The sequence below is a fragment of the Pongo pygmaeus genome, chromosome 19 (assembly GCF_028885625.2).
Source record: "Pongo pygmaeus isolate AG05252 chromosome 19, NHGRI_mPonPyg2-v2.0_pri, whole genome shotgun sequence".
NCBI classification, from domain to species: Eukaryota; Metazoa; Chordata; class Mammalia; order Primates; family Hominidae; genus Pongo; species Pongo pygmaeus.
The window spans coordinates 97,961,719-98,031,905 of NC_072392.2; the positions used below are offsets into that span (position 1 = coordinate 97,961,719).

At 54.9% G+C, this 70,187-nt stretch overlaps 1 protein-coding gene, 1 long non-coding RNA gene, 1 other non-coding gene and 1 pseudogene across 4 annotated transcripts in view; 3 read left to right on the plus strand and 1 right to left on the minus strand.

Moving 5' to 3' along the window:
• The first annotated feature begins 25,312 nt into the window (after nucleotides 1–25,312).
• Nucleotides 25,313–25,408, plus strand: LOC129018546 (small nucleolar RNA U13; annotated as a pseudogene).
• A 17,053-nt stretch (nucleotides 25,409–42,461) lies between these two features.
• ENPP7 (ectonucleotide pyrophosphatase/phosphodiesterase 7) lies at nucleotides 42,462–54,294 on the plus strand. 2 transcript variants are annotated; one of them, XM_054457449.2, is made up of 7 exons: nucleotides 42,507–42,521; nucleotides 42,612–42,912; nucleotides 44,986–45,131; nucleotides 47,087–47,713; nucleotides 49,106–49,325; nucleotides 49,984–50,130; nucleotides 53,767–54,294. In XM_054457449.2, the coding sequence occupies exons 2-6, from the start codon at nucleotides 42,660–42,662 to the stop codon at nucleotides 50,112–50,114; spliced, it is 1,377 nt and encodes a 458-aa protein (XP_054313424.2). In that variant the 5' UTR covers nucleotides 42,507–42,521; nucleotides 42,612–42,659; the 3' UTR covers nucleotides 50,115–50,130; nucleotides 53,767–54,294. The 2 variants fall into 2 exon arrangements, with proteins under 2 accessions (XP_054313423.2, XP_054313424.2); XM_054457448.2 differs by having other exon boundaries at nucleotides 42,462–42,912.
• LOC129018426 (U6 spliceosomal RNA) lies at nucleotides 45,886–45,992 on the plus strand. Its single transcript, XR_008495257.2, has one exon. It is a non-coding gene; the product is annotated as a U6 spliceosomal RNA (small nuclear RNA).
• Nucleotides 54,295–69,518: 15,224 nt separating the features above from the next.
• The window catches only part of LOC134738725 (uncharacterized), a 13,344-nt gene continuing 12,675 nt past the window's right edge, over nucleotides 69,519–70,187 (minus strand). The window contains exon 3 of the long non-coding RNA XR_010124687.1: nucleotides 69,519–69,648. This is a non-coding gene — a long non-coding RNA (uncharacterized LOC134738725). The remainder of the gene's footprint in view (nucleotides 69,649–70,187) is intronic.

The following is a 70,187-nucleotide window of genomic DNA, read 5'->3' on the forward strand; positions in this document are numbered from 1 at the left end:
AATATATATATATATATATACAAAAAATTAGCCGGGCGTGGTGGTGGGTGCCTGTAGTCCCAGCTACTTGGGAGGCTGAGGCAGGAGAATGGCGTGAACCCGGGAGGCAGAGCTGGCAGTGAGCCGAGATCGCGCCACTGCACTCTAGCCTGGGCGACAGAACAAGACTCCATCTCAAAAAAAAAAAAAAAAAAAAAAGAAGCGTAGGTGGCCAAAACTCGCAACTGGTGTCTAGAGAAGGGGCAGTCTTGGAGCGAAGGCTTCAGCCTGTGGGGTATGACACTATCTCCAGGTAGTGGCGAAGTTGAATTGAATCAGAGAACACCAGCTGGTGTTGAGAGTGGGGAGGGAGCCCGCTCTCCTATTAAAAGAGACACAGCTGGCCAGGTGCGGTGGCTCACGCCTGCAATCCCAGCACTTTGGGAGGCTTAGGTGGGCAGATCACGAGGTCAAGAGATCGAGACCATCCTGGCCAACATGGCGAAACCCCGTCTCTACTAAAAGTGCAAAAATTAGCCAGGCATGGTGGCGTGTGCCTGTAGACCCAGCTACTCAGGAGGTTGAGGCAAGAGAATCACTTGAACCTGGGAGGCGGAGGTTGCAGTGAGCCGAGATCGCACATGGAACTCCAGCCTGGTGACAGAGCAAAGCTCCATCTAAAAAAAAAAAAAAAAAAAAAAAAGACAGCGCATTTGGTGTCAGGAGGAGAAAAATAGCCTCTCCCCAGCTCCCAGGAGAAATCACGCTGATGGGGCTATGTCAGGGTCACACTTCGCTTCTTGGGTTCATTCTCCAAAGCCGGCATCTGCCAACCATGTCGAGCTCACACTTCCCCTCTTGGGTTCATTCTCCAAAGCTGGCATCTGCCGACCATGTTGAGCTCACACTTCCCTTCTTAGGTTCATTCTCCAAAGCCGGCATCTGCCAGATTTCTGCTAGTGTTTCCCACCTCGGGCTGTGTCCAGTCAGGTCCTGCGCCCCTGAATCCGGGTGACCCTCAGCCCTCCTCCCCAAGGAATCGACCCCCCAAAGCAGACCCAGACGGTCCCGCCTTGTGCTGTCCTTGCAAGGAAGAGAGAAATGGCAGCAAAACGAGCCCAGATCCTGTTTTCTTACTTGCTATGTGATGCTGCACTGAGTATAAATAAATATATAAATTAATTAATAATTTAGGTTTTTCTAAATAAGTAATGAAAAATGGATGCGCGCATCAGTCATAACTATGTTTATGGACTAGAGCTGCAGTTAATAGTTGGTTAAGAATAAAATGTGACAAGAATTAACGGAAATTTTACATTCACAATTAAATTTGAGATCTAATTAAAAAAAAAAAAGTCATCGCTGGATCTGACATACTCAGGTCATACCTGCTGGGTCTCCCCAAGACGCCTTCCTCCCTCCCACGACCCCGACAAAGGGGCTCCTTGTCCTCCTGTTCAAAGACATTTATGTGGCCTCTCACATCAATATCACTACAGAGGAACAGTCCCCTCTCTCAGCAAGAGACCCCCACAACCCTCGAAAACAATGGGGGAGACTGGGGGTCTCAGCCTCAGCACCACCTCCACCACCAGAATCTGTGCATGGCCTCTGACCTTTGAATCTCAGCCCCCACGACCTCCTCCTCCCACTGCTCTGCATAAGCTAGCATCTCAAGTACCCCCAAATCTCACAGGAAACCTCACAGAGCACAGAGGGCCCTGGACAACACTCACTCCTCCCTCAGCCACTGTCCTGGACCCCGCCAAGCCGCACTGGCAGCCCAGTCCATCGTCCTCTCTGTGCCCTGTGTCCTATAGTGTTTGGTGTCCTGTTTTCCGGCTGGATCTAGGAGCCAGGCTGCCTCACACACATCATGGGGTGGGTTTGGACCAAGGTGGGGCCGCTGGGCTGCGTGGAGCCTGCAAAGTTGGACTCTGGTGCCGAAGTTTGCCAGCACCTGCTCTCCTGTCCAGCCTGGAGGTGGAAAGAAGAGGAGCTAGCCTGGGGCCCAGGAGCTGGAGTTTCCAGTCCAGTGGGATGATGGAGAGGATGGGGTTCAGGGAGAGAGCCCGGGCCCACCTGGAGAGCCCTGCTGTGCTCTGCTAGGGTGTGTGAGAGGGGCCACAGACTCACACGGACTCACAGGGCTTTGGACTTCTTAGCAACCTGGAGAGGAGGGAGAGAAGGAGCAGAAGGAGGAGATGGGAGGCCTCATGGGGTTCCTCAGGCCCTAGGGCCACCCTCAGACTGAGGCCACACCGCCCCCCAGTCCAGCTGGCTGCTCTAAAGGGGCTTTGTGTTCCCAACACCTAACCAGGTTCCTCTTCCTCCAGCTTTACTCCTGAGGCCTCCGGGCCGTGAGACCCTCAAATTTGAATCCTCCCTGATCACCCGCAGCCCCACACATGCACATAAACACACACACGTGCCCACAAACTTGAACACACACAATGCAAATGCACACACACGCACATACACACACACACTCACATGGACACATGCCATGCACACACACGCACACGCATGCACACATGCATTCACACTCACATGCACACATGCACACACATGCACACATGCACACGCACACATGCACAGTCACACACTCACACATGCACATACATGCACACTCTCACACAATGCACACTCACACACATGCACACACCCCATGCACATGCATGCACACATGCATTCACACTCACATGCACACATGCACACACACATGCACACATGCACATGCACACATGCACATGCACACACGCATGCACACACACACTCACATGCACACATGCACATTCACACACACATCCACACACTCACATGCACACATGCACATGTGCCTCCAAGGCTGCCCCCTTCACGCAGCTTTGCTTGCCCAGCTTCCTTCAGGTCCAGGTTCCCAAAGCCCTCCCCTGACCACAAAGTTTCCAGGCTGGCCTTGGGATTGGCCCCACAATGGAGGCAGAGCCAGACACCACCTCAGAGACAGCTCAGTCTACCCGCTGCTGTCCAACCAGGTCAGAAAAGCCCAAAGAGGCCACATGATGCCGAGGTCACCTGGCCTGCCTGAGGGAGCTGGGCCCAGGCTCAGCCCTCCAATTCCCGGGGTCTCTTCCCAGACCCCAGGAGGCCTGATGGGCGGGGGTTCTAGGGGCCTGAACTGTGAATGTGGGACGCAGAGCTGGGCCAGGGTTCCAGAGCACAGGCTGCAGGAAGGGACCAGGCAATCCTGGAAGGAGGAAGGGTCCATAGCTGTCCATCCTGCTTGTCGTCGTGCCCGAAGCAGGTGTCAGTCAGCTGGGACAGGCCATCTCGAATTGGCAACCACCCCACTCAAATACATGATTTTAAGTGAGCCCCACTCTGCAACTCTGGCCAACACAGCTATCCACATTTGTTTGCCTAGCTCGGAAGGGGAAAAAAATATCAAGAGGCAGGCGCTTCAAGTGAAAATGTATCCAACTCCCAGCAAAAGGTTGTGCTGCGGGCCCACGGCCAGGCAGTATTCTTGGATTGGACCTCTTCCCTTGCCCTAAATTTAACCAGCTGGAAATCTTTTTTTAAGCTGCATCCTATTCAACCTTTTGAAATAAAGATTTGCCTTTTAATGGGAAATCTGCATTCCATTGTGGAGAAGGAGCCGGCACCCTTGGCTCAGCCCGGCTCCTCCTGGCACGCGGCTTCCTGGTTTTGGCTGCAAACCCCAGGAAAGCTCACATGTGCAGGGGTGGAGGCCCCTGACCGTCCAGGCTGCTGTCCCTGGGCCGAGGGGACATTCTGAGATGGGCACAGAGGCTTTCTTAGGGAAAGCAGGAAATTAAAAGCAACAACAATGAAAAGATACCCTGCCAAGAAAATAAATAAGACATTCTTCAATTTTTACTCACGAACATGCCCCACGCATGGGAGCTGCGTGCAGCCCATGGTCAGGGAGAAACACCCGCACACACTGGCTGGGTTCAAATCTCGCCCTACCCCTCCTAGCTCATGAAACATCTCTGTGTTTCAGTTTCCCCATCTGTAAATCAGGAGTGAGGACAGCACCTGCCTCCCAGGGGCTGCTACGCAGATTGAGTTAATAGCGGTACAGCACGTTGGTAAGAGCACAGGCGGGGCCAAAAAATAAATGATAGATGAAATGTGTTCTCTCCTGGAAACGGCTGACCACCAAATCACGCAGGAGGGAGAGTCAGGAGTGGGGAGAAACCTTTAGTCCAGGTTCGATTCTGCGGCCTCGGGTGTGAGGCCCGTGCTATGCAGGGGCTGCAGGAACAAGGACATGGCCTTCACCAGCGTGGAGAGATGAAGCAGATGTAGAGATGGCCCCAAAGCAGGAGATGTCAGGGCAGACCTGGCAGTTGGGGATGTCTTTAGGGACAAAAGGGGACATGAGCCAACCCCAAGGGAACTAGGCAGGCAGAAAGGGCGGGGCCCAGCGTGGGAGCAGCTCCCTTCCTCCTGCAGACACGCTAGGACGTCAGATGATGACGGAGCCTCTGTTCTGGGCACCTGGTCCAGATGGAGGCGGTGCAGCTTGGTAGAGGCCAGGAGAGGAGGTGGGCACTGTTTCAGGACCCTGTGTGTGTAGACAATTTGATTTTCAAATGTATTACAGAAGTGGTGGCAGGGCCTGTGTGAGGTATGAGGACCCGATGGAGACTTTGAATGATGGTGGAGAGGACCAGAGAAGACCGCCCATCGGCTGAGTCCCAGAGCGACTGGGGCATCCCGTCCCTTGTCCCTTGTACAGAAGAGACAATTGGGCAGTACACGAAGGAAGGCACCCTATGGGGACAGCCCTGAGGGCCCCAGCCAGCCCCAGACACTGGAGGGGGACATAGGAAACTGGGAGGCAGTCCAGGCACAGGGCCCTGTAAGCTGTGAGTTCCAAGGACAGGACTGCCCAGGGTAGAATCAGAGCACGGCCACCTCTGCACAGCAGATGCTGTCCGGGAGGGCACAGGGGAGCCTGGGCATGGTGAGGGGTGCACATGTGGAAAATGTGCCCAGCCGTACCTCTGTGGCACAGCTATCTGAGCATGTGTGCATATGTGTGTGTGCATGTGTGTGCATGTGTGTGTACATGTGTGCATATGTGTGCATGTGTGTGCATGTGCATGCATGTGTCTGAGTGCACATACGTGTGTGCGTCTGAGTGCACATGCATGTGTGCCTGTGTCTGAATGCACATGTATGCACATGTGCCCAAGACCAGGGAGAGCAGATCCTGCAGGTCAGCTGCAAAGAAGGAAGGGGGAGCCCTGGACTAGAGCAGGTCTCAGGAACCCCAAAGCAGGGACTCATTCTCTTCATTATAACCTCGGGAGAAGAATTACAGAAAGTTATGAGAATTGCAATCACTTCCTATGTGTGCCCAAGGTGTATGCACTTGAACGTACATATGTTACACCCTGATGAAAATGTTCATTAGGATAGAATATTTGCATAATTATATGTCAAGCTGTACACTATTTTGGTAGGAAGATAGGGGGCTTCATGAGATGACCTTTCAGAGTTCTCAGGTTTCTTAGGGGCCATGAGGGGGTGGAATAATGGCCCCACAGATGGCCACATCCTCATCTCCAGAACTCAACCCCTGCTTCTGTGAACCCTACTCTCTGTGAGCTCATTGCCTTGCGTGGCAGCAGTCACTGGAGTCAGTTAAAGATCTGGAGATGGGAGATTATCCGGGTGGGCAGGTGCGATCCCAACGTCCTTAGAAGTGGAAGATGGAGGCAGGACGGGTCAGGATGATGTGATGGATGGAGCTCGTGGAGGGCACAAGCCAAGGAGTGCCGCAGCCTCGAGAAGCTGGGAAAGCCAAGGAAGCAGATTTTCTGCCCTTTGAGCCTCCGCAGGGGAACACAGCCCTGCTGACACCTTCATTTTAGCCAAGTCTAACCTTCAGACTGTAAGATGACAAATTTGTAGCCAGGCACAGTGGCTCCTGCCTGTAATCTCAGCACTTTGGGAGACTGAGGCAGGAGGATCACTTGAGCCCAGGAATTCAAGACCAGCCTGGGCAATGAAGTGAGAACCTGTCTCTACAAAACATTTTTTTAAATAAAGATAATAAATTTGTGTTATTTTAAGCCACTTAATGTGTAGTAATTTGTTAGGGCAGTAACAGGTAACTAACACAGACTGTGACTCTCCGAGCACTGGGAGTCTCTTTCCACCCTGCCACCATCCTTCCCAGGAGCTTCCTTTCTTCTGTCCAGCCTCAGGACCTGCTCCCTCAACAGACAGGAACTAAGATGCACCATCGGGAGGCTGCACGCCATGAGTGTCTTAAGGGACAACACACCAGCAGAGACGCACGCGTGCCGTGGAGGTGGCAGAGGTACCCTGCGGATGAGAAGATGCATAGCCACTCAGGGTGTGCGTGGCCACACACTGTGGCAATTCCTACACCCACGATGCAGGCGGCTGGCCTGTGGGCTCTCACAAATACACACACACACGCACAGGTGTGCACGTGTGCAGGTGCCAGCTCCTTCTACCCAGCCCATCCCTGCTGGGAGCCAGAGCGCACACCTGGACACCCAAGGAAGGGGGCGCTGCACGTGTCCTTTCCACCCTGGAGTCAGGTGCCGGCTCCTCCCCAGATTCCCTCAGCCCCTCCCCAGTCACAGCTTGGAGCTTGCAAGCCCTGCTTGGAGGGCCATTCATCAGCCTGGTTTCTGAGAAGAGCTTTCGTGCCGTGGGCCTGTGTGGGCACCTGCACCCATGTGGGCCTTCTGAAACCGGGAGGCTGTGCCACGTCGGTGGGTAGTTCGGTGTGCACATGCTGGATGGGCACACGCATGTGGGCGCGTGCATGTGGGCATACAGTGGCACACGTGCACGTGTGACAGGGGCTGACAAGTCCTAGGCCTGAAGCCGCGTGGAATCTCGGAATCCTGAGGCCTCCTTTCAAGCACTTGTGTTGTCCCCTACTGAGGTCCCTGAGTCACCATGGTAGTTGGTGCCTGGCCTCCGAGTTGCCAGCCCAGCCCAGCCCTGCTCCCCTGGGGGGTGGGAAATTCCCTCTGGAAGCTCCTGTCACAGCTGCACCTGAAAGGCCCAGCTCCCAGCACAGGCCCTGAGGGACAGCAGTGAGGACCAAGGCCAAGGAAGCTCCCATTTCCATGACAACAGCAGGCAGGGGTCATAGGAGTTGCCAGAATCTGGGAGAGGCACGGAAAGACCCCCCAGAGATCCTCAGAGAGAACGAGGCCCCACTGGCACCTTGACCTCAGGCTTCTGCCCTCCGCAACCCTGAGTGACTACATTCCCATTGCTTCCAGCCACCCCGTGTGGGGTCTTTTGTTACAGCAGTCGCAGGAAATTCACATGTGGTTTGGGCCCATCAGCCAAGCTCCCGTACAAACTGGCCCCGCAGAAACCACATGGATGGGGAGGGCCCCAGATCACAGCCAGGATGCAACCCCCTCACAGGGGCCACACGCCCAGCCCCGCTGTTGTCCTAGGCAGGATGCCCTGTCATTCTGGTTCAAAAAATGTGTTTGCTCCCTGCTGGAGCTGTACAAACACTTCCTCTCTGAGTTCGGAAGATCTTTCTGCATATCCGATTCTCAAGTTCAAAGAATGATAGAAACAAGAAACAGACCCAAGCCTGAGATGGCAGAGCTGGAGCCAGCCCTCTTCCCTGGAGAGCAGGTGGAGGCTGGGCTGCAGGAGCCTGGGCAGAAGCTTGGGCCAGCACGGCAGCCCCACCCCTGAGGGTGAAGAGCAAGGCGGGAGGAAGAGGGCAGGAGCTGGGTTCTGCATGGTCACTGCAGGCTGACTCTCACCTGCTTTAGCAGGGTCAAAAATGTGACCAGGTCTTTGGGAATGAGAGCTGGCCAGGAATGGGAAAGCTCCTCCAAGAGGGACTAGAGGTGCCTGGGAGCACGTTTCTAGAGTGTGTGTGCTCGCTCTGTCTCTCCTCTCTCTCTCGCTGTCTCTAGCTGTCCTGCTACCTATCTCCCTCTGATACGGAAGGGAAGTGCTGGGAAGGGGAAGGCATGGTCCCTTTAAATGATACAGAAGGGGGTTAGGGAAATGCTGGGTAGAGGGGGGCATGATCCCTCGCTAGGGCCCCACCCCCACAGGCCTAGGGCAAGGAGTCCAAATGTTGCATTCTCCAAGATCACCCTGGCCCGCCACACCCCCATCCTGGGCCTATAAAAACCCGAGACCCCAGCGGGCAGACACACAGAAGCTGCTGGAGAGCGGGAGGAACACATGAGCAGAAGAAGACAAGCGGCCAAGCGGCCGGGACATGGAGAGGAGGTGGAGGGGAGCATGTCGGCAGCCCGACTCCATGGGAAAACCATCTCCCTTCTGGCTCCCCCATCTGCTGAGAGCTACTTCTCTACTCAATAAAACTTTGCACGCATTCTCCAAGCCCATGCGAGACCCGATTCTTCCGGTCCACCAAGGCAAGAAACCCTGGGATACAGAAATCCCTCTGTCCTTGTGATAAGGAAGGGGGTCTAATTGAGCTGGTTAACACAAGCCGCCTACAGACGGCTAAACTAAAAGAGCATCTGTAACACACGCCCACCGGGGCTTCAGGAGCTGTAACACTCACCCCTACACATGGCCTTGGGGTCAGAGCCCCACAGCCTGCCCGTCTTATGCTCCCCCAGAGGTTTGAGCAGCGGGGCACTGAAGAAGGGAGCCACACTCCCTGTTGCACACCCTGCGAGGGGGACAAGGGAACTTTTCCCGTTTCACCTCTCCCACCCTTTCCTTCTCCCGGCACCCCTTCCCTCTGCCTCCTTATGTCCCCACAATCCTCCCTGCCATCATCAGGGTTTCAAAGGGACAGTCCCCTTGGCCTGGAAGGAACCAGCAACTACAGTCATGTGACTCTAGGCAGCACCTTCAGCTCTAGAGACCCAGGTGCTTCCCCCTGGCCACGGTGAAGAGGGTGGAGATGAGGAAGGTCCCTTCTGAAGTCATAACAGAAAAGTCCCCGAAGTTCCTGGTAAAACTCCCATCAAGGCCAGACACGGTAGCTCATGCCTGTAATCCCAGCACTTTGTGAGGCCGAGCTGGGCAGATCATGAGGTCAGGAGTTCGAGATCAGCCTGACCAACATGGTGAAACCCCCTCTCTACTAAAAATACAAAACTTAGCTGGGCATGGTGGCGGGCACCTGTAATCCCAGCTACCCGGGAGGCTGAAGCAGGAGAATCACTTGAACCCGGGAGGTGGAGGTTGCAATGAGCCGAGATCATGCCACTGCACTCCAGCCTGGGTGACAGAGCGAGACTGCGTCTCAAACAAAAACAAAAACCCACCACCCAAGTCGTTTTCCTCAAAAGTGTCAGTTTGGGGTTTGTCTATTTACAGATCCTGAGCATCACAGAAAGGATGGGGGCAGCCATTCATTAATAACTCATAGAAGCCAGGGGACCAATTAGAACGGGTTTTCTATTTCAGGGCACGCCGGAAAAGCCACCGGGACCTGGAGCAGCCATTGCAGGAGCAGGTGGGGGTGGGTAAAATGGTGGTCAGAAAAAAATCCCATAAAGGAGGAAACATGTCAAGAAAAGATATTAAAATAGAAAGCAATGATGCATTGTTAAACACTTCACATTTTTCCCAAAGGTCCCTGCAACTTGCTTCTGGAAGAGTAAATGGAAAACTTTGGGAATGTAATTTTAATTGTCTATTTCACACCCACGTGGCCTGCTCCCTCCCCGCCCCCACACAGGAGCTGGGCCATCTGCATCAAGACCCTCTTCCTCCAGCTCCAGCGGTGGCAGTTGTGGTGGAGTGACCGGGGACACAGCAAGCAGGCAGCAGCCCCATGCACGCAGGGAGCTGTCTGGCCTTCGCAGGGTTTTTATTGTATTATTTAACACCCAAGCCTTTCAGCGTGTGCCTGCCACACAGTTTATGCTCCCAGCAGAGAGACAATAACTGAAGGAATATTTGCAAAAAGCTGAGTTAAGTAAATATTTTATGCCGGTTAATGTAATGGCTCAGGAATGATGTGTTGGGGCAGGCGGGCAGGGGAGCCAGTGCCACAAATGTGCAGAGGGTGACGGGGGTTCCTGTGAGCCTCAGCCAAGCTCTGCTGACTCTCAGCCCACCTTTGAGGCCACCTAGTCAGAGACGGTGGAGGGGGTGTGTGGCAGGCCTCCTCCAGGAGAGAGCCACACACCCCCTCCACCGTCTCTGACTTGGCTTGGTTCCAGCAGAGTTGAAATAAGCATACCTGAAGCCCTGACGTCACTACTTCAAAAGAGAAAACTTCCCATGAGCACGCGCGCTCGGCTCAGTTAATGTGCTTCTCAAAGTAGGGTGCCTGGGGCATCAGCTGGTTAGAACCTCGAATTCTCAAGCCATGCCCAGACCCACGGGATGAGACTCTGTGGGGGTGAGACTCACGAGCTGTGTTACATGAGCGTTCAGGGGATTCCATATGGTCGAGTGCAGACTCACTGTCCTGGGCCACCAGCTGTCCAGCTCCCATGTCCCTGTCCAGGAAGGCCCTTCCACCTTTCCCGGTGAAGCCACCCTGCTGACCACACCCACGGGCTGCGTCCATCTCTTAGGTTCTAAGTATTTGACAAATTACATGATGACCCAGCTAGGGGGGTCAAGTGTTCCCCATGCAGCATCTACAACCAGAGGATGGAGGCTGGGATTTATGTTCCAGCCCTGGACCCACCCCACTGGTGCCCCAAACCTGCCCACTCTCACCTCAGACCCGCCCAGTGTCACCCTGGACCTGCCCACTGTTACCTCAGACCCACCCACTCTCACCCTGGACCTGCTCACTCTCACCTCAGACCCACCCACTCTCACCTCAGACCCACCCACTCTCACCCTGGACCTGCTCACTCTCACCCTGGACCTGCTCACTCTCACCCTGGACCTGCCTGCTCTCACCTCAGACCTGCCTGCTCTCAATCTGGACCCACCCACTCTCACCCTGGACCCGCCCACTCTTACCTCAGACCCACCCATCTCACCCTGGACCTGCCCACTCTCACCCTGGACCTGCCTGCTCTCAATCTGGACCAGCCCACTCTCAACCTGGACCCACCCACTGTCACCCTGGTCCCGCCCACTCTTACCTCAGACCCACCCATCTCACCCTGGACCCACCCACTGTCACCTCAGACCCACCTGCTCTCACCCTGGACCCGCCCACTCTCACCTCAGACCCGCCTGCTCTCACCCTGGACCCACCCACTGTCACCTCAGACCCGCCCGCTCTCACCCTGGACCCTCCCACTCTCACCTCAGACCCACACCCTCACCCCAACCCTTGGTTCAGTTAATGTGCAAGGTGAGAGTGTGACTGTCATGGTCACTACGGACCTGTCCACATTCATGCTGGATCCACCCATTCCAACCCTGAACATGCCCGTTCTCACCCCAGACCTGCCCACTGTCACCATCACCCTGGACCCACCCACATTCATGCTGGACCTGCCCACTCTCACCCCAGACCCACCCACACTCTCACCCCAACTGGCGCACGGTCATGGCCACCCTGGACCTGCCCACATTCATGCTGGACCCACCTACTCCCGCTCTGGACACGCCCACTCTCACCCTGGACCGGTCCACATCCACATGGGGTGTCCTGCCTGCCTGGAGGGGACTGAGTCACTTAGGATGCACGGAAGCTGGGGTGCTGGTAGCTGTCTTGGTCTATTTCACAGGCTTGGGGGACCCAACTGCACCCCAGCAGAGGGCCTGGAACAGGTTCCCTCAGCCTCACAGACAGGCGGCATCCAGTCCAGGGACTGTAGCCCTGACAAGGAGCCCCACCTGCCCAGGGCCCCCCAGCAGGCAGCATCTCCTGGACTTCCTCCCCCACCACAGGCCCTGGGATGGGGTGTCCGAGGGAGGGGTCTTTCTCTAAAGTCAGGCAGTTCCTGAAAACGACAAGGCAGCGTCTCCCCTCCCACAGTCAGGCTCAGAGTGGAAGGTCTGCATGCGGGGTCTGCCGCCCGGGACAACAGGGAGCCCTGGAAATGACATGCCCCGCCCCCACCCTTCCCTGACGCCTTGCTCTGGAAGGTTCTTCCTCCCAGCCAGTCTCCTCTCCTCCTGAGAACGGGGTGCGGGCACTCTACCTTGCTTCAGGGGGCCTAGAAAGAGGGGACAGGGCCTGGGATGGGGGGACAGGATGAGGGGGAGGGCAGAGTGGGAGAGCTGGAGGGGGTGTTGGGAAGGGCTCAGGGAGGGATAGGAGGTGGAGGCAGGGATGGAGGACTGGGTGCTCTGGTCTGAATGTGTGTGTCCCCTCCAAAGTTCACCTGCAAACAGTCTCCAGCAGGATTGTGTTAAGAGCTGGGGCATCAAGGAGGTGATGAGGGCCTGAGGGCTCCTCCCTCGTGCCTGTGCCGGGATTAAGGCCACACAAAAGAGGCTTCACACAGCACTGGACACCTTGTGTCCTTCACTTCCCGCTGGGGGAGCACAGAGCAAGAGGCACCATCCGGGAGCAGAGAGCAGCCCCCACCAGATACCCAGCCTGCCGGCAGGCACTTTGACCTGGGACTTCCAGCCTCCAGAACTGCAAGAAAATAAATGTCTTTTCTCATAAATTATCCAGTCTCAGGTATCTTGTTCTGTAGCCCAAAAGGACTCAGACATGATGGAGGGGAGGGACACAGGTAGGAGGGTGGGGGAGAGGAGGGACACAGGTGGGAGGATGGCAGAGGGGAGGGGTGTAAGTGGGAGGGTTGGGGAAGGGTGCAGGTGAGAGGGTGGGGAAGGGGAGGGGCACAGGTAGGAGGGTGGGGGAGGAGAGGAGCACAGGTGGGAGGGTGGAGGAGGGGAGGGTCACAGGTGGGAGGGGCACAGGTGGGAGGGGAGGGGGAGGGGCACAGGTGGGAGGGGAGGGGAGGGGCACAGGTGGGAAGGGAGGGGGAGGGGCGCAGGTGGGAGGGGAGGGGGAGGGGCGCAGGTGGGAGGGGAGGGGAGGGGCGCAGGTGGGAGGGGAGGGGAGGGGCGCAGGTGGGAGGGGAGGGGGAGGGGCACAGGTGGGAGGGGGAGGGGGAGGGGCACAGGTGGGAGGGGAGGGGGAGGGGCACAGGTGGGAGGGGAGGGGAGGGGCGCAGGTGGGAGGGGAGGGGAGGGGCACAGGTGGGAGGGGAGGGGGAGGGGCGCAGGTGGGAGGGGAGGGGGAGGGGCGCAGGTGGGGGGGAGGGGAGGGGAACAGGTGGGAGGGTGGAGGAGGGGAAGGGCACAGGTGGGAGGGGGAGGGGGAGGGGCGCAGGTGGGAGGGGGGGAAGGGCACAGGTGGGAGGGGAGGGGGAGGGGCGCAGGTGGGAGGGGGGAAGGGCACAGGTGGGAGGGGAGGGGGAGGGGCGCAGGTGGGCGGGGAGGGGGAGGGGCACAGGTGGGGGGAGGGGAGGGGAACAGGTGGGAGGGGGAGGGGGAGGGGCACAGGTGAGAGGGTGGAGGAGGGGAAGGGCACAGGTGAGAGGGAGGGCGAGGGGCACAGGTAGGAGGGGCATCTGTAGGATGCAGGGGCAGGGGCATCTGTAGGATGCAGGGGCAGGGGCATCTGTAGGATGCAGGGGCAGGGGCATCTGTGGGATGCAGGGGCAGGGGCATCTGTGGGATGCAGGGGCAGGGGCATCTGTAACCCCAGGCCTGGCGCCGTGGAACACTGGAGGCCACCTGGTGCAGTGAGATGGTGCTGGGTCAAACGAGCCTCTGCGGAGGGTCAATGGCAGCCAGAGCCATTAGCCAGGAAAACGAGACAGAAGCGAAGGCCTGACAGGTGATCGATACCGGGTCACCCAGGGCAGACAGGAAAGGGTCCAGCGGAGGACACCAGGGGCCAGCGATTGACATCTCAGCCTGAGGAGGTGGCCGAGCTGTCTGTCACACACACCCCTGGCCACAAGCCTCTCACCTCAGGGACCTGTCGTCACTGACAGCGTGGACTCAGTGTGGCCCGAGAGGACTGCAGGGACCACCAAATACCCGCGTCTCCTGGACACTGGGGCCCCCTGGAGGCGAGTTTCTGGAACAGCTGGCAAGCAGGGCACCTCAAACAAAGCAGGGCCTGTGCACACACAGCGTGCATGGGGACCCTGCAGGCCCGAGGCAAGGGCAGGGCTAGGAAGGAAGCGGTGCACACAGGCAGAGGAATCCAGGGCACTCCACAGCCAGGCGCAGGCTGGCCACCACTGGGACAAGCCACCCTAGCCCCACCTCCCATCCAGCTTCTCTCCACCTAAAGGTCAGGGGCCTGGGAGAGGCACGCGGGGGCCTCCAGTCCAATCCCACCCTTGCTGAGTGATAGGTGTGGCTCTCTGACAGCGGGAGAAGCATCCCTCTCCACCCACCCCAGCACTGGGGTCAGGAGGGAGAAGAGAGGGTGCTCCCACACCTCCATTCCTGCAGGTTCTCGGCCACATATGCCGATTTCATTTTGCTCGCTGGATTGCAAAGGCCCTCATGAGCGAGTGAGAGCTGCCACTTCGATGTGCAAATCTCGCTGAGAAAAACGTCACGCGCACGTTTCCACTGGGCACTGGAGAAAGAGCCAGGGGACTTGGGCAAGACAAAAATAAAACCAGTCAGAGTGGTGAACATGGGCAGGACACCCACATTGGTCCTCTCTCCTCTGCAGACCCTAGTGGGCCAGTGGGGCCCTGGCCTCCTCCTCCTTCCCTCCCCTTCCCCCTCCTCCTCCCCTTCCCCCTCCTCCTCCCCTTCCTCCTCCTCCTCCCCTCTTCCTCCACCTCCTCCTCCCCTTCCTCCTCCTCCTCTTCCTCTTCCTCCCTCTCATCCTCCCCCTCCTCCTCCCCTCTTCCTCCTCCCTCTCTTCCTCCTCCTCCCCTCCTCTTCCTCCTCCCTCTGCTCCTCCTCTCCCCCTCTTCCTCCACCTCTCCTTCCTCCCGCTCCTCCTCCACCCCTCCCCCTCTTCTTCCTCCACCTCCTCCTCTGCCTCCTCCTCCTCCTCTACCTCTTCCTCTTCCCCCCTCCTCCTCCCTCCCCTCCACCTTTCCTCCCCTTCCTCACCCTCCCCCTTCTCCTCCCTCTACCTCTTCCTCCTCCCCCCCACCTCCTCCTCGTACCCCAGGCAGCCCCTTCAGGTCTCAGTCCCGTCAAGCTCAGACCTGGGACCCACACAGACCCGGGTCAGGTGCCAGCCCCTCTGCAAGACCCTTGTTGGGTCCCTGGGCCTCTCGGGTCCTTGCTGTCGAATGGGAGCACTAGTTGTCATGGTGACAACTCCAGCAGTGCCCTGGGGACTGGAGCGCATACCAGGGGGCCCAGCCTAAATGGATGGCTCTGAAAAGTTCTCTGGGCACAAGGGGTCCCGGGCTCCTCCTGGGAGAACACGAGGCCCTCCCTCCTGGCCTTCCAGACTCAACGGAGCTTCTCCAGGCTGCAGGGACAACAGGCAGAAACTGCTCCGAAGCCAAGGGCCTGGGGCAGAAGTGAGCAGCAGCCAGTGGCACCTGCAGAGCCGGGGCACCCACAGAGCCGGGGCACGCAGAGCCGGGGCACCCGCAGGGTTCCCAAGAGAGCCTGGAGGATCTCAGCAAAGGCAGGAGCAGGAGAGACGTCCAGGGTGGATGAGGAGTGGACACGGTGGTGGTGACAGGGGTCAGGAGGAGGAAGGCCAAGGCCGTCCACAGGGATGGGGCCAGCGTCTTTCCATGCCCACAGCAGCCATGCCAGATGGGACCCCAGCCACCCAGGCACAAGCCTGGGAAGGCCAGACGGGAAGCCCTACAACGGGAGGGCCAGGATGTGCCCAAGGGAGGGGCTCAGAGGCACCCCGGGGAGCAAGCGGAGTGGCTGGGCCCTCTGTGCCTGTTTCTCCACACACAAAAGGGGCGCAGGGTTGCAGCACTGCAGGAGTGGTGGGTAGGAGGTGGCGTGGAGTCAGCCCAAGAGGCGTGAGCCTCGTAACAAGCAAGCAGTGCAGCTGTGGTGGTTGTTTCTGAGAATGCGTGGATCACAAAAAGGAGGCAGATGGTAAAAGTTATAATGTAAAACAGGTGTGCAAAGCCAGGCATTGGGGCACAGCTACTTGGGAGGACCACTTGAGCCCAGGAGTTTGAGGCCAGCCTTGGCAACGTAGTGAGACCCTGTCTCTAGTAATTAAAATAAACAGGTGTTCAAATACAAACTTGTGCTCGCATGTTCACAGCGGCGCAATTCGCGGTGGCCAAAGGGTGGAAACGACTCAAATGTCCATCAAGGAAGAAAGGATCAATAAAATGTGGTCAGCGCAGACAGTGGAATATCATGCAGCTAGACAGAGGAGCAAAGGCTGACTCATGTCACCACACGGAAGATGCCAGAAAACATTTGCCTGATGAAAGAATCCAGATGCAAAAGGTGCATATTGTATGATTCCACTGATACAGAATGTCCAGGATAGGCAGACCCACAGAGACAGAGAGCAAATGGGTGGGTGCCAGGGATGCAGACTGACCACTAATGGCTATGGGGTTTCCTTTGGGGTGATGGGAATGTTCTGGAACTACATAAAGGTGGTTGATGAGGCCGTTCTTGCATTGCTATAAACAACCACCTGAGACTGGGTGATTTATAAAGAAAAGAGGTTTCATTGGCTCACAGTTCTGTGGGCTATGCAGGAAGCATGGCTGGGGAGGCCTCAGGAAACTTACAGTCATGGCAGAAGGTGAAGAGGAACCAGGCACATCTCACATAGCTGGAGCAGGAGGGAGAGAGGGAGGAGGAGTTATAGGAGCGACACACTTCTAAACAACCAGGTCTCGTGAGAACTCACTCACCATCACGAGAACAGCAAAGAGGAAATCGGCCTCCATGATCCAATCACCTCCTCCAGGCCCCTTCTCCAACCCTAAGGGTTACAGTTCAACGTGAGATTTGAGTGGGGACACAAATCCAAACCCTGTCAGTGGTGGCTGCACAATACTGCATATGTGCTAAAAGCCACTGAATTGTTCACTGTAAAATGGTTAATTTTATATTATGGGAATTTCACCTGGATAAAATAAAATCTTAAAAATAAAGCTAAAACAACAACAATGGCTGGGCACGGTGGCTCACACCTGTAATCCCAGCACTTTTGGAGGCTGAGGCAGATGTGTCACTTGAGCTCAGGAGCTTGACACCAGCCTGGGCAACATGGCGAAATCCTGTCTCTACAAAAAAAATACAAAAATTAGGTGGGTGTGGTGGCGCACCTGTGGTCCCAGATACTGGGGAGGCTGAGGTGGGAGGAACATTGAGGCTGGAAGGTTGAGGCTGTGGTGAGCTGGGATCATGCCACTGCACTCCAGCCTGGGTGACAAAGCAAGACCCTGTCTCAAACATAGCAATAATAATAGCAATAATAATAACAATACTAATAATAATAATGGCAGCGAGCACTCCAGAGGCGCTCCCTCTGAGCTGAAGAGGGTTCTGAGGGCTTTGGCCCAGTGAATTGCTGCAGGACCCTATGAGGTGGGAACTTCTCTGTTGCCTTTTCCCAGCTGAAGGAACCGAAGCTCAGACATGGCGAGTGACTTACCCAAGGTCACCCAGCCACTAAGAGGCCAAGGGGACAAGAGAACTGAGTGTAAGGAGGAAATCAGGAAGTGAGCAGGGGACAGTGCGCAGCTGTCCTTGTGATGGGCCCAGCCTTGAAGGCAGAGTTCTGGCTCCCGGAGCTGGCAACAGGAAGACATTGCTGGAGGGAGCCAGAGGTGGGGCGGGCAGGAGGGCCACCTGAGCCTTGAGCCCTGAGCCCTGAGCCCTCAGCGGGCTCCTTGGAGAGTGACCTAGACCTTAACGTTGACCCTGGCACCCCGCCTGCACCTCCCCATGACGCCCCACGCCCCCACCCTGCGCCTGCTCCTGCAACTTGAGGAAACGGACCGACCTCCTTTAAAGGAGGGGTTCCTGAGCCTGGGGAGCGCGACTTCCGAGCCTGTCTGAAAACACCAAATGCCAAAGAAACCTAAGCTGTGTTCCACAGAAGCCGCTGCCAATCGAAAGCGATTGCTGCACAGGTTTTTCTTTGGAATTGGTTTTTTGTTCAGGTATTTTTTGGATTAGCATTATCAACATTAGAACTCAACATGAAAAATCCTCCTGGCACCCTCAGACCCCCAGGATCCACCCGCAGCGCCCCACCCCTCGGGGGTCTAAGGACGGGGCCACTGGAGGTGCTCCCCACGCCTTAGCTAGATGCAGGGCCCTCCCACAGGCTCCCGCAAGCCCACCGGGGCTGGGCATTTCCCACACCTTCCCACCCCACCCATCCACCTTCTGTCCAAGCAGGAGTGCAGCCTGCTTGGGCTCAGCATCCCCTCTTCTGAGAAGCAGCCCGGCCCCATCCTGAGCGCCCCTGGTCCCGAAATCCCTCCTCACACGTATGGGGCTGGCCGTTGATGTGGCCTGGGCTGGGGGTGCACCTGCAGTGCAAACACATGACTGAGCATCTTCCTGTCCCGGGCCCTCTCAGTGTTGGGCCCCAGGAAGCCCTTCCAGGGGCTTCAGTCGCCCACCCACCTACAAAGCCCCTCATAGGCAGCGGCGGCTTTGTTCCCGGGACGCGCCCCAGGCTCTGCTAAGGCATGGCCCCCAGACCCTCAGGAGCCCCTGAAACATGATGACCTCCAGCCACGTGCCAGCTGCCAGGAGGGGGCTTCAAGACCCCAGATGAGCACCCGGCTGGCCATGCCCCAGGGACAGAGGACCCAGTGTGACAGAATCTGGCCTGGGCCACAGCCACCCACGCAGCCCATCCCAGTTCAGCCCGAGGTGGACAAGAAAAGTCCCACCAGGGACTGGAGCAGATGGGGCGGGCTCCGGAACCCTGCCTGGCCCACCATCTGTCTTGCCAGTCGGTCCGTCTACCCAGGCAGCTCCTCCTCCCGGCCCACCATCTGCCCGGCCCTGCTAGGCCCTCCTCCTGGCTCCTCCAGGGCCCTCGGGAGGGGACAGAGCTGGAGCCAGGGCCCAGACCTCCGCTGCCTTGGGCCCGCCCCATCTGGCACCTCCAGGAGAAGGGGGCGGCAAGAGCTTGGCCAGGGCAGGGGCACTCCAGGGCAGCCAAAGGCCCTCGCCAGCTGTCTCATGATGACATGAGCAGAGGGAGGGGGAAGGGAGGAAGGGAGAGGCTCTGGGAGGACAAGGGCCCCTCCCCTCCTCCCCCCCTCTTCCTCCCCTGCCCAAGTGGCCTGGGCGGGAGGGGCACACGGATGGGAACATCCCAGCGGGTCCAGGCCTCTGCTCCCCCCAGCTCCTCCTCCCTGGCAGGCAGCTCTTCTGGGCTTCCGAGGTGCTGCGCAGCCCCTTCCCTGGCCCTGGGACCCCCAGTGCCTGAGATGAAAGAGGAGTTGCTTCCATGGAGGGTCCCAGTGCAGGCTGGGGGGCGCTGGCCCTCAGGACACCAGGCCCCCAAGACATAGGGACACCAGAAGCCCCCGCTCTGCCTCCAAGGTCCAGTAGCCCCAAAGCCCCTGCTCAGAGGCCAGCGATGGGAGGGCAGGGCCTGCCTGTGGGACCCACCATGGGCCCAGCAATCCCCAGGCCCTGGGCAGACAGCAGCGCAGCCTATGAGTCCAGGGCTGGGGCAAGTCGGCAAGTGCACCCCCAGAGGTGGAGTGACAGGAGCTCCTGTGGAGGACGCAGGCGGCCCCCGCCCCTCACTCCACCGCGAGGCCCGAGGATGTACACGGGCAGCTCTCCCTGGCTTATGAGACGCCGCCACCCTGCTGCCCCTCTGGGTCCTCCTCACCCCGTGGCCTGCAGGGTCAGGAGCGTGGTGACTATGGTGTCAGGAGAGAGGCTGGCTCCTCCCTGTGGCGGGTGTTGGGGGAGCAGTGCGGTTCATTATAAATTACACTCCCCTGAACCCGGCTGTTAGGCGAGGGCAGGGCTGGGATTCACCCTGCTCTCTGCAGGGGGGGTCAGCCCCCAGGTGTGCCTGGGTGGGTCTCCACGGCAGGGCAAGAGGGCAGGCCCTGGGCACGTCCACCCCCTGTCTCTGGTCCCACAGCCGCCTACTTGCCACCTGCCCTGAGCAGCCCCCAGGACAGCGCCCGCAGGGAGGATGCTGAGGGGCTGGAGGGCAGGAGTCCCGGCTGAGGCTGTGACCCCAGCTGTGCTCTCCGTTCCCTCTTAGGACCAGCCAAGACCCAAGGACAGGTGGCCAATCAGGGCCCGGTGTTCACCCCTCCTCCCCCAGTCCCATCACGGCTCTCCCGCGGGACCCCCAGGAAGAGCAGCTTCCATTGACCGAGGTGGGGGGACGCCCTCCCGCTGACACTCACTCTCCACGGATCCTGGAGCCCATGAGTCCCCTCCCCACCTCCACTGGACTAGGCCCCCCGTGCCCGCAGGCCCTGGTGGGGGTGGCCACGGATAACCACACAAACATGCATTTTCCTTGTAGGAGCCGGCAGGTGACAACCAGTGTCCTACTTTCCTGCAGGACCCAAAACACCCAAATCAACAGGGCGGAGAAGGCCCAGAGGAGGGGACCTGAGGGAGCCAGCCGGGCGCTCAGCCTGCTTCGCTGGGATGCTTGTCGAGGTCGGGACGGCACCACCAAACTCACCTCTGTGCGCCCTGCGGGGCCCAGGAGACTCGGTCCTCCCCGGGCTCCCCCAGGCCTGGGGTGGACGTTGGAATAAAGTGGGGACAACACGATGAGACCCCAGCCCCGGAGGTGCCCTCGGCAGGAGCCCAAGAGCAAAGCTAGGAGATTCGTGGCTGGACAGCACCACCTGGTGGACACATTGGAGATTACCAAAGCCAAACAGTCAATTCGTTCTTGGTTCTGGGATTTTCTTAATTGGGTCTCAGCTAGGGCTTCCTTTCTCTTTCCCCAGTAGCAAGGGCTTTGTGACTATCAGAAACACCTGCCAGGCCTGGGCAATATGGCGAGACTTCATCTCTACAAAAAAAAAAACACACACACACACAAAAATTAGTGAGGCGTGGTGGTCCCAGATACTCAGGACGCTGAGATGGGACGATCGCTTGAACCCGGGAGGTCGAGGCTGCAGTGAGTCGTGATCATGCCACCGCACTCCAGTCAGGGTGACAGAGAGAGACCCTGTCTCTAAAGAAAGAAAAGATAAGAAAAGGCCGGGAGCAGTAGCTCACGCCTGTAATCCTAACACTTTGGGAGGCCGAGGTGGGCGGATTATCTGAGGTCGGGAGTTCGAGACCAGCCTGACCAACATGGAGAAACCCTGTCTCTACTAAAAAATACAAAAATTAGCCAGGCATGGTGGCGCATGCCTGTAATCCCAGGTACTTGGGAGGCTGAGGCAGGAAAACCGCTTGAACCCGGGAGGCAGAAGTTGCAGTGAGCCGAGATCACGCCATTGCACTCCAGCCTGGGCAACAAGAGTGAAACTCCATCTCAAAAAAAAAAAAGAAAGAAAGAAAAGAGAAGAAGCCCCTGTCTTCTAATAAGATGTTGTTGGTTTTCAGAGAGCCCAATCCAGGCACTTCAAACAAGGCAGGGAAAGCAATGGCCCTGAAGAAAGTTTCTCTTCAACAAGCCCCTCCCCTCCCTGGCACTGGCATTCTGGCATTCACCCACCAGCCCCTCCGTCCCTGACACTGGCACCCTGGCATTCACCCACCAGCCCCTCCCTCCCTGACACTGGCATTCTGGCATTCATTCACCCACCAGCCCCTCCCTCCCTGACACTGGCACCCTGGCATTCACCCACCAGCCCCTCCCTCCCTAACACTGGCATTCTGGCATTCACCCACCAGCCCCTCCATCCCTGACACTGGCACCCTGGCAGTCACCCACCAGCCCCTCCATCCCTGACACTGGCATTCTGGCATTCACCCACCAGCCCCTCCCGTCCCTGACACTGGCACCCTGGCATTCACCCACCAGCCCCTCCCTCCCTGACACTGGCACCCTGGCATTCACCCACCAGCCCCTCCATCCCTGACACTGGCATTCTGGCATTCACCCACCAGCCCCTCCGTCCCTGACACTGGCACCCTGGCATTCACCCACCAGCCCCTCCCCTCCCTGACACGCACCCTGGCATTCACCCACTGTCCAGGGCAACTAACCTTTCCTCCCACCACTGACGGGAAGGCACCCTGGCCTACCACTTTTGAGGGGAAAAAAATTAGAAATCCCTGGCCAAAGAGGGGACAAATTGAGCCTAAAATCAAGCCTTGGTATCTCGCTTTTTAAATCTACTTTTACCTTTTGTGTATTGGTTGTGTAATTTTTTGTGTACTCATTGTGTATAATTGCTGAATACACAATGAATACACAAAAGCTATAAATAGATTTAAAGAGAGAAACCAAACCAAAACCCATCGGTAATGCACTGGAAAAACAAGCCTCCAACTCTCTACTCAGAACATTGTCAATTAAAAGAAAAGAATTAGGAATTTCCCTTTTAACTATATTTCAGGATAACTCAATAACTCTAGTGGACAACAGCAAGTTTTTTTGGTTTTTGTTTGTTTGGTTTCTTTTTTTTGAGATGGAGTCTTGCTCTATTGCCCAGGCTGGAATGCAATGGCACAACCTCGGCTCACTGCAGCCTCTGTCTCCTGGGTTCAAGTGATTCTCCTGCCTCAGACTCCTGAGTAGCTGAGAGTACAGGCGCCCGCAACCAGGCCCTGCTAATTTTTTATATTTTTAGTAGAGATGGGGTTTCACCATGTTGGCCAGGGTGGTCTCAAACTCCTGACCTCAGGTGATCCACCCACCTCAGCCTCTCAAAGTGCTGGGATTACAGGTGTGAGCCACCACACCCAGCCTGTTTGGTTGTTTTATTTAAGAGACAGGGACTCGCTCCATCACTCAGGCTGAAGTGCAGCGGTGTAATCACAGCTCACTGCAGCCTTAACCTCTTGGGCTCAAAGGATCCTTCTACCTCAGCCCCTGAGTAGCTGAGACTACAGGCGCGCACCACCACACCTGGCTAATGTTTTATTTTTTTGTAGAGATGGGGTCTTGCCATGTTGCCCAGGCTGGATTCAAGCTCCTGGCCTCTCTCAGCTTGGCCCACAAAAGCTCTGGGATTACAGGCGTGAGCCACTGTGCCCAGCCTTTTTTGTTGTTGTTGTTTTTAACAGAACAATTTCAGCTACTCATTGTGAAGAGACAAGATCATGAGAGAAACCGCGATTTTGCCACCTCTCATGACATAATTGTTTCTCACAAGGGTCATGGATGAGATCAGTAATGACAAAACAAGGGCATCACAGGGTAGGTCCGGGCTGTGGCCACCTGGACCCACAGGGTGGATCCCGGCTATGACCACCTGGACCTACTGGGCACACTTAGCATCACAGGGTGGGCCCAGGCAATGGGCACCTGGACCCACTGAGCACACTTAGCATTACAGGTGCTTCCATGTGGCTCTCACAGCTCTGCCCACGAAGGCTGGCAAAGAAAGATGAGCCCGAATCTAAGGGCGTTTCTGCAGCACAGCTTCCATTTGCAGGAGACACGGGGCGAGGCGACACCACAGAGAGGAAAACAGCTGCGCGATAGGCGACACATTTGCAGGACAGCTGATCTGGTTTCTGCAACAAATCACAAGTGGCGGGAGGAGCAATGGGGGTCGGGGCGGCGCCTGATCTAGAGTAAGAGAGGTTCCAGAGGCGCCACCACAAAACTTAAACTGTGGGCCTTGTTAGGAACCTGTGTGTTCCATCTGATGGACATAAGCAAACAATCAGGGGAATGTGATTCCAGATGGGGCCTGAGCGGGTGCCAAGGAATGACTGTTAATTTGAACATTGCCCTAAGGGAGATGCAAGTGTGTTCCAGAGTTTCCCATACTTGGCGCCTTGCATCCTGAAGTTCATAGGAACAAAATTTCAGAACGTTTTTGCTACAGGATGGAAAATGCTTCAGCCACAGGGGAAAAGCAAAGAGAAAGACAACAGCAATGCATGAAACAAGTGTGGTGATTATCGATAAAGCATGTGTGGTGATCACTGATCACGTGTGTGAGTTTATTTGAAAACTTACATTAAAAAATTTTGAGGCCAGGCACGGTGGCTCACGCCTGTAATCCCAGCACTTTGGGAGGCCGAGGCGAGCAGATCACCTGAGGTCAGGTGTTCAAGATCACCCTGGCCAACATGGTAAAACCACATCTCTACTAAAAATAAAAATAAACAAAATAAGCCGGGTGTGGTGGCAGGCGCCTATAATCCCAGCTACTCAGGAGGCTGAAGCAGGAGAATTGCTTGAACCCGGAAGGCGGAGGTTGCAGTGAGTCAAGACCGTACCATTGCACTCCAGCCTGGGCAACAAGAGTGAAACTGAGACTCAAAAAAAATTTTTTTTTTTGAAAAGAGACTAGGCATGGTGGCTCATGCCTGTAATCCCAGCACTTTGGGATATCAAGGCAGGAGGATTGCTTGAGACCAGGAGTTCGAGACCAGCCTGGGCAACATGGTGAGACCCTCGTCTCTAAAAAAAAAAAAAAAAAAAAAAAAAATTGCCTCCCAAGACACATGCCTGTAGTCCCAGCTACTTGGGAGGCCTAGGAGAGAGGATTGCTTGAGGCTGGGAAGTTGAGGCTGCAGTGGGCTATGATCAAGCCACTGCACTCCAGCCTGGGTGACAGAGCAAGACTCTGTCTCAAAAAATAAATAAAAATAAAGAAAGACATAGCCTTTCTCTCACAGACATGATCAGGCATCATGGAAATCTTATTGCAGAAGTTGCTCGCCCTTCGCCCCTGAGCCTCACCTCTCTGTTTCAGGGGATCCGAGTTTGGGGAAGGAAAGTCAATGGGGCCATGACTTCTCCCTTGCGGCTCCTGCACCCACAGCCGTGGGCCCCTCACATTGGGGCTGGGTGACTGAGCAGAGTCCCTGTCCAGCCCCCACCAGGCTCCAGCATCCTGGACACCTCACTCCATTCCTCCTGGACTTTGTGCTGGGGATGAGGTCAATTTGAGAGCCCCCCTGAGGTCTGGTCGCTCCTGCACACGCTCCACAGTGTGTAGAATGGTGCCCCCCAAAAGGCCCACATGCTAATCCCGGGACTGTGAATGGGCTACTTTTCATGGTAAAAGGGACATTGCCAGTGTGACCGAGGGTCCTGCGATGGGAGACTCCCTGGGATCATGCAGGTGAACCCAATGGCATTACAAGGGCCCCTGTGAGAAAGAGGCGGGGGTCAGAGCAGACATGGTGCGAAAGCAGAGGGTGTGGTGACGCCCCAGCCTGGGACTGAGGCCCAGAACGCTGTGGCCTTCAGAAGCCGGGAAAGGCCAGGAGACGGATCTGCCCCCAGCCTCCAGAAGGAGCCAGCCCTGCTGACACCCTGGCTTTAGCCCAGCGCGGCCCCATGGGACTTCTGACCCCCAGAACTCTAAAATAATAAATTGGCATTGTTTTGATCCTTTTGTGGCTGATATGTGTGATGAGGGGGTTTTCACACTCTTGCGTGGGACGTGAAACATCCTTAGAACAGTGGCACATTACCTGTCTTACATGAGGGAAAAAAGAGGAAAAAATAAATACATTTGCATTGTTTTAAACCACTAAGTTTGTGGTCACGTGTAACAGCAGAAACAGCAAACAGATGTGCCCTCCGAGGCTCCCCTACATGCCTGCGAAGCTCAGGGACGCTGGGGAGGGTCACCTTGGCCATCTGGGGGCAGGTGGTACCTCAGGACCCTCCCTCCCTCATCACCGCCCTTCCTCCCTCATCACCGCCCTTCCTCCCCCATCGCCATCCTCAATGGCACAGGGGCCAACCCACAGTGAAGCGGCCAGACAGGCAGACTGTGCTAATTCCCTGCAAGGCAGAGCTGTTCCTCCAGGCTCGGAATGCAGCCAGCCCCTGCACGGCAGCCTCAAGGGGACAGGAGCCCCATGCTCTCTCCTTTCCTCTTTCGCCTGGTCCCGGCCTTGCCCCTCTGCTCCCTGCCCCCCAGCCCCACTGCCTTGGGCCTCCCTTGAGCTCCCAGGACAGGTCAGCAAATTGCTATGTGTGCATATTTTCTAGGGAGAGTCCACAACTATGGTCAGAGTCCCTCGAGTCCAAAAAGAGACAGAGCCACGGCCTTGAGCGGCTCCTGGGGCCCCGGGTTCTGAGCTGGAATCGGATTCCCTGAGCCGGCTCTTAGTCCACGGTGACAGGCATCTGCTGATGTAGCCTCCTCTTATCTTCCCCAGAAACCAGATTAGACACGGCCAGCAAAAAGAATATTCCCAGCTGGCAAAATGCTTTCACCAGCCACCAAAGGCTCCCTGTCCCTCCAGCCCACAGAGGGCACGGCGCTCCCTCATCCAGACGGGCTCCGGGCCCTGTGCCCCACATCCCTGGAGTGAGCCTAGGCCCTGCGCTGCGTCCATCATCTGGGAGCATTGTGAGGTGTGGGTTTCCCCCTACATCCAGACCCTTGAGTCCTCAGGAGCAAGGACTGGCCTCGGTTTTCCCTTCACACAGCAGGTGCTGAATCAATGCCCGGGAACTAAGGCGTCCCGTGAGGCGACAGAGGCTGAGCTGGAGAAGGCTAACCTGAGATCTGCACAGATTCAGGCGTTATCACCGCCAAGGCCCAGCAAAGGAAGCGAGGCTGCCGTGGACACAACTCATGGCTCAAACTGGGGCTCAAACTGTGGACCCATGGTTCCTTCGTGGGTCTCCAGGGCTGGTGGAGGGGGGTCTATGCTCTTCCCCTTGATCTTTCGGCAGGTCCTGGCTCACCGGGGCTCAGCCCCACCCTCTAATGCACCAGGTGTCACTGGGCACCTGCTCAGTGGAGCCTGTTGCTGTCCAGAGACTGAAGGTGGTGACGATGAGGCCAACACCAATGGCCATGGGACCAACATCAAGGTGGTTTCCTACCCAAGGACCGCACCAGAGGGACACTCCTTCCCGCCACACACACACACACACACACACACACACGAGATCCTGTCCCCTGATGGGGGAGGTAAGGGGGAGCAGGCCCTGCAGTGACCTGTTGGCCATCTCTTATCCACCTGACGTGGCCAAAGGTAGCCACGTTATCTCCCATAGCATGTCCTCTCCTCCGTATCAGGACACAGTAGACATCCAGGTGCCTATAAAATAGACGTTTCTGGAGATAGCAGACCGTTTGCAGGCTCTCTGGAAAGACTCTGTGATAACAGCCCTGGTGAATGGAGAAGCCCTTAGCCACGCGGTGTCCAGGGGCCCCACCGCACCTCTGGCCTTTGGACAAAGTCAGCACCAGCCACTCCCACCCCACCCACCTCCTTCGTGCGTTCTGCAGCTGCCACTCCCTGCCCACCAGAGCGACCAGACGCTGGCTGGAGCCAGGGCAGGGACGGGCGCTCTTCACCGTTTCCACAGGAAACCCCGGACCCTGTCCCCGCAGCCTGGCCCTCAGACAGCTGCTCCCACTCTCCCCCTGCCCATGGGAGCTCAGCCTCTGGGGCAAGAAGGGACCCTGTTTACACCAACGCACCTATGAAAAACCTTGGGGAAAATTCCAGGCCTGAGTCCCAAGTGTCCCCAGAGTCCACGGCTGGTGGCAGAGGGCCAAGAAGATAGTGACAACGAGGATTTATACCCCACCAATGAGGGGACAGCGACAAGGCAGCTTCTCTGCAGGTCCACACAGGAAAGGAAACCCACAGCGTGGCTCCGTGCAGCAGGGGCTCTGAGTGACACTCGCAAGGTGGTGGCAGCAGGCAGGGGACCCGCCCCCCGGAGGGCATGGCTCAGCAGAAGCCGGGAGAGGGTGGGTCCTGGGATCCCAGCCCAAAGCAGGCAGTCAGGAACTGAGTGACCGCGGGTACCCTGGAGGTGCAGGGCGGAGGGAGGAGAGTGTCTCCGAGGCCCCCTTGCCATCCCTCAACGCCAAGTCCAGCAAAGGTGGTTTTCTGGCGCCAACTAGCAGGCACTGACCCCCCTCGTATCCCCAACTCATGACCCAGCCACCTTTCCCGGGGGGCTGAGTGGCTCTGAACCGGGGTGGAGCCGTGGGGCAGTCTGGGGCTGACACCCAGGAGGCAGTGGGGGAGGCGCCCACTCAGGCCCTTGCTGCCCAGGGAAAAGGCTGCTGCATGCAAAGCACGCTGACACCAGTGCCTTCGGCAGAGGAGGGGGAAATTGTTTATGTCTCGCCCTCCTTCTTACCATGGGCCTCCTGGGGGCTTCTGGCCCTGGGTGAGCAGGACGGACCTGGACCCGAGATGCCTCAGAGGGAAGCTTCTTGGGCAGGAGGACAGCGCAGTTCATGGAGTCCCAGGGGGAGGGGGAGGACTGTCCCACTGGGCCCCGGTGGGTCCTCTGCAGCAGGACAGTCTATCCTACCCCTGGCCATGCTGAGCCACATGGCTGTCCTCTCCGAGACCCTGTGGTGACAGGCAAGGGCACAGGGGTGGCAGGGCAGAGGCTCTGTTGAAAAACCTTCCCAAGGGCCTGCCCTTGGCATCTCCTGGACCCACCCTCATCTTCCCCAAGGCTGTCCGAGTGGTTTCCCGGGTGGTCTGTCCTCAGTGGGAACTCGGCAAGCCTCCTCCTTGTGCCTGGCACAGCCCTATGTGCTGGGGGAGGGGACACTAGTGATCACCCCCAGCTCACAGGCACAGGAGGGAGGCCTGGGGCAGGGGTAGCCCAGGGTCGTGGCTGAGCCACTGAGAAAAGCTCAGACCCCCAACCCCCTCAGCTCTTCCTCCCCCGGGTTCCTAACCACGGCCCGACCTCCCTGGTCCAGTGAACGTCCCACTCCACATTGCGTGCTCCCCGCTGGGTTCCTCCAAGGTTCCAAGCCTGGTGATCACCAACAAAAGTCTCTGCAAACAGCAGAGTCCTACACAGATGGCCCTGCCTTAGGATGGCTCCACCGACGGGCCCTGACTCCAAGACGGTAGGAATGCGGCCGGAACTCAGCAGCAACAGCACTTGAGTCCCACACAACCATGTTCACTTTCAGTACAGTATTTGACAAATTGCACAAGAAAATCAACACTTGATTAGGAAAATAGCTTCGTGAGCTGGGGACAGTGGTTCACGCCTGTAATCCCAGCACTTTAGGAGACCAAAGCAGGAGGATGGCTTGAGCCCAGGAGTTCAAGACCAGCCTTGGCAACATGGCGAGACCCCATTTCTACAAAATAAAACAAACCTTTTTTAAATTAGCCAGGCATGGTGGCACATACCTGTAGTCCCAGCTTCTTGGGATGCTGAGGCAGGAGGATCACTTAAGCCCAAGAGTTTGAAGCTGCAGTAAGCTATAATCATCACACCACTGCACTCCAGCCTGGGTGGCAGAGTGAGAGTCAGTCTCAAAAAAAAAAAAAGCAGGCTTTGTGTGAGCTGATTTTGCCCACCTAGAAGCTAATGGGAGTGTCCTGAGCACATCTGAGGTCGGCTGGGCTGAGCTGGCCTGGTGGTTAGGCATACTAAATGCACTTTTTTTTTTTTTTTGGTGATACAGTCTCACTGTGTTGCCCAGGCTGGAGTGCAGTGGTGCCATCTCAGCTCACTGCAACCTCTGCTTCCTGGGTTCAAGTGATTCTCGTGCCTCAGCCTCACGAGTAGCTGGGATTACAGGCATGCACCATCCCGCCCAGCTAATTTTTGTATTTTTAGTAGAGACGGGGTTTCACCATGTTGTCCAGGCTGGTCTCAAACTCCTGAGCTCAAGCTATCTGCCCGCCTCGGCCTCCCAAGGTGCTGGGATTTCAGGCGTGAGCCACGGCGCCCAGCCAGTAAATGCATTTTTGACAGGATATGTTCCACTTTCGATGGGTTTACAGGGACCCCAGCGTGAGTGGAGGAGCCTCTGTGTGCCATCCAGAGCCCAGCAGAGCACGGGGCTTGTTAAACTCCTGCTGCTCACAGAGGGCATCACCCAAAATCACAAAGAGGACTGGACAGAGCCACAGAACCCCCCATTACTGCCCAGTGGCCCCCAAGCTGCACCAGGGCCTGAGCCCCCAGAGACAACACCTCAGGCCTTGCTGCCTGGAGACCCCAGAGGGAGGGGCTGCGCTGAGTCTGCGCCTCTCTGTCCGGCCCTGCCCGTGCCCCGCTCTCCAGGGGTGAAGGCGCCTCCCCATTCTGGTGCTCCTCAAAATCAGCCCCAGGACCTTGGAGTTCATTGTCATGTCATAGGCAGCTGGGGCCATTGAACACTTGAGTTGTTTCCACATTTTTTTTTTTTTAAGACAGAGTCTTGCTCTTGTCGCCCAGGCTGGAATGCAGTGACGCGATCTCAGCTCACTGCAACCCCCACCTCCTGGGTTCAAGCGATTCTCTCACCTCAGCCTCCCAAGTAGCTGGGATTACAGGCGTCTGCCACCACGCCTGGCTAATTTTTGTATTTTTAGTAGAGACGGGATTTCACCATATTGGTCAGGCTGGTCTCGAACTCCTGGCCTCAGGTGATCCACCTGCCTCAGCCTCCCAAAATGCTGGGATTACAGGCGTGAGCCACCGCGCCCGGCCTGTTGCCACATTTTTGCTTCTGTGAATAAGCTGCTATGAACACCTGTGTGCAAGTATCTCTTTGAGTCCCTGCTTCCAATTCTCTTGGGCATATACCCAGGAGTGGCATGCATGAACAAATAAACAAGGGACACGCCACGCAAGCCTGTAATCCCAACATTTTGAGAGTCTGAGGCAGGAGGATCCCTGGAACCTAGGAGTACCAGACCAGCCTGAGCAACATAGGGAGACCCTGTCTCTACAAATACATCTTAAAAATTAGCTGGGCGTGGTGGTGCATACCTGTGGTATCAGCTACTCAGGAGGCTGAGATGGGAGATGGCTTGAGCCCAGGAGGTTGAGGCTACACAGTGAGCCGTGATCTCACCACTGTACTCCAGCCTGGGTGACAGCGCGAGATCCTGTCTCAAAAAATAAATGTAAAAAAAAACACAGGACAGGCCGGGCGCGGTGGCTCACGCCTGTAATCCCAGCACTTTGAGAGGCTGAGGTGGGTGGATCAGAAGATCAGGAGATCGAGACCATCCTGGCTAACACGGTGAAGCCCCGTCTCTACTAAAAATACAAAAAATTAGCCGGTTGTGGTGGCAGGCATCTGTAGTGCCAGCTACTCAGGAGGCTGAGGCAGGAGAATGGCGTGAACCTGGAAGGTGGAGCTGGCAGTGAGCCAAGATCGCGCCACTGCACTCCAGTCTGGGCAAGACTCCATCTCAAAAAAAAAAAAAAAAAAAACCGGACACAGGATGGTCACAGATGGGCATAGACTCATACCCGGAAATTCTAGGTGTGAGCACAGAGGCTTCCAGAGAGGAGGAAGGTGGTTCGTCAAGCATATGGGCATATGGGTATTTTATGGGTTGAAGGGTGGTCCCACAAAAGGATATGACCCTGTCCTAATTCCCAGAATGTGTGAATACGGCCTTTTTTGGACAGAGGGCCTTTGCAGATGGAATTAAGTGAAGGATGAGGAGATGAGGTCATCCTGGGTTATTCAGGCAGGCCCAACATCCAAGGGCTGGTGTCCCTATAGGAGTCGTAGGGACAGACACAGAGAAGGCCTCGTGAGGATGGTGGCTAAGCAGGAGGGATGCAGCCACAAGCTAAGGACGCCCAGGCCACCAGAATGGACGACTGCTGCTTGAAGCCACTCAGTGTGTGGTCATTCATTACATCAGCTAAGCCAGGTCTGCACACACCTGCAGAGCAGGAACTCCGGAGGAAAAGCCAGACCTGAACAGGGACAATTTCTCCTCTGGCCAGGACCTCACCCCATCAACCCAGCTGCCCACGAGGCTGCCGCTCAAACATCCCAGGCCTACAGCTGCCAGCTCGCCCTGGGCTCAGCCAAGGGAAGAGGGAGCTGTGAACAAGTCAGCCCTGGGCCCCTTCAGGGAGCCAATGACCCCCTCCCTTCCTCCCTCATGCATTCATCCCTTCATTGATTCATTCATCCATCCATTCATCACTCCTTCCGTAAACAGGCCTGGCACCTCCCACACGCCTGGATATGAATGCAGTATCAATGTGTCCCTTTCAGGGGCCCACAGCATGTGGGTAAGCACACCCACAAATTCATAACTCCAGAGGGGACAGGAGGCCCAACAGAAGAATCACAAGGGAAGCCCACAAGGGCATCAGCTCTGCCTGGGGCAAGAGGGAGAAGCCCCCTAGACTGGTGTCTGGAGGCCCACCCTGGACTGATGCAGAGGCTTTCCTGATGGGCAAAGAAGGAGGCCTCCCTCTGGTTTGTGAAGGAGATGGTGGCATGGAGAGCTGGAGGTGGGATCCCGGGTTTTGTCCTCCAGGCGATAGACACAGGAGGGGTGAGAACAGGCTCACCTTTATCAAACTTTGGTGGAAAATTGAAATTGTGTTCCAGGTGGGACTGTAAACTAGTTCAACCATTGTGGAAGTCAGTGTGGTGATTCCTCAGGGATCTAGAACTAGAAATACCATTTGACCCAGCCATTCCATTACTGGGTATATATCCAAAGGATTATAAATCATGCTGCTATAAAGACACATGCACACGTGTGTTTATAGCGGCACTATTCACAATAGCAAAGACTTGGAACCAACCTAAATGTCCAACAACGATAGACTGGATTAAGAAAATGTGGCACATATACACCATGGAATACTATGCAGCCATAAAAAATGATGAGTTCATGTCCTTTGTAGGGACGTGGATGAAACTGGAAACCATCATTCTCAGCAAACTATCTCAAGGACAAAAAACCAAACACCGCATGTTCTCACTCATAGGTGGGAATTGAACAATGAGAACACATGGGCACAGGAAGGGGAACATCACACACTGGGGACTGTTGTGGGGTGGGGGGAGGGGGGAGGGATAGCATTGGGAGATATACCTAATACTAAATGACGAGTTAATGGGTGCAGCACACCAACATGGCACATGTATACATATGTAACAAACCTGCACGTTGTGCATATGTACCCTAAAACTTAAAGTATAATAATAATAAAATTAAAAAAAAAAAAAAAAAGAAAGAAATTGTGTTCCAGGAGAAGGACCAAGAAAGTCTGATGCTGACCATGTTCAGGCTTTGCTGCTCTGAGATACCGGGGCAGGTGGGCTTGGCAAGGTGGCCCCCATCCTCTCTCTCCCCATGTCCCCCTGCTCCTGCTCCTGCTCCATCTCTCCCCACTCCCAGCTCCTCAGTGGCCAAGTCTGGTGTCCTTCAAGAAGTGGCTGAAATCTCTAAAGGAACTTTACCCTGCAGGGCAGGCCCTGCCCAAGGACGTCTCCACCACCCAGAGTCCAGGTCCGGCCCTTGCCACCCCACCCCCATCCCAGAGTCTGGAATTATGCAGCCCCCAGCTCCTGGGGCCCCCACATGCAGCCCCTGCTCCCAGCAAACCAGCGAGGGAGGCCTGGGGGGAGGGAGAGGCTAAGAGGGAGGGGAGTGCCTGGCTGTCCCCAGAGAGTACAGCTAACCCACACACAGCACATAATCCTGTTAAAAAATTAATCCTCATTTAGCCGGGAGGCAAGGCGGCCACTGAGATAAAGCCCCTGAGAAGTAATAAAAGGCAACAGCAATTGATAAAGTGGTGAGGCCGCTCATAAAACCCTGCTGCAGTGAAGGTCGGGCAGGCCCCAGGAATCGGAGAGTAACCACCGCCAGGTGGGGGCGGAGGGCATTGCTTACAAGCCCCAGCCCCTGCAGAGGACGACCACCTTGGGCAATGGAGCTGATGCTGATGGTGGAGAGAGGGAGAAACGGGGGGAGGCTGCCTTTCTCAGCTCCTCCCTGCTCAGCCTCACTGGACGGCTGTGGCCCTTTGGGAAGGAATCACCATCCTTGGTCCTTGTCTCTCTCCTAACATCACGGCCATGAAAGATCACAGCCCTCCTGGGGCCCAGCCGGTCCCAGAGTAGACCTGGTGAGCCTGGGCCTGTCTCCTGTGGCTCCTGGTGGCCCCCGCTGTCCCCCACACGCTTGTCCCAGGGATAGGAGGATGGAGAGCCCACCCCAGCCCCCACGCCAGGGGCTCACCTGGAATCCTCCCAGACGGCAGGTATGGTCTCCAGTGCATCTGGCATCTGCCTGCTGGGGAAGACTCACTGCCACGTCCTCATGGGGATGTTCCACTCCAGCCAAATTGCATAACCAGGCCATTCCTCCTTCAGGGTCCCCAAAAGCCAATAATGGTTCCCACAAAAAGGCACTGGACTGGAGGCAGGAGGGACCCATTGAGACCCGATATTGTCACCACTAGTCATGGTGGAAAATCAGGAGAGGGGGCTCGATGCCTCCGCTACTCCAACAGTGGCGACGACCCACAGGTGTAAGTGCCCAGCTTCCAAGCCCACACCCCTCACCAGGGCATCGAGGGCTCCCTGGAAGCACCGGTCTGGGGCTGCACCCTGGCCAGAGAAGGAAGAGAGTGATTCTCATTACTGTATCACTCCAACTGCTGCCTGGAGACTAAGGAGAAGTAAGGAGACCGGTCAGAAGGCAGCTGCAATGGTCCTGACCATGCTAACTTCACCCACATTTTCTTTCATTTATGCACCGAAGAATCATTTATTAAACACCTACTGCGTGCCAGGCATCAGACCACGAGCTCAGGATACAGTGTTGCTCACAGCCTTGTGGGAGAGACACATAAACAATTGCAATAGAATTCCTTGTATCAGGTTATTAATGAGAACAGGAAGTTAGCAGCAAAGCTGACCTTGTGGAGGACAATGCCTGCCTTATGGCCCTCGGCCACCAGCTGAGACACCAGCAGGTCTGGGCAGGCCAGCCCCTGGCCCAGAGGCTGGGTCCCTAGGGCCCGAGCACCCTACATGGCTCATCTGCATGGGGCAATCTCTACCTGTGCAAGCGTCAAATCCACCCAGTCCCCAGGCCAAGGAGGCCTCTGGGATCAAGTCCTGCTGGGCACCCAGAGCCCCCTCAGCAAGAAAAGCAGTGAATAAACACTTTCCTATATGTCCATAAGGAGGAGCCCTCCCCCCTACAGACACTGGTTTGCCCATAAGCACTGCACCCACAGTGACCATCAACCCTACCTCTCTAAGCTCACATCCATCTGCCTTAGGTGTGGAGTCCTCAGCTTCAAGGACGCTGAAATGATGACTTTACAAATGCTTTGCCCCCACCCAGGTAAAAAGGAGCCCACACACCTCCCAGATCTTGATCTCTAATAACATCTCCAATAAAACAAGCCAGGGCTCCTTGAGAAATGCTGGATTCTAGGGCAGAGGAAATATATAAGATAAGCCTGGAGCATCTTATAGTGCTCAAAACACATACATCCACACATGCACACATGTACACACACTTGCACACATGCACACACGTGCACACACCCACTTGCACACAGAAACATACACACATGTATTCACACACATATATGCATAAGCGCATGCATGCATGCACGCACATGCACAAACATACATGCATACACACATTTGCACACAGACACACGCACTCGTACACACACGCATTTGCACACACTGCAGGGGGAAACGTGAAACAGACTAGGAGTCAACTGAAAGACTGCCCAGTGGCCAAAGGTGGAACAATTGGAGCTGCAAAATAGAGAAATACAGGATTACCACTCAAAGTATAAAATAGTTATCAGTCCATACTGACATAAATAAGTCACTGAATGAATAAATAAATGGGATGGGGGGCAAATCCCCCACACAGAATTCCAAGTAGTCTATGCAGCCACTCCATTGTCCAGGAGCGTGACCCCTCACCCCGTGCGCATGAGTGGCATGCATGGCCTCCCTTCCAAAGAACAGGGTACGGAGTGGGTGGAAGGCAGGAAAGACGGCAACCTCCAGGGAGACACCCGTGACTCTCCTCGGCTGCATGACCCAGGCCGCGTCACCAGTGATAAGCCCTGTTGATAGCATGTACCTTGATGTGACCTGATGGGAACGCCTCCTGTTTGGTTGGTTTTCTTTTTTTTTTTTTTTTTTGAGATGGAGTTGCACTCACTGCCCAGTCTAGAGTGCAATGGTGTGATCTCGGGTCACTGCAATCTCCACCTCCTGGGTTCAAGCGATTCTCCTGCCTCAGCCTCCCAAATAGCTGTGTGCCACCATCCCCGGCTAATTTTTGTATTTTTAGTAGAGATGGGGTTTCACCATGTTGGCCAGGCTGGTCTCGAACTCCTGACCTCAGGTGATCCACCCTCCACAGCCTCCCAAAGTGCTGGAATTACAGGCGTGAGTCACTGCGCCCGACCAGGAATGGCTCTTTATCTCTGCAAACCTCCTCCCCAAAAACCATAACCCCAGTCTGGCGATAAGGAAAACATCAGATAAATCCCAATTGAGGGACATTCTACAAAACACCTGAACAGCCCTCCTCAAAACTGTCAATGTCATCAAAAACAAGGAACAGCTGAGAAACTGTCACAGCCAAGAGGAGTCTGAGGAGACCCAAGGATTGAATACCATGCGTTCGTTGTCCAGGAGGTTGAGGCTGCAGCGAGCAGAGATTGTGCCACCGCACTCCAGGCTGGACAACAGAGCAAGACCCTGTTTCAAATAATAATAATAACTTATCAGTCGGGCATGGTGGCTCACGCCTGTAATCCCAGTACTTTAGGAGGCTGAGGTGGGTGGATCACCTGAGGTCAGGAATTCGAGACCAACCTGGGCAACATGGCAAAACCCCATCTCTACTAAAAATAAAAAAAATTAGCTGGGCATGGTGGTGCACACTGTAATCCCAGCTACTTGGGAGGCTGAGGCAGGAGAATCGCTTGAACCCGGGAGGCGGAGGTTGCAGTGAACCGCAATCCAGCCTGGGGCCTGGGCAATAAGAGGGAAACTCTGTCTAAAAAAAAAAAAATATATATATATATATATATATACACATTCCAAAAGTATAAATTCAGAAGAATGTGCATTGTGGCCAGGCTTCACATGCTCAGCATGAAGTGGATGGGGGAAATTTCACGTGACAAATATAAAGGACAAATGTTTATCAAAAAAATATATATTCCAAAAGTATAGATTCAAAAGAATATGCATTGTAGCCAGGCTCACACCTGTAATCCCAGCACTTTGGGAGGCCAAGGTGGGAGGATCACTTGAGCCCAGGAGTTCAAGACCAGCCTGGACAATATAGAGAGACCCCGTCTCTGTTTTTCAATAAATAAATAAGAAAGGAAAAAATATGCATTGCAACATACATAAGGAACCAATGAAACCATAAGAGTTAACGCTGGGCTGCGCACAGTGGCTCATGCTTGTTATCCCAGCACTTTGGGAGGCCGAGGTGGGAGGATCACTTGAGCCCAGGAGTTCAAGACAGGCCTGGGCAACATAAGGAGACCCTGTCTCTACTAAAAATTTAAAAATTGGCCAGGCGCAGTGGCTCACGCCTGCAATCCCAGCACTTTGCGAGGCCGAGGCAGGAGGATCACGAGGTCAGGAGATCCAGACCATCCTGGCTAACACGGTGAAACTCCGTCTCTACTGAAAACACACACAAAAAAATTAGCCGGGCATGGTGGCGGGCGCCTGTAGTCCCAGCTACTCGGGAGGCTGAGGCAGGAGAATGGTGTGAACCCGGAAGGCTGAGCTTGCAGTGAGCCGAGATCACACCACTGCACTCCAGCCTGGGCGACAGAGCAAAACTCCGTCTCAAAAAAAAAAAAGAAAGAAAAAAAGAAATTAACCAGGTGTGGTGGTGTGCGCCTGTAGTCCCAGCTATGCGGGAGGCTGAAGTAGGAGAATCACTTCAACCCGGGAGATAGAAGCTACAGCAAGCTGTGATCATGCCACTCCACTCCAGCCTAGGCGACAGAGCGAGACCCTGTCTCACACACACACACACACAAAATTCAGTGCTGAAGAACCCACTTAATCAGTGGTCGAGGATAATAAAAGTCCTCACATGGGGAGTTAGAGACAAGAAATCATGACATGGAATATCTCCCAGTTTCTCTGGCTTGATACTTTAAGATATCTTTACTCACCTACGACACTATCGAAAAGCAATAAAAAGATAAAACCCAATAAAGGTAGCACGGGGTGGGGCAGAGGGGATATTTACATTAACTCGTGGCTGTTGGTGCTATCGACTGCTTCAACCTTTCCTATGTTAAAGAAAACACATTTGGCCGGGAGTCATGGCTCGCACCTGTAATCCCAACACTGTGGCAGGCTGAAGTGGGAGGATCGCTTGAGTCCAAGAGTTCAAGACCAGCCTGAGCAACATAGCAAGACCCCATCTCTATTAAAAATAATAATCATATGGCCAGGTGTGGTGGCTCATGCCTGTAATCCTAGAACTTTGGGAGGCCGAGGTGGGTGGATCATGAGGTCAGCAGTTCAAGATCAGCCTGGCCAAGATGGTGAAACCCTGTCTCTACTAAAAATAAAAAAGTTAGCCAGGTGTGGTGGCAGTGAGCTGAGATCACGCCACTGCACTCCAGCCTGGGCAAAAGAGCGAGACTGCGTCTCAAAAAATAATAATAATAAGAAATAATAATAATAATAATTATTGTTAAAATAAAGAAAAAAGTATTCATGACTCTTGTTAAAGACAGGTAGGAAGACCTTATTCCAGGGGGGCTACCACAATGGGGTTTAGCTGTAGGAGAACGAGATTGGGCTCAGTCTCACTCTACCAAGGACGAGTAGGATGTGCACTCCAGGAGCAAGGGTGCCGGGTGGGTGGAAAATGACTAAGAGGAGACATTGAGGAGAGGGGATGCTTGCTCGGCCAACTCAGCAGGAATCTTCCTGAAAGCAGGCCAGGGTAACAAGATATCGAGAGTGGAGGATGAGGAATTTGATCAAATATTGAGGGTGATCACATAGGATTTTCCCTAAACTGACCCAGCAGGACTCTTGCTAAACCTGAACTAAACAAGCCGAGGACAGAGCCCAAGGTCAGCGCCTTGAAGGCTTAGTGGAGTAGAGTTAGGTCGAGGAGAGGGTCTGTCACCTGACAGCCATCTGATCATAAGAACCAAGTAGCTTTTCCATCCTTTGTCCAATAACCTTTCTCTAAGCACTGTACCCCAAGGAAAGAAGGCAAAGGTTAAAAAACAAAGAAAGAAAAGGAAAAAGTCAGTGGTATCAAGATACTCACAGCTGCACTATTTTTGTTTGTTTGTTTTGTTCTGTTTTTTGAGACAGAGTCTCGCTCTGTTGCCCAGGCCAGAGTGCAGTAGTGTGATCTCGCCTCACTGCAATCTCCACCTCCCAGGTTCAAGCAATTCCCATGCCTCAGCCTCCCAAGTAGCTGGGATTACAGGTTGGTGGCAGATTACCACCATGCCTGGCTAATTTTTGTATTTTTAGTAGAGATGGGTTTTTGCCATGTTGGCCAGGTTGGACTGCACCATTTTTTAGATAAAATGTTGTCAATAGCCCCAAAGCCTGACAATGGAATCCCAAGTGAACAAAGGCTGGTAAATTGCTGCCTCTTGAAGCAGCTGAAGCTGAACGCTGGGGCTCAGGAGCCAGAACGCTTGGGTTCCAGCTCAGCTCCTCCAGTTACCAAGTGACTTTAACCTCTCTCTGCCTCAGTTTCCAACCTGTAAGCTAAGGATTGTACTAACTTCTACCTCAAGAACTACCTCCAAGCTTCAGTGAGATCGTGGCTATTGCCCAGTGCCCACGGACTGTGGGAAATGTCCTGTAGCCATGAGCTACAATCAACCACCGCACACCCTTTCCATCCAAGTGCTCTATGAGATCACGGAGAAAACGGAAACCTATATGGGGTGACCCAAGGAGCTCCCCAGCAAGGCGGGATTGAGGTACAGAGCCAAAAACCAGAGGAAGAGTTACCCAAGCATGGCTGGGATGTCCTGAGAGGAGCAGGAGCAGACCTTTCATGCCATCTCCAGACCAGGCCCAGGCAGGTAAGAGGGTAAACAGGACCAGGAATTCGCACAACCCCGCGGGGCCGACAGGAGAACCTGCAGAACCACGGACTCCAGACCTGCGAGCCACCAAGATCTGCGCCGGCCTCAAGCACACCCCAAATGCACCCCAGCCAGGGCCTGGCCAGGCCCCTGGACCACTGCCTCGGCTCCTCACTCAGGCCCTGCTTCCCTGGCGGCCCTCTCGAGCCCCACCCCACAGCCAGCTCCTGCTTAAACCTAGCAATGCCCCCCAGGCCTGGAATTCTACTATCAGCGTGAACTAGGTCCCGCTGAGAGTGACAGGAAACCCAAATAATGGAAATTGCAACGAGGCAGAGTGTGTTGAATTCTCCCCGGGAGGATGCAGCCTGGAGCTGAGCTACACAGGACGCTGGGGACCAGGCCCCTTCTGCGCACCCTGGCCATCCCCGGGGAGCCCCTCATCAGGCGGCTTAGGGTGGCTGGCCAGCCAGAGGCATCAGATGGAGGAAAAATCAAAAAAGAAGAGAAGCAAAGCTAGCTTCTGGCAAGAGGCTGGGACTGGTACGTGACATTCTCCCTTTGCCCCATTGGCCAAAATATGGTCACGTGGCCATGCTTTGCTGCAAGGAATGCTGGGAAATGTAGTCTTTCTTCTTAGCAGCCATCTTATCATGGAAAGAGGGGAGAACAGATATTAGGGGACAACTAACCAGCTCTGCCACAGCGGAAAATCCAGATTCCGCCATGGCCTACAGTCTCCTCCTGGTCGACCCCCTCGGGAGCCCGGGTGCCTCCCTTCCTCCATGCCTGGTCCCTCTGCCTGAAGGCTTCCTGCCCTTTCTCCTGGCTCCAAGCATCCTGTGAGCTTCCCCCAGCGCTGGTGCCAGCAAAGCCCATCTCCTCTCCCGAGGCCGCCTGCACTCCCCCTGTGCGTGCATCGCAACCTGTGTCCCTGACACACAGGGATCCTTACCCTCCCCAAGGTCTGTGCTCCCCAGGGAGGAGCCGCACCTCTGAGCACCCTGAGCCCCAGCCCTGCAGAGCAGGCACCCCACGCGGTGGTTGCAGGCACCGGGCAGTCGCTCCATCCTGGTTTTCAGCCTTTGGTGCGCAGAAGCGTGAGGAAGGGGGGGTCACTGGCACGGAGTCCTCCTTGAGAGTCCAGCCGGGGATCAGTACCAGCGGTCCCTGCCCACCTGGGTTAGGAAAGGCTGGCTGGCCTGGGGAGGCTGTGGACGGCGTCTGCGGTGTCATCTGAGTGCCACGGCCATCGCTTCGAGACGGCGTCTGCTTGCTGCAGCCAGGCAAAGGTCTTAAGGAAGGCGGGGGCCACTGTCGGCAGGTGTGTGGCTCCAGATTGAAATTGTGACAATACCTCCAGCCATGCCCTTCCGTCTTCCCACCATGCAACCCAGTGCACCCCTTCCCAGCAAAACCTCCAGGATCCGCCTCAAACCCAGCCCCATCCCACAGCCACCACCCTGGTCCGGGCCACCAATAGCTCTTGCTCAGACACAGGCAGTCACCTCTCCAGGGAGCACCCAGTGTCCATTCTGCCCTCGTTCTGGTCCATCCTTCACCCACAAATGGAGAGTGAATTTTAGCATTAGATCAGTTCATGTCACTCTCTTGCTTAAAACCCGCCCCTGGCTTCCACTGCCTGGCATGAGAATCACTGCCGCCTGCCCCACGGGACTGGCCCTGCCGCCCCTGCCACCTGCCCCATGCCCACTCCCCTAGCTCATGGTCCCCCAGAGTCACTGGCCTCCACCATCCTCTCAGCGAAACCCCATCAGCCACCACTGCGTGCCGCCCACCCACCCCGCCAGCCTCTCCATCACGTCTTCCTGCCTTCCCTTCTTTTTGGAAACTATCTTTTTTTCTTGTTTGTTCCTTTTATTTTCTGTGTCCCCAACTCAAATGGAAGCCACCAGGAACACTGTCTGTCTCACTGACTTCTGTGTCCCCGGAACCTAGAACCATGCCTGGCACACAGAACGTGCTTAATGGGTACTGAGACAGAGACATACAGAGAAGGAAAGAGGGAGAGAGACAGAGAAAGAGAGAGAAAATAAGAGAAGGGGAAGGAGAGATGGTGGAGAGGGAGGGAGAACCGCACGCTGAATCCAGGGGTTCCTCTCCCACCCCTCGTGCACATGGTAACAAGGGAGTCCCCCTCTTCTGACCCCTTGTTGTCAAAAAGTCCATCAAGCAAGAATGCCCGAGCCCCAGGCCCCCTCTGAAATTCCCAAGAAGGAAGCACCCCAAGAAGGAAGGCGTGCAGGACGCTGCTCTGGAGCCATCGGGTTCCCGGTCTGCTCACCACGCTCAAGGAGCCCCTTAACAGGAGCAGGAGGAGAAGAAGAGGAACCCAGCCTGGGGTTCCCCCCGGACAAGGCCGTGCTGTGACCCAGGCTTGGTCCTGGCCCTGACCGTGGGAAGCCGAACCCACAGGCCCTCGCCCAGGCAGGCCTGAGGCCCATGCACCACTAAAGGCCTGGAGAGGGGGTCCCACCCCAGCCTCACCTGGGTCCCCTGGGGTCAGGGTGAGCTGGGACAGAGGGACCACCGGTTGCTATGGGAGAGGGAGAGGGCACAACTTTCCCGGTACAATGGGCTCCTGCTGTGCTCTGAGCCCTGGGTCACTGTCCCCACTCTGGGGAGGGAGGGGAGGAGCCTGGAGCCCTGAGGGCGCGGCTGGCAATAAAGGCAGATGCTCAAGTTGATGCCACCCCACACACATGAGGCTGGGACCAGGGGTGGCACTGACACAGCTGGGGAGCCCACTCCCGAGGTACGACCCGGGGATGTGCACAGCCACATTCCAAAGACGCATGGGATGAGATCAGCCCGGGTGACCCTGGGACTTTGTCCTCCTCGGCAGGAGCCAGCCCCGTGCACCCTGTGTGCCTGTCCATCTGGAAGACCCAGCATGAGACGCCCGGCTGTCTTCCTCACTGTGGCTCTGGCCACGCTCCTGGCCTCCGGGGCCGGGGCACCGGTACAAAGTCAGGGCTCCCGGAACAAGCTCCTCCTGGTGTCCTTCGACGGCTTCCGCTGGAACTACGACCAGGACGTGGACACCCCCAACCTGGACGCCATGGCCCGAGACGGGGTGAAGGCACGCTACATGACCCCCGCCTTTGTCACCATGACCAGCCCCTGCCACTTCACCCTGGTCACTGGTGAGTACTGCCCCGGGATGGGGCCTGGGGGTGGGAGGGCCTGAGAAACCAGATGGCACAGACCCCTGTCGTGCAGGATAAAGGGGAGAGGTCCTTGCTGCATGCACAGGACACAGCCGAGGGTACCATTAGGAATCCTCACCATTGGTGGCAATAGATCCAGGACAAAGAAAAATGACCAGGGGGGTCCTTAAACCCGTGGCCACAGCCAGGGCAGCAACCCCAGAAGGCTTCAGGAGGAGGGGAGTGTGGTTTCAGAAGGAGGGCAGTGTGGCGGGCTCCCCGCTGGCTCCCACGGCTCCCCTCCCTGCCTGCCCCGCCAGCTGGTTGTGTCAGCCTCTCCCTCTCCCTTCCATCCTTTCCATTTCCCACCCAACACCTCCCTGACAGATCTGCCCAGGCTGTAGACAATACAGACATAGGTTTTTAAAAAGCCAAATATGGGGCCAGGCGCAGTGGCCCACGCCTGTAATCCCAGCACTTTGAGAGGCTGAGGCGGGCGGATCACTGGAGGTCAGGAGTTCGAGACCAGCCTGGCCAACATGGCGAAACCCCGTCTCTACTAAAAATACAAACATTAGCCAGGCATGGTGGTGCATGCCTGTAATCCCAGCTACTTGGGAGGCTGAGACAGAATTGCACGAACCCAGGAGGTGGAAGCTGCAGTGAGCTGACATCGCGCCACTGCACTCCAGCCTGGGTGACAAAGCAAGACTGCATATAAAATATATATATATATATATGAGGCCAAGGCAGGAGGATTGCTGGAGTCCAGGAGGTAGAGGCTGCAGTGAGCCACGATCACACCGCTGCACTCTAGCCTGGGCGACAGAGCAAGACCCTGTGTCAAAAAAATAAACAATAATAAAATAATAAAAAGCCAAGTACCACAAAAAAGGTGTTAGAGAGTTGAAAAGCAACTGGCCCTCCCTAGGGGCTCGGCCACCTCCCAAACCTGGGTCATCCTCCAAAGACCCTGCGTGGGTGTCCCAAGACCCCTGGAACAAAGAACTGCAGACTGCCTTAAACCCACAGGAACGGATCCGCATGCTTCTGGAGGCTAGAAGGCCAAAACCAGGGCATTGCAGGGCTGCACCCACCCGGAAGGTTCTAGCAGAGGCTCCCTCCTCACCTCTTCTGGCTCCTGGGGCCTCGGCAATCCTTGGCATTCCTGGGCTGGTGGCAGCATCACTCCGACCTCTCCCTGCGTCTCCCCAGGGCCTCTCTGCTGTGTGTGTCTGTATTCAAACTTTCCTCTTCTCACTAGGACACCAGTCGCTGAATTTCGGGTCCACACTTCTCCGGTATACATCCCCCTACCCTAGCTAATCACATCTGCAAAGACCCTATTTCCAAATAAGGCCACGTTCTAAGGTTCCAAGTGAGCATGAATGTGGTGGGACACCATTCACCCCAACACAGGCAGCTCATCCCCACACCAGCCTTTCTGCCCCTTCTAACCGCAAATGGAGGCGTGCGGTTCTCCCGTCCGCGCAGCGCCTCTTTCACTCTCTGTATCGCAGATGAGGACGGGAGGGACCTTCTCCACATCATCTCTCCTTTTGCACCTTTTGGACTTAGTACCATGTGCACGTGTTTCCTGTACAAAAATAAATTCAAAAAATCTCCTGGAGCTCCACGTGGTTCACTGAAATTCCTGCCTGGGATCTGGTCTGATGGCTGGGCCATCATTGATTTAATGAGTTCCTTCCTGATGGCCGTGGAGGTCACCTGCAATCTTTTGCTAAAGCAAACAAGGCTGCCACCAGGATCCTTGCACATGCATTCATGCCTGTGTGCCCGTCCAGCTGCGGGACAAACTGAAAGTGGGATTGCTAAAACAGGTCAAAGAACACGTGTCTGTCTATTTGTCTCGGACGTGACCTCGAACCTTGGCTCCCACGGGGCAGTGCAGGAGGAAGTCTGCTCCCCCCAGCCCTGCCCCAGGCCCACTCCCCACCCAGCACACAGGGAAACCTGGGCTGTTTTGACTTCACCTCTTCCAGCCCTGGGTCCGGCCTTTGCTGTGACCCCGGTCCATCCCGCCGCCCTCTGCACCTCTTCCTCCCTCAGGCAAATATATCGAGAACCACGGGGTGGTTCACAACATGTACTACAACACCACCAGCAAGGTGAAGCTGCCCTACCACGCCACACTGGGCATCCAGAGGTGGTGGGACAACGGCAGCGTGCCCATCTGGATCACAGCCCAGAGGCAGGTAATGTCACCCCCACCCATACTGACATTGCAGAGCATGGGGGCACTTAGGCCCAGGCGAGGCTTGGAACCATGTGAGATCCACGGCAGGTCCCTTCCCCACTCCAGGGTCTCGGGGCTTCTGGCCTACCCTGGCACAGAAGGGTGTGAAGTAGGGCCCCAAAAGGGGCAGGTGGTGGGTGCTGGTGAGCTACGTCCGGCTCGGCCCATGGACACAGCCCTGCCCGGTCCTCCCTGGGGGGCCCTGGGAGCAAAAGGAATTGCTCTGTCCCCCTAGTCGGAGGGAGAACTGCACCCTTGGGCCCTGCAGCATTGGGGGTGAGGGTCGGACAGGGAAGATCACTGTGACTCAACAAGAAAGCGTTTAACAATTACACAACTTTCTCCCTTTCCACATCCCTGTCAGAGCTGAACAGCTAAATTCCAAAGGGCCAAAGATAAAATGAGAGGTGGGTTACAGTATTGACCCAGGAAACCCCCCCCCCCACCAGTTTGCAATGCTCTGGGGGCTTCCTGGCCCAGAGGCGAGGCTTCCAGTAAACAAATCAGTGGAAGTTTCCAAGATGAGGCTGGAATAAATTTCAGAGCCCACGCCCACCCCATAGCCAAGGTATCCACTCAAGCTGGGGTTCCCTCGCTCCAGAAGGATCCATAGACACACTCAGGGCTCCTTCCATGGGCTCATGAGCAGGAAGCCAAGGTACAGACCCTGGCATCTCAAGGCACTTGATCCAATGAAAGAATATCCTGGGGGAGTGCTCGCTTCAGCAGCACATATACTAAAATTGGAACGATACAGAGAAGATTAGCATGGCCCCTGCGCAAGGATGACACGCAAATTCGTGAAGCGTTCCATATTTTTATCACACTTCGGGGACTGTTGTGGGGTGGGGGGAGGGAGGAGGGATAGCGTTGGGAGATATACCTAATGCTAGATGACGAGTTGGTGGGTGCAGCGCACCAGCATGGCACATGTATACATATGTAACTTACCTGCACGTTGCGCACATGTACCATAGAGCCTAAAGTATAATAATAATAATAGTAATAATAATAAAAAAAAGAAAAAAAAAATAATAAAGTTTGAAATTTACTAAAAAAAAAAAAAAAAGAATATCCTGGGGGAGTGGACGGGCAGGTGGGGTGGACAGAGGACTGGGGGGACAGACAAATTCTAAATAAAGCAGCAGTCGAGTTAGGGGCAGACAGGCGGCCAGGCAGAAGGCTGGAGGGGCAGGTGGATGGGACACATGAGACAAACAGACTCATGCCTGGACCAGAGCCCAGCAGGGCAGGCCAGACTGAGGTTCAGAAGGAGATGCTTTCTGGGCAGTGTGACCTCGAAGCAGGCATCACAGCCCAGTGATGAGGCAGACACTGTGTATCTGGGAATTTTTTTTTTTTTTTTTGAGACGGAGTCTCGCTCTGTCGCCCAGGCTGGAGTGCAGTGGCGCGATCTCCGCTCACTGCAAGCTCCGCCTCCCGGGTTCACGCCATTCTCCTGCCTCAGCCTCCCAAGTAACTGGGACTACAGGCACCCGCCACCATGCCCGGCTAATTTTTTTGTATTTTCAGTAGAGACGGGGTTTCACCATGTTAGCCAGGATGGTCTGGATCTCCTGACTTCGTGATCCGCCCACCTCGGCCTCCCAAAGTGCTGGGATTACAGGCCTGACCCACTGCACCCGGCCTCTGGGAACATCTTTATACTGATGTCTTGTTTAGTGCTCAAGTCCAGTGGGCACCTGTTGTTTCCTCTATAAAATCAGGTTTTACCCCCATAGAACATGAGATCAGGCATGTTTTAGAAATTAAAGGCCCCGCAGCTGCAGCTAGGAGCAGGGATGGGTGGGTGGAACAGAGAAGTAGGCAGGTGAGGGACAAATGTGTTCACAGGCATGGGACAAGGGGCGGCCCACTGAGGAGTCCTGTCTTTCACGCTGTCTTGTCTGGCAGGGCCTGAGGGCTGGCTCCTTCTTCTACCCGGGCGGGAACGTCACCTACCAAGGGGTGGCAGTGACGCGGAGCCGGAAAGAAGGCATCGCACACAACTACAAAAATGAGACGGAGTGGAGAGCGAACATCGACACGGTGATGGCATGGTTCACGGAGGAGGACCTGGATCTGGTCACACTATACTTCGGGGAGCCAGACTCCACGGGCCACAAGTACGGCCCCGAGTCCCCGGAGAGGAGGGAGATGGTGCGGCAGGTGGACCGGACCGTGGGCTACCTCCGGGAGAGCATCGCGCACAACCACCTCACAGACCGCCTCAACCTGATCATCACATCCGACCACGGCATGACGACCGTGGACAAGCGGGCTGGTGACCTGGTCGAATTCCACAAGTTCCCCAACTTCACCTTCCAGGACATCGAGTTTGAGCTCCTGGACTACGGACCAAACGGGATGCTGCTCCCTAAAGAAGGGAGGCTGGAGAAGGTGTACGATGCGCTCAAGGACGCCCACCCCAAGCTCCACGTCTACAAGAAGGAGGCATTCCCCAAGGCCTTCCACTACGCCAACAACCCCAGGGTCACACCCCTGCTGATGTACAGCGACCTTGGCTATGTCATCCACGGGGTGAGTCGCCTGCTGGAGGCATCACCTCTAGGGGCTCCCTCCCCAGGCTCTGGGTTTTTTTTTTCTTTTTTTTTTTTTTTTTTTTTTTTTGAGACCAGGGTCTTGCTCTGTTGCCCAGGCTGGAGTGCAATGGCAAGATCTCAGCTCACTGCAGCCTTAAACTCCCAGGCTCAAGCGATCCTTCCACCTCAGCCTCCTGAGTAGCTGAGACCACAGGTGCACGCCACCATGCCTGGCTAATTTTTGTGTGTGTTTTGTTTTGTTTCGTTTGAGACAGAGTTTCACTCTTGTCATCCAGGCTGGAGGGCAGTGGTGCGATCTTGGCTCGCTGCATCCTCCACCTCCTGGGTTCAAGCGATTCTCCTGCCTCAGCCCCCTGAGGCATTACAGGCACCTGCCACCATGCCTGACTAATTTTTTGTATTTTTAATGGAGGCAGGGTTTTGCCATGTTGGCCAGGCTGGTCTCGAACTTCTGGCCTCAGGTGATCCACCCACCTTGGCCTCCCAAAGTTATGGGATTCAGGTGTAAGCCACCGCACCCAGCTGATTTTTGTATTTTTTTGTAGAGACAGGGTTTTGCATGTTGCCCAGGCTGGTCTCAAACTCCTGGGCTAAAGCGATCTTCCTGCCTGGGCCTCCCAAAGTGCTGGAATTACAGGGGTGAGCCACTGCGTCTGGCCTCTCCTTCCATCTCTATAGAGGCACTCCCTGTTTCTAGCTGGTCCCCAGTTTGAGGAGTGTCAGCACCGAAGGGACACATCCTTCACTATGCAGTAGTGTGTGTGTGCACATCTGTGTGTGCCCTCCACATTCAGGCACCAGGCAGTGGGAGTGTGTGTGCACATCTGTACCCATCATGTCCAGGCACCGTGTGATAGGCGTGTGTGTGCGTGTGCACATCCATGTGTGTCTGTGTGCGCGCGCGCGTCCTACGTGTCCAGGGTAAAGTGTAGAAGTCCAGCCCCAAGGGTGACATGGAAGAGGCAGGAAAGAGTCAAGAGCCCAACCTCCCCTCAGCAGAGAGCACAGGGATGCTGAGCCGGAAGCGAAGCACAGATTAGGGAGCAGACATCCCCGGAAAGGAAGTGACCTATGGGAGCCAGCGTTCAACACCGCACAGGCGGCAGGGCCCGAAGCCTGGAGCTGCCCGCTCCACTCCCATTTACTCAGGGTCTGGTCTCCGTTCATTTAACTGGACCTTCCCTGAGCTTCATTCTTTAGGGTGACTGATCTTTGGAGGCTCAGAATTCAGGGAAATTGAGTCTTGGAACCCCTCCAGCCCCAACGTTGGTGCTCCTTCCTAAGGGGGTGTTCATAGGGTGGATAGGGCAGGCGGAGAGGGTCTGCTGCTCCCAGCAAGGACCCAGGACCCTTGCCCGCTCCCCGGCAGAGAATTAACGTCCAGTTCAACAATGGGGAGCACGGCTTTGACAACAAGGACATGGACATGAAGACCATCTTCCGTGCCGTGGGCCCCAGCTTCAGGGCGGGCCTGGAGGTGGAGCCCTTTGAGAGCGTCCACGTGTACGAGCTCATGTGCCGGCTGCTGGGCATCGTGCCCGAGGCCAACGATGGGCACCCGGCTACCCTGCTGCCCATGCTGCACACAGGTGAGGGCAGGGTGCCCCAAATCCCCGCCTGCCCTGGTGTGTACATGTGTGCACACGTGGGTGCCTGCATGTCTGTGACCAGGACACCCTCGAGCCCTGAGTGGGGCCGCCTCCCCTGGCTTTGGAGAACACCGGAATCCCTCACATTCCCACAACATGTGACCTCTCACGAGCACCTCATGCATCTCGGGCGGCACGAGAGGGCGAGGGGGAGGAGTGGGCAGCCTTGCTCAAGAAGGGGACGGAGGGAGCGAGAGTGGCCCAGACGGGCCTGCTGTGCAGAGCCCACCTCCTGGCTGCTGGATCCCCACTCCCTACTCCCCACTCACCACCACAGCAACCTGAGGGCCTCCTTTCTGGAATCTTCCTGTATCAGTCTCCCACACACACACCTCCCCGAACCTGCCCCATCTTGGGGACAAAGGCCACCTGGAAACTGACAAGGTGGCGACCCTGGTGGGGGCCTGGCTGGAGAGGGGTGGGCTCTACTGAGCGGGGCTATGAAGGGCCGTGGTGGACAAGGGCCATGGGACCAAAGGGGCGGTGAAAGAGGAAGTAGGGGCTCGTGGGGACCACCAGAGGACCCTGAGTTTACTGTGGAGGAGCTGGGGTGAGAAGCCATCCCTCTCTCCCTCACGGGTCCTCTGGCTTTCCTTAGAGTCTGCTTTTCCGCCTGATGGAAGTTCTACTCTCCTGCCCAAGGGAAGATCTGCTCTCCTGCCCAGCAGCAGGCCCCTCCTCGTGATGGGACTGCTGGGGACCATGATTCTTCTGTCTGAGGTCGCATAACGCCCCATGGCTCAAGGTCAGAGACCCAGAAGGTAGAGGCGGGAGGGTGGCCCCACACTCCCTGACCCTCCACCCTGATGTCCCAGCTACAGTCCTAGGCAGCCAGAACAGAGCTGCCAGGCCCCACCAAGCAGGTGTCTCCCACTGACCTGGCTGCCACAGAGAGGCGATCACCCCTGAGATCCCGAGGCTGACCCTTCCAGCCTCTCTGCTCTGGGCTTGGAGGAGGTCTTTCCAGAGCAGACCACCCAGACCAGTGGCCAGAATTCCCACCCTCCCCCAAAAGCCAGAACTCCCTCAGCCTCTGGCCAGAGCTGCTGCCTCCCCTCCTTCCTGTCATCTCTGTGCTCCACTGGGCTAGCTCGGAAACCATCACCTGGGGTGCATTTGGGAGGAGAGCTCTGGGGCTGTGTTCCTGGAACTCTCCAGGAGCCTCCTAGGACACGCATGAGGTGTGTTTGGTAGGAGAGCACCAGGGCTATATTCCTGGAACTCTCTGGAAGCCCACCTCTGAGGACACGCATGGGGTGCATCTGGGAGGAGAGCTCCGGGGCTGTGTTCCTGGAACTCTCTGGAAGCCCACCTCCGAGGACACGCGTGGGGTGTGTTTGGGAGGAGAGCTCTGGGGCTGTGTTCCTGGAACTCCCCAGGAGCCTCCGAGGACAGTGCTCCCTTGTCTGTCTGTGCAGCCACAGCCTCCTAGGCCAAGCAGAAGAAAGTCATTCATTCATCCCGAAAATATGTAACGGGAGCCAGCGCCATGCCAGGCTCTGGTCTGGGCTCAGGATATGCAGCGAACAAGACAGTCCAGGACCTGTCATTTAAAGGTGCAAGAAAGCAGAGGATACAAAAGCAAATGAATCCACGCACAGAGTGCTCAGATGCTTGTGATGGCAAAGAAGAGACGGCCACAGGCAGGGACGAGGCAGGCGCGACCTTTTCATTTGCCCAGCCTGGAATGGCCTCTCTGAGAAGGTGGATTTAGGGAGAGACCAGAATGACAAGAAGAAGCCAGACACGCCAGGCAGGGGAAAGAGCCAGGGACAGGCCCGCGGTGGGACAGGTTCGGCATGTTTGGGATGAGACAGAAGGCCAGTGTGCCTGCAGGTTGGCACAGAACGAGACTCTAACAGGAGCTGACCACAGCCCCAAGGCAGGAGGTTGCCGGATGCACAGCGGGGAGCCCCAAGCTGAGGTTACACAGGGTCTGAGGTGGATGATTAAATGAGTGGCTCCCACTGCTGGGCCGGGGACAGAAACGGAAGCAGGAAGTGGCCAGTTTGGAGGTCGCTGCAGGGCCCAGCAGGACATTCCAGTGGCAGGGGTGGAGAAGCTGCAATGTGCACAGATTCCAAATACCTTTAAGAGGCACGACATTCGAGGTTTGTGGACAGATTATGTGGGAGGGTGAAGAAAATAGAAAAATGAAAGATGGGTCCGATGCTTGGGTCCTGAGCCACTTGCTGACATGCTAAACTGTTGGGGACAGGAGTCGGGGGGACCAAGACTTGTTTCGGCCGTAATCAGCCTCAGTGCCGGTGACACAGCCACGTGTCATCTCCACAATTTGTGCAGACGAGTCCACAGCCAAGGATGCAGTTTAGTCTGGCAATTTAAATTTGAGACTTGTCAACACAAGCTATGGCACTCAATGAAAGCCCCCAGCCAGAAGGAGTGGACTGAGAAGAGATGGTGACCACACCACTCACTGAGAAGGCGGGGCTGGTGAGACAGGAAAAGCCAAGAGCTTGTCATGGGTCAACAGGGGAATGAGGCCAGGCGTGGTGGCTTCCGCCTGGAATCCCAGTACTTCCAGAGGCCAACGCAGGAGGATCGCTTGAGCCCAGGAGTTCAAGACCAGCCTTGGCAATATAGTTAGACCCCATCTCTGTACAAAATTTTTTTTAATTAGCTGGGCATGGTGGTGAGTGCCTGTAATCCCAGCTACTGGCAGGCAGACTGAGGTGGGAGGATCGCTGGAGCCCAGGAGGTGGAGGCTGCAGTGAGCCTTGTTCTTGCCACTGCACTCCAGCATGGGCAAGAGTGAGACCCTGTCTCTAAAAAATAAATCAATGAAAGAGAAAGGAGCGGGTTTAGGGTTTAGAGAAGTAGGAATGTGGAGATGTGTGTGGTGGGGAGGACCGTTCATGCCAAATGTCACATCCGGAAGGGGACCAGAGGACCCTTCAGCCCGAACCCCTCATGCAGATGAGGATGCTGCAACCCAGAGGCATTAGCTGACTGGTCCAAGGGCACCAAAGAGTGGCCAGTGGTGTGTAAATGTCAGTTTTAAGGTCCTGGTCCTGAGTACTTTCAGCCACAACACCTGCCTCTCTGCGCTCAGGGGCTTGGGTCCTTGAAGCAAGTCTTCCGGCACTAGGCAGGGATGTGATAATGTTTCCATGGCACTAGAGTCCACAACCATTTGTTCTCCACATTAACCAAGGGAGGGACTCAGAAAAAGTCATTATTCAGACTCACACACAAGGAAATTGAAGCACGGAAAATCAAAGATCAGGTGACTCTGCATATTCTCACACGGCTTTTCCCCAGAGGAGCAGCCACGGTGGCGTCCCAGCAAACCAGCTCTCCAGATCCCCCTCAAAAAGCCCTGGTGTTGGCCCTTACCCATTTCGGCGGCGTGAACACTCTCACCGTGGCCCATTTCTAGCTACCAACGTGAGGTCACTGAACACAAAGTAGGGAAGACGCCCGCAGAATCATCTTTCACAAGCAGCATCTGCTGGGCTGAGCAGGTTGCTAAGAGCTGGGGGGTCCGAAGTTTTCATCACAGCCTGGGAAAGTCCATTTGGAACTAGGCTGTTTTCTGTGGCTAGCTTCTTTTCTTTTCTTTTCTTTTTTACACAGATTCTCACTGTGTTGCCCAGGCTGGGGTGCAGTGGTGCAATCACAGCTCACTGCAGCCTCGACCTCCTGGGCTCAAGCAATCCTCCCATCTCAGCCTCCTGAGTAGCTGAGACTACAGGTGTGCACCACCATGCCCAACTAATTTTTTAATTTTTAATTTAAAAAAAGAAAAGCAAGCTATGTTGCCCAGGCTGGTCTCAAAACTCCTGGCCTCAAGCGATCCTCCAGCCTTGGCCTCCCAAAAAGCTGGGATTACAGGAATGACCCACTGGGCCCAGTCCCTGGGCCCGTTTATTTTCTCTAAAGGTAGTGTTGAAAGTACATGTGGCCAGTTAAAGGCACATTGTGGAACGGACGCAGTCCTTGCCCTGACTTTACAGAGTCCTCCTTCCCCAGCCAGAAAAGCGGGCAGAAGACGAGGGGAAGCTCTTCTGCCTCCTGGGATCCGCACACTGCCAGCCAGGCCTGGGACAGTTCCCACCCCTCCCCTCCCAGCCTTGGGAGAAGGGTCTGAAGCCTCACATCATCACGCCGCCCCCATGTCCACACCTGCCCCGCACCTGTGCCCTCCCAGGAATCCCTACACAGGCCCTTCTCAGCGCAGCCTGTTAGGGCCGCCCCCTTCCACTGCCTGCCGCCCCCTCTCCCCCAGCCCACCAGCCTGCTTCCCACGACCCCTCCCTCCCAGTCCAGCCGCACCGCTGCTTCACCTGTCCCACCAGACCCGCCCTCAGCCTGCCCCATCCTCTCCTCCCAGACCAACGCGTGCTGCTTGCTCTTCCAGGAAGCCTCCGGGAGCTGCCCGCAGGCCCTGGGCCGGCTGTCTCGCTGTGATGCTCTGCTGGTCTCGGACGGACCCTGCCTCCCCAGCTTATCCCAGGCCAGAGGCTGCATGCCACTGTCCCCGGCAGCGCCAGCCCCTGCTTGGCTGTTATGGTGCTGGTAATAAGCCTCGCAGCCCAGGTCCAGGGCCCCCGGCGAGCCGGTCCCATAACCAGCCCCCTGCCCCTGCCGCTGCTCCTCTCCTTCGGGCCCCCTCCTCCTGCAAAACCCGCTCCCGAAGCGGCGCTGCCGTCTGCAGCCACGCGGGGGCGCGCGGGAGCTCTGCGGGCGCGGGAACCTGCAGACCCGGCCTCGGCCAGCTGGGAGGGTCCCGCCCCGGCACGAAGCACCCATGGGAATAAAGGCCAAGCCGCGACAGTCAGCACGGGGGAGCCTTTTCCCTAAAGCCTGCCGGTTTCCCGACGGTCCCACCATTGACCCCAGCGCGGGATAAATTTCTAACTCCTTGCCAGGCTTCACAAGCCCCAGGGACCCCTCCATTCTCGTTAGGGGTGGGCCCTGGTTGGACGGCTGGCCAGTCCTGGAAAAGGGGTGAGTTTCCTAAAAGGAAGGGGGGAAGGCATGAGGAGGCTGTTTGTGAACGACAGGGAAGCAGCATCTGTAAGCCACAGTGCTCAGCAAGAAATCACGTTAAACAAGGCGGAAACACCGCAAAGAAAGTCGCGTGGATTGGCTCTGACACAGGATTGGGATGGCCATGGCCAGGAGCCGAGGGACCCTTCCACACCTATTCTCCTGTGCATTAAGAGCATATGCTTTGGAGTCAGATAAACTCATGTTCCAGCCCTGGCCCCCCATCCAGATGCTGTGGCGTTGGCAAAGCAGTTGACCCTCCCCAGCCTCAGTTTCCTTATCTGAAAAAGTGGGATAATGAGGACCATGCCCGCCTCCCTGGGGTACCTGAGAGTGAAGTGGACACATTGCGGGGAGGCTGGCACAGAGGCTGGCCCCAAGCAGGTGCTCAAGGATGGCAGCCCCTGGGAGGATTAAAATCCTGCCCTGGGAGGTGCTGGGTTTGTCAGTGCCACCCTGCAGAGTAAACCAGCTGGGACAGCAGGAGATGCAGTCTTTGAAACCTGAGTTTGTCAGATCTGCCTATTTCCCTGCCTCCGAAGCCCGCAGCCCCCAGCCCCCAGCCCCGACCCCGGGTCTCCTGCTTCAGCTCCATGGAGTCTCCAGGACCCATCCCAGCCTGCTCTCTGCAGCAGCCTGATCGGCTGCCTGGGGCTGAAGTCCTGCCTCAGCCTGAAGAGCCTGGACTTTGGCCTGGCCTGTGGGCCCCCTGCCCCACAATCCAATTGCTCTTCCTGGAAGGACTGCCCCAGTCCCCATGCCAGTGCCTGCAGCCACACCCCATGACACCCAGGCCAGCCACCCACCTGCACAAGCTCTGGCTCTGTGGCTGGGCTAGGGAGGGGAGGGGGGCACCCTCCCTGGACAGGCCCAATTCCAGTCTCAGCCCTCCTGAGCCTGCCCCACCTGGCCAGACGAGACCAGGTAGAGTCCACATCCAGGTCCTCGGAGTGGTGAGCGCTCACAGTGCCGGCATTGCCACTGCCCAGTCTCCAAGAGAAGCCCTGCCTTCCTCTGAGCCCCCCAACCACCATCACCACATTTGCTCAGCCCTGTTCATCAGCGTTGCAGGGGCTGGGCCAACAAGAGCTGTGAGAATTGCCTCATCCACAGAAGAAGAAAAGAAACAGAGAGGAGAAAGAAAGAGGAGAAACAGGAAAATAACCAAGTCTGTCTCACATTCAGTATTCCATTGCTCCAGATGTCTGGTGTCACAAAGGCATCACCGAGAGAGTCCTGGTGGCTGGCTGAGCACTCGCTGATGGAGCTTCCGGTGTCAGGAGCATGGGGGCTGAGGCCTGGCTGCATGCATGGGGGGCTGATTTTCCTATCCGTGCAGCCCTAGGTGTCAAATGTGAGGGGTGCCACCCTGAGCAGCACAGTCCCAGTTCAAATCCAGCTCGCCCTCTCCAACACCTGCTCTGTGGCCCTGGGCAAGTTGCTAACCTCTCTGGTCCTGTCCTCCTCTGTAAATCCAGGACCAGTGGCAGGACCTGTCTCATAGGGTGGTCTCGGTGATAACATGAGTTAATATTCACAAACAGCTGCGAACAGGGCCTGCTGAATGGAAGGCCTGGCTGTTAGGAAGAGACAGGGCGGCAATTACCTTGTATCCAAGTGTGAGAAAGTCATTCACTATTTTAGACCCACCTCCAAGCCTTCTTGCTTCTGTAGCAGAACATTTCTGGTCCATGAATCCCACCCCAACAGGTGTCTTCTGTGACATGAAGAGAGGCACCAGGCTCAGAGCTCCAGCAGCCAAGCAACAGCATAGGATGGATGGACGGTTGCCACAGCTTGATTTGCCTTGTGTTTTTTTTTATAATCACCTTCAATTTTTGGTTAGTGCTACTCATTTTTCATCGACATCTGTTTTTTTCTTTTTCCTTTTTAAAATTAATTTAAGCGATTTTTTTTTTTTTTTTTTTTTGAGACAGAGTTTCACTCTTGTTGCCCAGGCTGGAGTGCAATGGTGCAATCTTGGCTCACTGCAACCTCCACCTCCTGGGTTCAAGCAGTTCTCCTGCCTCAGCCTCCCGAATAGCTGGGATTGCAGGTGTGTCGTGTGCCACCACGCCCAGCTAATGTTTGTATTTTTAGTAGAGACAGAGTTTCAGCATGTTGGCCAGGCATGTCTCAAACTCCTGACCTCAGGTGATCCACCCACCTTGGCCTCCCAAAGTGCTGGGATTACAGGCGTGAGCCACCATGCCTGGCCTAATTTAAGGCATCTCTTCATGGTCCTTAAAAAAGTCTTTTTTTTTTTTTTTTTTTTGAGACAGTCTCACTCTGTCACTTGAGCTGAAGTGCAGTGGCATGATCTCAGCTCACTGCAATCTCCACTTTCCAGGCTCAGGTGATCCTCCTGCCTTAGCCTCCCAAGTAGCTAGGACTACAGGTGCCTGCCACCTGTAATTATCAGCATGCTCGGCTAATATCTGTATTTTTAGTAGACATGGGGTTTCATGCTGGTCTCCAAATCCTGACCTCAAGTGATCCACCCACTTTGGCCTCCCAAAGTGCTGGGATTACAGGCAGTGAGCTACTGCACCCAGCTAAAAGTGTCTTTCAAAAAATTAAATTAGCCAGGCACAATGGCACATGCCTGTAATCCCAGCACCGCGAGAGGCAGAGGCAGGAGGATCGCTTGAGCCCAGGAGTTTGAGACCAGCCTGGGCAATATAAAGAGACCTTGTCTCCACAAAAAGTTTTAAAATTAGCCAAGTGTGGTGGTGCATGCCTGTAGTCCCAGCTACTCAGGAGGCCGAGGTGGGAGGATCGCTTGAGCATGAGAGGTTGCAGTCAGCCGAGATCGTACCACTGCACTCCAGCCTGGGCAACAGAGCAAGACACTGTCTCAAGAAAAAAATCATATTAAGTAACAAAGAATGGGCTGAATTAAAGAGAAATGTTGACTAAGTAACAATGAAGGTTGCTGGGGGACATGACAAATTATATACAAGAGGTTGGCCAACGGCAAACCTGCTGGGGGTCATCAGGCTCTGGCCTGCCTCCTCTGCCCACCAACCATGTGGCCAGCCCAAGAAGTTTCTGGAGGGTAGCACTGACCTCCCATGGGCAGCGTCCAAAGATTCCCCCCAGTTTTCCCTGCCGAATGCACGGTGTTTCCCGGGTGCCCTGCACCCTTCCTGGCTATCAGATGACCAAGTTCAGGACTGCTCAACACCGATCTTGCAATTGACTATGCAAAGCTCATTTTACCATCGGCCCAACTGAAACAGACTCAGTAGAAAACCACGGGTGACACAAAGCTATGCACTGCATACTGTAGCCACTTGGAGCTGACTGGGGACAAGTCACACAGACATATCATCCACACAAACCTGTCAACCCAGATCCTTCTCTGAATTTAGCCAGTCCAGGTGCTAGCAGTAACACACAAAACATCCAGGTACTGACTGGGGTGGTTCTTGCAAGGCAGGTCATACCACTGGGACACAGAAAGCAGGCTTGGGGACAGGCATGGTGGCTCACTCCTGCAATCCCAGCATTTTGGGAGGCCGAAGCAGGTGGATCACCAGAGGTCAGGAGTTCGAGACCAGCCTGGCCAACGTGATGAAACCTCATCTCTACTAAAAATACAAAGATTAGCCGGGCGTGGTTGTGGGTGCCTGTAATCCCAGCTACTCGGGAGGCTACAGCAGGAGAATCACTTGAACCCGGGAGGCGGAGTTTGCAGTGAGCCAAGATCATGCCACTGCACTCCAGCCTGGGTGACAAGAGCGAAACTCTGTCTCAAAAAAAAAAAAAAAAAAAAAAAAACAAAAAAACCAGAAAAGAAAAGAAAAGTGAAAGCCAGCTTGGTTAGGAGGCCCCTCCCCAGTAGAGTCAGCTCTGTATACTGTCACCAGGAGGCGGAGCTCTTGGGCCCCTCAACACTCCTGGAAGCCTTCCTCACTTCCTCACTTCCTCAGGCACCTTTTGAAGCAGTGAGAATTGAGAACTCCCTTCTGTTCCTCCAGCTCCTCCCTCTCCTCCTCCTCTTCCTTCTTCTCTGAAAAAGCTTCAGTCCTGCTCAGACCCAGCCTTGAGATGGTGGTCAAGGATAATTGTTTGCTGAAGTCTTAGATGGACCCCCAAGTAAGCACTGGTAGTTCAGAGAGGAGAACTGGAACCCTCAGGGCCAGGTTTTTCTGGGGAGGGGGGATCCCCTGAGGGAAGGGATCCCCTGAGGGAAGGGATCAACAGTCCCATCCCTAGCACAAAGACCACCTTGGATCAGCAGTTTCCAAATCTGAGCAAGCCTCAGAATCACCTTGTGAGATCTGGGGCGGGGCGGGCACACACATATCCACTCCCACACTCCTTAACCTGCAGGTCTGGGGTGGGCCTGAGACTCTGCATTTCTGACCAGAGCCTGGGTGATTCTGCTGCTGCTGGCCTGGGCCGGACACTCCAGAATCGCTGCACCTGATAAAGGTTATGGATAAATAAATGCATGAGGGAGTGAAAGCTGGTCCTGCTCATCCTCCTCAGGTTAAACGGATGAAAAGGCAGCACCACCCCCAGGCCAGGCACTGGGCAGAGGAGGGAGGGGAGCACAAGCACCTCCAGGCTCACTCCCAGTGGGGCCTGGCCAGCTCCTTCCCAGAGAGGCGCAGCTTGCTTATGCAAACAAGCCCTTTCTTTCCAGAATGCAGGGAGCACGAGCCCAGAGTCTCTCCTCTGCACTGATGTCCAGCCTCTGTCAAAGGCAGGGACTTTCTTGGTTCACTATCAGCCTTTTCTTGTGCTCCGGGTCGGAACAGGAGCACCTGTAAGTTCATGTAACCGACAAGTCTGTTCGCGATGCCGTCCTGGGCTCCTTAAGGCCTGGGCTCCCCATCTTTAGAATGGGTGGGTTCATCTCCCACAAGCCGATCCTAAGAGCCAATAACCACGCCTGCGGCTTCCGACCTAGGAGCTGCAAACACCTGGCGCGGGAGACTCTCAGGGGAAAGAAACAGCAGGAATTACTCTGTCCCCAGCTCCAGGCCTGCAGAGGACCCGAGTGAGGTCCCCGGGTTCCCTGGGCAAGCAGCAGGGACCGAGGAGGGCACCGCGTCCCGACCCCTGCCCCGGCGCCCCACCAGGAGGGATGTCAAGGCGAGGGAGGACTCCCAGGGGTGCGTGCCGGGGCAGCCCAGTTCCTCCGCGGGCTTCTTTGGGACGAGCAGCCTCCCCTCCCCCACGCCCGCCGTCTGAGGTGCGCAGGGCCCCCTCCCCAGCGCAGCGGCGCGGGGGCTGCAGGAGCATCTGTTGCCATGGTGACGCGCAGCGCTGCGCTCCTCGGATCCGGCGCCACCGCCGCCACCACCGCAGTCCAAGAAGCCGAGAGCTGGGGCTCAGGCGGGACCGGGAGACGGGCATCCCGCACACGCGCCACACACACTGCACATCTGCGACGGGCATCCACGCACGCTGCACACCGGCACACTCACTGGCACACTCATGCGCTTGCCACCCCATCCCCCCACCCAGACATAGACACACAACACAACACACACGCACACACTGCACACACCTGGCACCGTGTGCACCACCTCATGCCACAACCAGCCACACACCCCACACGCGCCCGAACTACACCCTTCACCCACACTGCACACGCTGCAGCCCTGTGCACGCTACATAACACACGCACCCCACACACCCACTCGGGAACCCGACGCGGGTGAACAAGCGATGGGAACAGGCCCTCGGGGTGGGCCGTAGCGGGTAGGGCGGGCGGCGGGGGTCGCACCCGGGTCGGCGCACTCGCAGCAGGCTAGTGCCGCCCCCTCCCCCTCGCCGGCTGCCAAGTCTTTGCCCTCTCCGCGGCCGGGCCCTGCGGGGCATCCTGGGGGCCCGACGGCCTCCGGGAGCGCGGTGGGCTCCGGCCCCGCACCCCGCGACGGAACGGTCAGCGCAGTCCCCCGGGCCCTCCGCCCCTCGCCGGGCCTTGCGCGCCCCCCGCCGCCCGGAGAGCCTGGGTACCGCATCCCAGGGCGCGGCGCAGCCAACGCGCAACCCGCCCAGGTCACGGGGGCCCGCGCCTGGGCCGCCGGCGGTGCGGTCCCGCAAGGGCGAGCGAGGGACTGGGCCTCGGGACCCCCACCCCCGGCATGCCTCGGTCCCTAGCCCGGACCGCGCCCTGGAAGAGGTCGCCCTTCCATCCTGTGGGGTTGGAGGAGGGATGGGGCACCTCTGGGGCGGGGCAGGGACCCGGGCCCCCCGCGCACCCCCGCAGCCGGGAAAGCGATCCCCGAAGGCCCCAGTCTCTCCCGGCTCCTGGAGAACCCAATCAGGCTATGTTTTTGGCTTTGGTTTTGGTAAGATCACTGTGTGACTTTTGGCTTCAATGTCTGAAGAGGTTCAAACAGTGGAGAGACATAACCCTAAGAGAACTGTCCATCACCACGGATCAATTTACCTAAATAAGTTTTCTCACGGTCCAAGCCCATCAAAATAAAAACAGGTTTGGAATTGATTCTGGGCTCTGTCCCAGATAAGAAATAATATTTATCCAATGACACCTGAACCATTGGGAAAAAATACAGTCCCATCCATCTCATTAAGAGATGTAGTCCAACAAAACTTTAACTTTTATGTATATAATAAACATATACTGCAATTTTAATATATTTATGCTGGTTTGATCAATTTAATAATTCAATTTAATATTCAATCCAGAATAAAATTTTTAAATACTGAGAGACTTAGAGTCACAGGAAATAAAATATTTTAAATCTAAATTATGGTTCAAATATTGATATTTCTAGACCTGGTCTAATTCTAAAAGAATTTACTTGATGAGCATTTTTAAGACATAGGTTAATATTTTTTAAAGTTTGAATAATTGATGTGCCTGTTCTATTGCAGATATATGCTTGGGTGAGCAGTGAATTACTTTCAAACATAAAAATATTTTTTACAATAAAGTTTTGGAGAAGAAATGAAACAGAACCCAGAGGTAAAGAAGAAAAGGATCAAAAAGAACCTGCCCTTTTATTGGGTCACGTTGCTACTTATTTCTATTTCATTGAATACACTTAAAAGGATTGCCCAAGGAAAACTGGAGGCAGACTGCACCTAGAAAAAAAAGCTTTCTTGCAAAGCAGTCAGACTTCAGAAGGACTGACTCACCAAATACAAAAATCCAGCAAGTATTTAAAGGGAAAAAAAAAAAATCCCAAGAGAATCAAGGTTAGTAAATTTACACTCCTTTGTCTCTGGTGGTTAGCAGCAGCTTCCTCACGTGATTATGCTAATCCTAAAAGCTAGGACACCAGCTTGGAAAAGCAAAAGTCAGAGCTAAAATTCTTGTTATTGTAGAGTCCAGGTCCACAGGAAGTAGTTAAGATTTTATAATTTGGGGACTCTGTGATTTTTGGTTTCAACTGAAGAACTGTGACTTCTTCAATGATATTGGAAGCAGGATAAAATGTCAGCTTTGGCTTCTATAGAGAGAACAGCAGTTTTATTTTTTTAAATGCCAAAATTTACAGTACACTGGAAATCACATACTTTGCAACCGTGTAAACTTCATGGTGAAAAAATGGTAGCTGTCAATCTTAAAAAGTGTCAAGGGCTATTATTTTTTAAAATTCTTTTCCAGGCCATGTGGGTAAAGACACTTGGAGGCCATGACCCTAGGCCACTTCCTTTTTGGACAGAAGAAGAAACTGAGGTTTAGGGGAGGAGAGTGACCTGTCCACTGTCCACAGCTGATAACAAGCAAGGGAGGTGGTGCAAACACCCACAGCCCAGGAAAGATGACACCCCCCACCACCCAACATTAGAGAAAAGTAAATTAATGCCACAGCGAGATGCCACAGCACACCCTCTAGGATGGCTAGAACTTTTTATTATTTAAAAAGAAAAAGAAAATAACAAGTGTTGGTAAGGAGGTAGAAGTGTTGCAGCCCTCAGAGATGGCAGGCAGGAGTGTAAAACGATGCAGCTGCTGTGCGAATTCTGACAATTCCTCAGTAAGTTACACATGGAATAATTTATTGAATTATTGAAATTATTTGAATAATTTATTCAAACTTTTTTTTTTGAGATGGAGTTTCGCTCTTGTTGCCCAGGCCAGAGTGCAGTGGCACGATCTTGGCTCACTGCAACTTCCACCTCCCAGGTTCAAGCGATTCTCCTGCCTCAGCCTCCCAAGTAGCTGGAACTACAGGCACACAGCATCATGCCTGGCTAATTTTTGTATTTTTAGTAGAGACGGGGTTTCACTATCAGGCTGGTCTTGAACTCCTGACCTCAGATGATCCACCTGCCTCGGCCTCCCAAAGTGCTGGGATGACAGGCGTGAGTGAGCCATCGCGCCCAGTCTCAAACTTTTAAAAATAGTAACCGATGTCTTTTAAAATGCTCATCAAGTAAACTCTTTTAGAATTAAACCATATCTGGAAATATCAATATTTGAGTCATAATTTAAATTTAAAATTTCCTGTGTACACATATGACTCAGCAATTACACTCATGGGTATACACCCAAAATAATTGATAGCAGGTGTTCAAACAAAAACTTGCACACAGATGTAACAAGCAGCATCATTCACACTCACCAAAAGGTAGAAACAAAACAAATATCCATCAGAGATGAATGGACAAACAAAATGTGGTCTATCTATATCATGGAATATTATTTGGCCAAGAAAAGGAACAAAGTACTTAGCTGGGCATGGTGGCTTATACCTGTAATCCCAGCACTTTGAAAGGCACAGGTGGGAAGATTGCTTGAGCCCAGGAGTTCAAGACCAACCTGGGAAACATAGCAAGACCCTGTTTCTACAAAAAGAAAAAACAATTAGCCAGGTGTGGTGGTGCACACCTGTAGTTCCAGCTACTTGGGAGGCTGAGGTGGGAGGATCTCTTGAGCCCAGGAGGTCAAGGCTGCAGTAAACTATGATTGCACCACTGCACTCCAACCTGGGTGACAGAGCGACACACTGTCTCAAAAAAAAAAAAAAGGAATGAAGTACTGATACATACTCTAATATGAATGGACCGTGAGAAACATTATGCTCAGTGAAAGAATTCAGACATAAAAGGCCACATATTACACGATTCCACTTACAGGAAATATCCAGAATATGTAACTCCATAGACAAAAAGGAGGTGGAAGGTCGCCGGCGGCTGGGGGAGGAGGGTGGGAAGTGACTGCCTAATAGATTTCTTTTTGGTATAATAAAGACGCTTTGGAGCTAGATAGTGGTGATGGTTGTATAACATTGTAAATGTACTAAGTGCCACTGTTAAATGGCTGAAATAATAAATGTTATGTGCATTTTTTTTTTTTTTTTTGAGACAGAGCCTCCCTCTGTCTCCCAGGCTGCAGTGCAGTGGCACAATCTCGGCTCACTGCAACCTTCACTTCCTGGGTTCAAGTGATTCTCCTGCCTCAGTCTCCCGAGTAGCTGGGATTACAGGCTCGCACCACCACGCCCAGCTAACCTTTGTATTTTTAGTAGAGACGGGGTTTCACCATGTTGGCTAGTCTGGTCTCAAACTCCTGACCTCAGGTGATCCGCCAGTCTCAGCCTCCCAAAGTGCTGGGATTACAGGCATGAGCTACTGTGCCCGGCCCTGTTATGTGTGTTTTACCACAAGTAAAAGAAAACAGATTCTGGGGCCACATCTTGAAAAAAAAAAAGCAGAAGGCAGATAAGGGCCATGTTTCAGACAGGGTTTGCTCAGTGGCTTCAACAGAGCTGTCCCATCTTTGGGGTGGTTAATAAAAGCTTCTGTTGGGAGACTCAGAGGGAAGGGCTGGGTGAAGCGAGCCGCAGGGAAAGCCTGACTTGTCCTCACCTGAGATCCATCAGATCCCACCAGAGCCCGGCAGGAGCCCGGACTCCTTGGTCGGAGAAGCACGGAGAAGCGTGGCCAAGGGCACAGCGGAGAGCCCCAGCAAACTTCCCCTTCGGTTTTCTCTGAGCCCCAGCTGTGGGCCGTCAACCAAACTGTGAATCAACACTGGTGACTCGACATGGAAAATGACTCTCCGTCATCTGATTGCTTTTGGTGTTGGAAGCAGAGCACACCTTAACAAACACCTCCCCAGCTGTCCCTTTTAATAAAATACACAGGTTGAATGTGTTTCCAATGTCTGGAATTAATCAGGGAAGTGGGTGTTTTTTGTTTGTTTGTTTTTTTTTGGAGACAGAGTCTCACTCTGTCGCCCAAGCTGGAGTGCAGTGGCGCGATCTCCGCTCACTGTGAGCTCCGCTTCCCAGGTTCAAGCGATTCTCCTGCCTCAGCCTCCTGAGCAGCTGGGACTACAGGCACCCGCCACCACGCCCGGCTAATTTTTTTGTATTTTTAGTAGAGACGGGGTTTCACCGTGGTCTTGATCTCCTGACCTCGTGATCCGCCCGCCTCAGCCTCCCAAAGTGCTGGAATTACAGGCGTGAGCCACCGTGCCCGGCTGGAAGTGAATTTTTTAATCACCAGCTCTCGGGAGAAAGACATTCTGGAGAGCAAAAGGCAAGAACCAACCTTTTCAACAAACCAACCTGCGGAGAAACCCCTCTGCGAGTCCAGTGTTGTAAATGAAAATGTTACCAGGCCGAGTGCGGTGGCTCACACCTGTAATCCCAGCACTTTGGGAGGCTGAGGTGGGTGTCTGAGGTCAGGAGTTCGAGACCAGACTGACCAATACGGTGAAACCCTGTCTCTACTAAAAATACAAAAATTAGCCGGGCGTGGTGGCAGGCGCCTGTAGTCCCAGCTACTCGGGAGGCTGAGGTGGGAGAATCACTTGAACCCGGGAGGTGGAGGTTGCAATGACCTGAGATGCACCACTGCACTCCAGCCTGGGCAACAGAGCGAGAGTCTGCCTCAAAAACAAAAAAAAAGAAAAGAAAAGAAAAAAAAAAGAAAATGTTAGCTACACACACAGCTTAGAGGCAGCTCCCTGGAATTTGTAACTGTTTAGCCCTAGGTGTGTCTGTCCAGGATGGGTCATGTCTTTCAAGCTGCACATGCCCACAGGAGAGCTCACCCCTAAAATGCTGCAGCTGTCACAAGGTTGCCTCTTGTTCATTTGGTTCTTAACATGGTTGTTCTTATGACTCTGATAAAGAATGAATGGTTTTGGCTGGGTGCAGTGGCTCACACCTATAATCCTAGAACTTTGGGAGGCTGAGGCGGGAGGATCGCTTGAGTCCAGGAGTTTGAGACCAACCTGACCAACATGACGAAACCCCATCTCTACTAAAAATACAAAAAAAGTAGCCAGGCATGGTGGCGGGTGGCTGTAATTCCAGCTACTCAGGACACTGAGGCACGAGAAACGTTTGAACCTGGAAGGTGGGGGTTACAGTGAGGTGAGATGGTGCCACTGCACTCCAGCCTGGGTGACAGAGGGAGACTTTGCCTCAAAAAAAAAAAAAAAAGAATTAATTGAAATGGTTTTGGCTGAGTGCAGTGGCTCACACCTGTAATCCTAGCACTTTGGGAGGCCAAGCAAGGAGGATCACTTGAGTCCAGGAGTTCAAGACCAGCCTAGACAATGTAGAGAAACTGCATCTCTACAAAAAATTTTTAAAAATTAGCCAGGCGTGATGGTGCGCACCTGTGGTCCCAGCTACTTGGGAGGCTGACGTGGGAGAATTGCTTGAGCCTGGGAGTTCAAGGCTGCTGTGAGCCATGATGGCACCACTGCACTCCAGCCTGTCTCAAAAAATAATAATGAATAAAAAAAGAATTAATGTTTTCCATTTATATCGTTTTCAAAAGAAGTTTGCTCCTCTCATATGAAACTGAGACAGTCAATTCTGCAAAGAAATTCAAATGGCCAGTAAGTATAGGAAAAGATGTTCATCCTTTCTAAAGAACCGAAAGTTCCAATAACAATCAGATGCTATTTGGATCTAATGATTGTTTTTGAAGACAATACTTGAGGCTGGGGCCCTGCCACCGCCCATCCAGAATGAGACCCACTAATCATCACCCAGGGCTTACTCTTTCTTTTTCGTTATTGGTTTTCAAGTCCAGCTTTGCCATTGATCGTACATGAGACCTGGAGCAAATCATTCACTCCCTCTGTGCCCAGTTTCCTCTTGGTTCAGGTGAGGAGCTCCACGTGGTGTTTGCACTGTAGAGTGGGCGAGGCCCTCTGCTATTCTGTAGGCTGAGTGGGGCGCCGTCCTGCTGCAGTGACCCAAAGGCAATTGTGAACACAAGAGAAAAGCGTTATGTATTTTGTGTTGTTTTCATCTGTTCCTGCTGCTGTCACAAAACACTGCAGACTGCGGGATTTATAAGTAATAGAGATTTATTTCTCGCAGTTCTGAAGCTGGGAAGACCCAGGTCAAGGATCTCCGCTTCCCAGATGGCACCTCATTGCCACATCCTCCAGAGGGGTAAAATGCTGTGTCCTCACATGGAGGAAGGGAAGCCCTTTTATAATAAGGCTCTAATCCTGCCAGGCGCGGGGGCTCACGCCTGTAATCCCAGCACTTTGGGAGGCTGAGGCAGACAGAACACTTGAACTCAGGAACTCAACACCAGCCTGGGCAACATGGCTAAACCCTGTCTCTACAAAAAATTTAAAAATTAGTCAGGTGTGGTGGTGCACACCTGTGGTCCCAGCTACTTGGGAGGCTGAGGAGGGAGGATCACTTGAACCCAAGAGGTGGAGGTTGCAGTGAGCCGAGATTGTGCCATTGAACACCAGCCTGGGCAACACAGCAAAATCCCATCTCAAGGCCACACGTGGTGGCTTACACCTCCCAGCACACTGGGAGGCCAAGGTGGGTGGATCACTCGAGGTCAGGAGTTCGAGACCAGTCTGGCCAACATGGTGAAACCCCTGTCTCTACTAAAAGTACAAAAAAATTAGCCAGGCGTGGTGGCGGGGGCTGTAATCCCAGCTACTTGAGAGGCTGAGGCAGGAGAATTGCTTGAATCCAGCAGGTGGAGGTTGCTGTGAGCTGAGATCACACCACTGCATTCCAGCCTGGGCGACAGAGTGAGACTCTGTCTCAAAAAAATAGAAATAAAAAATAAATAAATAAATAAATCATACAAATCTCATCTCAAAATAAAATAATATAATATATAAGGCTCTAATCCCACCCCGGAGGGCAGAGCCGTTATGGCCTCCTCACCTCTCAGTACTGTTGCACTGGGGATTAAGTTCCAACGTGAATTTTGGAGGGACACAAACATTCAAACCACAGTTAAGTGTCGACAGTGTGCTGAGGCGACAGGTCCTTGCTTCTCTCTCATCCACATTGATGATCAGGTGACCCGCTGGATTGGTTTCCTGCGGCTGCTCTGAGAAAGCACCACAGACTGAGGGCGTTGAGTAACCCAGGTGTGTTCCCTCACAGGTGTGGAGGCCAGAAGTCCAATCCAGAGAGGCCGTGCTCACTCTGCAGGCTCCGCGGAGGACCCGTCCTCGCCTCTCCCAGCTGCTGTGGATGCCAGTGATTTTGTTTCGTGTTTTTGTTTTTGTTTTTTTGAGACGGAGTTTCACGCTTGTGGTGCAGGCTGGAGGGCAGTGGCACCATCTCGGCTCACTGCAACCTCCGCCTCCTGGGTTCAAGCGATTCTCCTGCCTCAGCCTCCTGAGTAGCTGGCATTACAGGTGCCCGCCACCACGCCTGACTAATTTTTGTATTTTTAGTAGAGATGGAGGTTTCACCATGTTGGCCAGGCTGGTCTCGAACTCCTGACCTCAGGTGATTCACCCATCTCGGCCTCCCAAAGTGCTGGGATGACAGGCGTGAGCCACTGCACCCAGCCGTGACACCAGTGATTTTGGCCCACGCCTTCCTGTGTGCATGCTCGGTATGCAGGAAAGCCCTTTCCCTGAAACCCAGAGACCCTCCACCTGTTTTTATTTTTCACTTTTGATAGAGACACAGGTAGTGGAAATATTTTGCTTTCTTCTTAACTATAAGAAAAGCAACAGCATAAACACAGTAACAAACCGTGGTCAACCTCTGGTCTCAGCGCTGAGTGACCCTAGGGAGTGCTGGGATCTGTGGCAGGAATGAGAGGCTGGTGAGGAAGCCGCCTATCCTCATGTGTCAACCAGCCCAGGGTGGCCCAATGACCCTGTATTTTTGTTTTTTTTTTTTTTGAGACAGAGTTTTGCTCTTGTTGCCCAGGCTGGAGTGCAGTGACACCATCTCAATTCACTGCAACCTCTGCCTCCCGGGTTCAAGTGATTCTCCTGCCTCAGCCTCCTGAGTAGCTGGGACTACAGGCACCCACCACCACGCCCAGCTAATTTTTGTATTTTTAGTAGAGATGGGGGTTTCACCATGTTCACCAAGGGGTGAGCAGGCTCGGTGTGCCCAGGGTACTTCGTCCCATCTGCTCAGCCACACCAAGGAACCCAGAGATTCAAGTTGCAACCTGTGGTGATCTCGAAGTAAAAATATTTCCCTCAGATTATCTCATAACATTTCACAGTGGAACTAGAAAGAGGATGTTGAGGCATGAACGAAGCCAAAGGCTTAATTGGAAGGATGTGGAAAGGCAACGGAGTGGCCGCAGCATGGCTGTGGGGAAGAAGGGCTTCAGGGTTGTTGAGTCTCAGTTGCAAAGCCACCTGGAAGCGGATGGGGGAAGCCTCTCCATGCAGGAGAAAGGACAGTAAAAGTTCCCAAAGAAAATGTTCTCGAGAGCCTCAGCCCCAAACACAAAATGCTCAAAAAGCTGCCACTGACGCTCAAGATCAGGCCAGCCCAGCCTAGAATAAGGACATCAAACACATTGGAGAAGGGAAGGATAGAAGCTGTTCTCCATCATCCCCCAGGCCCCATCCTGGGAGCCCCGTCACCAACCACCTTTCTCTTTAGTCCTCAGCAGGCCTCAATATTGTCACCAAATAAACTTCGGAGTCGACAAGCACGGGTAGGAACCAACATTAGCACAATCAGCGAATGCGCCCTGCTCCAGTAGCTGGGTCTTTATATTGTATCAGGAATCCTCCTGGTCCACCTCCCCTCACCCATTCCTTCTCCTCAACCAAGCTCCTGTACTATGCCACCCCCACCCCTCCTCATTGGCCAAGCTCTCCCCCACCTCCCAAATGCAGACACAACCTCATCTCAGCTCACCACCGTCCGCCGGGGAAGACTGACACACATCGACCGCTCCCCGCGCCACCTCTGCTGTGCACTAATGCATTCGCCTAATTTCCAGTAGTCAGTGACGTTTCACTGTGGAGACAGAGGTTTCCACTCACGCCAACTCAAGTCACTGCGGACTTCACGGAGCTCAGGCAGGATTCGAGGCCCTAAAGAGGGGTGGTAAATAGTGCAGGAGGTCACAGACACAAGGCAGAGAAATGATAGCGCCTTCCCATTCCAGGTTTACTTTTTTCTAAAGCATTTACTAAAATTAAATTTGAACATCTAAGTTGGTTATTGCATGACAGAGATATTGGAGCAAAAGAACAGCTTGGTTGATAGTTGAGTTTTCACACGGACAATAGAATCACTGATGTTTTGCTGTAGGTATAAAATGATTTCCAGGCTGGGCGAGGTGGCTCATGCCTGTAATCCCAGCATTTTGGGAGGCTGAGACAGGCAGATCACTTGAGGTCAGGAGTTCGAGACCAGCCTGGCTGGCCAACATAGTGAAACCCTGTCTCTACTAAAAAAAAAATACAAAAATCAGCCAGGTGTGGTAGCACCCACCTGTAGTCTCAGCTACTGGGGAGGCTGAGGTGGGAGGAACACTTGAGCCCAGGAGGCAGAGGTTGCAATGAGCCAAGATCAAGCCACTGCACTCCAGCCTGGGTGGCGGGGGGAGACTCCATCTCAAAAAAAAAAA

What these genes read in the sequence shown, in the direction of transcription:
- ENPP7 (XM_054457448.2), top strand. Translation starts at nt 42,567, where the DNA reads ATGAGATCAGCCCGGGTGACCCTGGGACTTTGTCCTCCTCGGCAGGAG. An exon ending in GGATCACAGCCCAGAGGCAG is followed by an intron (nt 45,132 to 47,086) that starts GTAATGTCACCC and finishes CTTGTCTGGCAG; the next exon opens with GGCCTGAGGGCTGGCTCCTT. An exon ending in GCTGCCCATGCTGCACACAG is followed by an intron (nt 49,326 to 49,983) that starts GTGAGGGCAGGG and finishes GGCTTTCCTTAG; the next exon opens with AGTCTGCTTTTCCGCCTGAT.